Here is a 72,089-nt window from a genome sequence, read left to right on the forward strand (position 1 = left end):
TTTCCAGGTCCTTCCAGGAACTGTTGTCCCCTCAGTGCAGCTGCTGCGTCGGCTTCATGGATCAGTCGCGTTTGGATCCACAGGAAACGCACGATGCTGCATGTTCACCTGCGATTTCTGACTTTAGTTTGTTTCATAGGGCTGTTATTATTGTGCTCTTGACGTTCTAGATTAAGATTCAAGATTGAAGAAGCTTCATTTACCCCGAGGGAAATGATTGTGCAACAGTTTCAATACAAAGATGTGAAAGGATCAGAGTGACAATAAGCATAAAAACATAATCAAATAAAAATAAAGCTAACATAAAATAAATCAAACAATAACTAAATGTGACAGAGTGCAACAGACATTGTGGTTAAACGCAGGTTTATACAATATACAACAATACGCAGCGTGCAGTTTAACAGCATATGAAATTAAATAAGTACAAACTAGATAAGTGATAACAATGTTAAAGTGTAGCAGCATTTCCTACTCACATACTTAGAAGAAGAAGAATAACTTTATTTATCCCGCACGGGGAAATTTAATTTTTTCACTCTTATTATTAATCATGTTACACACAACAGGCCAGAAATACACACACATGCACAAACAGGACCTATATACATGCAATTAAGGAGAGATGTTAGAGCGAGGGGGCTGCCAGTGACCAGCGCACCGAGCAGTTGGGGGTTCGGTGCCTTGCTCAACAGCACCTCGGCAGTGCCCAGGAGATGAACTGGCACCTCTCCAGCCACCAGTCCACGCTCCATACATGGTCCACACAAGGACTTGAACCAGCGACCCTCTGGTTCCCAGCCAAGTCACCTATGGACTGAGTTTTAAAAGTTTCAACTGCTGTGCACAACTGATTAAAACATGCAACACAAGAACATACGACTAACAGCGTTCAAAACAAAAGGAAAGTATTAATAATGTGACACTACAACATTATACCTTATGAGCAGGTAGAGAAAACATGCAATACATAAAAAATATAATTAAAAAAACCTGCAGGACAACAATGAACAACACCATTCTCACACTATTATTATTGTTATTATAATTATTATTATTAGTAGTACTAGTAGTGGTAATATTTTGTATTATTATATTAATATAATTAGGTTTTGAATAGGCCTTTATTTTTATTCCTCATTCAATTGATGAGGAATTTTTATTTATTTTATTTTTTAGAATAGGCCGTTATTTTAATTTTGTAACACTAATCTATAATATAATCATAATCTATATAGCAATATGATTTATCAGCGTGTAAATAAAGCAACACATACACAAAAATATATAAGTATTAGTGGTAATGTTATTTTTTAATTATAATATATTAATATTAAGTTTTGAATAGGATTTAATTTTAATCCACATTTTATTGACTTTTTTATTTTGTAATTTTTATTTTATGTGACTTTATTTTGAAGAAATAAATGTAATTTTTAAAAGCATTAATCAATAAAACATTTTTATATATTTGCATGTAAATAAAACAAAACCACACATACATAAAAAATAAGTAGTAGTAGTGGTTGTGTTATTTTTAAGATTATTTAATATTAATATAATAACGTTTTGAACGTGCTTTTATTTTATTCCTCATTTTATTTATTTTTTTAATTTGTAATTTTATTTTATTTGAATTTATTAAAAGAAATGTGTCGTTTTTAAAACACTTATAAATACTATATACTATACTATATTTATATATATGTGTGTGTGTGTGTTGTAGTAGTAGTAATGTTATTTTTAAAATTATTTTATATTAATATAATAACGTTTTGAACATGCTTATATTTTATACCTTATTTTATTATTTTTTTAAATTTGTAATTTTATATTTTATTTAAATGTGTGTGTGTTGCTTGTTGTAGTAGTGGAAATGTTATTTTTTAAATTATTTAGTATAAATATTTAATTATATAATATTTAATATTAATATAATAACGTTTTGAACGTGCTTATATTTTATTCCTCATTTTATACATTTTTTTAATCTGTAATTTCATATTTTATTTGTATGTTATTATAATAAAAGTGTGTTTTTTTAAACCCTAATCCTAAACCCCCCCCCCCTCCCTTCGCCCCCCCCCCCCCCCCCTCTCCAGACGGCCTGTCACGCGGCAGTAGCATGGGGGAACCTGTGGGCGGAGACTGTGACCTATTTTTGTCCAATCAGAGCCGAGAGACGCAGCGAGTGACCTACATTCAGCCAATCGGGACGCGGCAGGGTCGCCGGTAGGCAACAGTCGGCGCGTGCCGAGGCCATGTGCTTCTCCGGTGTTGTGAGCGCGAGAGAGGCAGACGGGGACACGCGCCGAGAACAACAGACGCGGCTCCACACACTCACGCGCTCAAACGCTGCTGAGTTTAACGGTCTACGGTTAAAAACGCGACTCATCCACCGAAGTAACGTGTGCAAATTTCACTTTTCAGCTCGTGCTCCTGGTAAATCACACCGTGGAGCTCGCGGGGCTACCTTTAAATGCAGCAGACTGCCCACGTGCGAACACCTGATGCGCGTGTTTTCTGTGCTTAACTGAAACTGGTCACGTGGTGTGGACAAAATAAATACATCCACACACATTTCTCTCTGTGTGTGTGTGTGTGTGTGTGTGTGTGTGTGTGTGTGTGTGTGTGTGTGTGTGTGTGTGTGTGTGTGTGTGTGTGTGTGTGTGTGTGTGTGTGTGTGTGTGTGTGTGTGTGTGTGTGTGTGTGTGTGTGTGTGTGTGTGTGTGTGTGTGTGTGTGTGTGTGTGTGTCCCTGCTGAAATGACAGCGTGAGAGAAGAGGAGAGGGGCGGGGCGCGTTCACGCTCCTCTCAGGTGGGCGCGACCGGGCGCGCAACAGTCGCCGCCGCGCTTCGCCATTGGCTGAGATCTCTGGGCGGAGCTGTGCTCTATGTAAATGTGTGGTGCGTTCACGTACCACAGGCTACGTGGATGATCCCAGTGTTTAAAAGCAGGTAGGTGGAACAGTTTAATGTCCTCCAGAGGCTCTTTGGTTCACAGCACTGCTGTAAACACACACTTCACAGATACACACTGATTCACACATCTACAACAATAATCCTCCGACACATTTACACACACGTATGAATAAATATAATACAGTAAAACAGACAAGTGTCAGTTATTGCATTTCCCCTAAAGGCCTTGTGTTATAAATATATAGACAAATGCTGTTAGAGCACCCTGTGACAGACTGGCGTCCTGTCCAGGGTGGCCCCCGCCTCACGCCTGATGTCAGCTGGGATCGGCTCCAAGGAAGAACAGATAATATGTAGAATAAATGAATAAAAGAAAGTGAAAATGTGCAGCATAAAGGAAACTAAATAACTAAAGTAAACATGTTCACTATAAAGGACATAAAGTGCAATAACTTCTGTAACTGTAACCATCTTTTATATGTTTTAAAAATACCTTCAATGTGTTTTAAACCTTTTACATGTTTTAAAAATGACCTTTAATGCGTTTTAAATCTTTTATATGTTTTAAAAATGACTTTTAATGCGCTTTAAATCTTTTATATGTTTTAAAAATTACCTTTAATGTGTTTTAAACCTTTTATATGTTTTATAAATGACCTTTAATGTGTTTTAAATCTTTTATATGTTTTAAAAATGACCTTTAATGTGTTTTAAACCTTTTATATGTTTTAAAAATGACATTTAATGTGTTTTAAACCTTTTATATGTTTTTCAAATGACCTTTAATGTGTTTTAAATCTTTAATATGTTTTAAAAATGACCTTTAATGTGTTTTAAATCTTTTATGTTTTAAAAATTGCCTTTAATGTGTTTTAAATATTTTATATGTTTTAAAAATGACCTTTTAATGTGTTTTAAACCTTTTATATGTTTTTAAAATGGCCTTTCATGTGTTTTAAATATTTTATATGTTTTAAAAATTACCTTTTAATGTGTTTTAAACCTTTTATATGTTTTAAAAATGACCTTTAATGTGTTTTAAATCTTTTAAATTATGTGGTATGCGTTTAAATGTATATGTTTTATGTGTTTTTTTCTCCTAATGCTTTTAATATTTCATGTGAAGCACTTTGAATTGTTTAATTGTGCTTAACAAAGAAACTCGCCTTTCCTAACATGGAAAACTCAAATTTACCAGCTTTCCCATGCACCCGTGAACGCACCAAAGGGGGCAGCGATGGAGGGGGCGTGGCCTCGGTATGCAAACGAGCCCCGCCCCCAAGCGTCTTTCCCCCGTGAGCGGTGACGTCACACGAGCGGCCCGTGTTGGTTCCAGCTGACTGGGAGAGAGAGGAGCGTGTGTGTGTGTGTGTGTGTGTGTGTGAGAGAGAGAGAGAGAGAGAGAGAGAGAGAGAGAGAGAGAGAGAGGGAGGAAAATAAGAGCCGTCAGTCTCCTCTACCCTCCTCTCACACCGCTGGATATTATTCTTTTTTGGGGGGGATCTCTTTCTTTCCTTCATCTCATCTTTTCTCATCTTTAATCTCGCGTTGTTTTCTGTTTTTCGCATCGACTCTTTCTCTTTTCTGATCCTCCTCTTCTTCTCTTCTCCTCTTCTCACTGCATGGGACTAAACAGCCATCCGCCTTTCAATCTGCTTTTATTTTGTTTTGGCCTCCTCACCCCTCCTCCTCTTCCTCCTCCTCCTCCTCACCTCCTCACCGGACCCCCGGACTAACACCGAGCCCCGGACCGACGCACCGACGCACCGGACCCGAGCTCCAGGATCCAGTGCGGGAGAGGTGACAGCGACTCGCGCGGGCTCGAGGATGACTTATACTCGGTGAACATGTTGCCATTTTGGAGATAAAGCCCTCCTCCTCTTTTATTTATCATTTTTTTATACACATCTTTCTTCATGGCACGCGCGGGAAAGCGGGAGATCAGCTGGAGAGACTGAGCGCGTCACCTGCCGACGCACCTTTCGGACGGCGCGCGTCTCAATTAGCGTCACTAATTGGATTATTTCCATCTTGAACTTTCACAGTCTGCGGGTTCTGCACCTCCTGGACCCCCCCTCACCTCCCGCCTCCTCCCTTGAAGTTATGTCAAGGCCTCTCACTCAGCTCCTACCGCCGGATCTCCCTGCCGGGGCCACCAGCCCCCAGTGTGGGGCCTTGGTCCTGGGTGGAAGTGGCCCCCAAGGCGGACACCTGACCTCCATGACCAACCTGAAGTCGCTGCTGCAGCTGCCAATCAAGGCCGACCAGAGGGGCACCAAGGACTGCTGCGAGATGAAAGGTGAGTGTGTGTGCACGTGTCCCTGTCCATGTGTGTGTGTGTGTGTGTGTGAGAGGAAAGTTCTTAAAGCTACAGTAAGGAAAAAACATATTGTAATGCATGTGCACACACACACACACACAATTACCTATAATACATTTTAATGTACTGTGCGTAAAGATGGACGCCGCTCCACTTCCTGTACCAAAGTGAAGCCCAGTTACTCCGGACACGTGCTCCGCCATGTTGTTATTTTGCAACCAGAGTCACTTCAAGCCCAGTAGATCACGGCTGTCAATCATGACGTTTTACCCTGTTTTTACCAAGCCCCGCCCACAGCGACTTCCTGTTTGATCCAATCAGGAAGCTCCGTCAGCGTCAGTTCTCTGAGTGTCCACTAGGGGCAGGTTTCATAACAGAGCAGTTTCTCATTGAGCCCCATGTTAAACAGGCCGTTTACACAGCATCATTAAACCTGTTTTAGGACAAAAGAACATTCTAGTCTGTGTGTTTAGCTCAGATCTCCATGACAACACTGAGGGGGAGGGGCTAGTTTTTATTTTATTGGAGGTTAAAGTTTATGAATAATTAGGGGCGTGGCCTCTTGAGTGACAGCTAGCCTCTGGCCCTCACTTCTCCTCGGAGGTTAACGTCAGCCAGATGGACGTACGCCCCTCCCCCCAACGTCACATACATGCCCTTTTTTGGTCAGAGGAAATGAGGCGGAGTCAAAAGGACAAGATGGAGACTCCCGTAGGCGAGGACGAGTGGATCAAGTTGAGAAAACGGACCCTGACAGAGACGCTACGTCCGTTTTTGTACAGTTTGTGGTTTTTATAGAAACAAATAAATAAACTAAATAAACTAAAACGATCTAAACACAAAGGGGGCGGGCTTACGTTCGATTCTGCGGCCACCAGGGGGCGATCCAGACACTTTTGGCTGTTTCAGTGTTGTACGGGTGCAGCTCAGGCCTTTGTTAGGAGTTTGTTTGTTACATCGTTGTGGGTTTTATTATAGGAGATTAAGAATAATCCATATTAAATGCTGAGTCATCGTTTATCGTCTTTAAATGAAACCGTGTGGTGATTAAATCGTATTTGGAATCATCAAAATACACAATTACGACGTCCAAACTAAATAAAGTTTATATTTTACTCTAAAATTCTGTGTAAAATAAGAAAATGCTCGATATTTTTCCTTTGTTACGTATTAAATTCACACAGAAACAGACTTTACCGTGTTGTTTTTTTATATTTTATCATTTATTAAATTAGCAGAAAACATGTTATCGCGATATTTAATGATCCATATCACGATAGAAGATCTAGTCTTAAGTGTTGAGACTATTAAGTGCAATAAAATGCAGTAAGGGAGTCATAATCCAAATGCACCGCGGAGAGATTTGAAGCTCCTGCAGAAACGTTAAAGTTATATTTGAAATGTTCTCGATTGGGAAGATTTTGCTGCTTTTCTTTGACAAATCTGATGTTAAACTGTGTGTGTGTGTGTGTGTGTGTGTGTGTGTGTGTGTGTGTGTGTGTGTGTGTGTGTGTGTGTGTGTGTGTGTGTGTGTGTGTGTGATTGTTGGAGAAGCAAGGCCTCTGTCTTTTACAATCACACCTACCCACTCAGTCACACGCATGCACGCACGCACTCACACACACACACACACACACACACACACACACACACACACACACACACTCTGTTTTAACTTCAGCCTTCCTCCTTCTGGCCCGTTGGGGCGCTTCCTTTTTGCATTTGGTGGTGAAATCAAATAATGAGGATGATGATGATGAGGATGATGATGAAGAGGATGATGAGGATGAGGAGGAGGAAGATGAGGATGATGATGGTGATGATGATGATGAGAATGATGAGGATGAAGGTTACTCAGTGGGACTGAATGCCTTCCCGTCCATCAGCTGCCATGACGAGTCTTAACCAGGCTCCTGCACACACACACACACACACACACACACACACACACACACACACACACACATTGGTTTTGCTGGGCATGTGAGGACACTTACTATGAGACACCTTTATTATTTTGTCGCCGTGAGGACGTGTTAAAATGTCCTCACGTCAAGTGTGGATAAAACTGATGCACACACACACACACACACACACACACAGATGCTCCCAGTTGGTTGCCGGCCCCTGGTGGCGTCTTGGTGTAACTGCGGCTCATTTTTGTTCCCTTGCACGTGGAAGAGGAGGAGGAGGAGGAGGAGGAGGAGGTGATGGTGATGGTGATGGTGATGGTGAGCGCGGCTGACAGCCTCTCCATGGAGTCAGCAGCAGCAGCTCAGAGGCTCCGGCTCCGGCCTCACTGTCAGCTCCCGTACAGCGCGCACTCTCGTGATGTCGGGTGATGCATTCAGGGGCGCGCTATAAGAAAAAAAAAATAGAATATAAAGATGTTGCTGCGTGGGTTTGTCTCTGTGCCTTTCCCCTTCGTCGACGCTGAGCCGATGCTTCGCTCCTTCACCTCCTGGCTGGCTTTGTTTGACGCCTTCACAAACACCCACGCCATCTCGCACATCTCTTCCTCTGTCTGTCCGCCTCTCTCACGTCTTTGAGGTTGTGCACCCCCCCCCCCCCCCTCAGGCTCTCTTGTCTTGCTCTTCTTCTTCCTCTTCTTCCTCGGCCCCTCTGCTGATTTCCATGTTCCCAGGCTTTGTCCTCCTCCCTCCTGCGGCTCTAAAAGGCTTTTCCTCATTTCTCTTCGGCGCCGTTTTATATTATTTCTACCCGCTCCTCTTTCCTTTCAATGGAGCCTGCAGGTGTGTTTTGGATTTGTGTCTTTTTGTGCGTCTAAATCGATCGCCTGTGCACACACACGTTAGTCCTTCACACCCTCACGTCACCTCATCTGTGCCCCTGAATCACTGTGGCGTCACCGTAGCAGGAGGAACTTCAGCTGCAGGTCGTCGCAGCGACACTGGCAGCTGTGTTTTGGGTTTGAGGGCTCCTCTCTTTTGTTTCCCCTGGGCCCTCGACGGTGTTTTTCCTCCAGATGCTGCACAGTTAGCTCCTCTCTCCTCATGCAGAGCACAGCAAACTATGAAAGTAGTGAGGACAATCTTAGGGCGCACTCACACTGTCCTTCCGCACCGGGCCAAAACCGTTTTTTCGGCTAAAGCCTAGTAAGTTTGACCAGTGTGTGTGCAACCGCTCCGCGCATAACTGCGGACAGCAGGTCGTCCACGGTCCGTCTGAGAGAGGTGGGCTTTAGTAGAGCGCGTTTGCACATGTACGAGCACGAGCGTGCGCACGTGTACGAGGCCTACGGCGGCTCTGAGGTAATTTATGTGCGCCTGTTGGGACATAGAAAGAAGAAGGAGGGACCATGCGCGGACATTTCAAACAATGGCGGCGAAAGGTTCACGTTGGTGTGATGCGGAGGTGGAGTGTTTACTGCAGATTTGGTCGATGAAAAGATTCAAAAACAGTCGACAAGACGCACAAAAACTCCGAGGTCTACGGAAAGATCTGGAAACAAAGCCACGCATCGTGATGACGTCATCAATGCGTGTGACGTGTTACGGCGTGATGACGTATAGGCAGCAAGAAGCATTCTCCGAGGCCCAGGTAGTGTGAGTACAAACGGGCCTGGAGGGGGGACAAGGACCCTAAAGCACGGGGCACGGTGCGGAGGCACAGTGTGAGTGCGCCCTAAGTCAATGTGATAAAGTCCCATCATGTGACAACAAAACGCCTTTGACGCCCGCCTCACTTCCTGCGGGTCCGCGGGCGACAGTGTCGGCTGCTGTTTCTTATTTCTTTCACTACATCGTTCTTTAAGTTGGGTATTGAACAGACGCACTTAAAAGAAACTGAAGAGGAAGATGATGATAGCAGAGTGTTGAGGATTGTCTTAACTCTTCCTCCATCCCTCCATCCCTCTCCATCCCTCACCATCCCTCCATCCATCCCCCCATCCCTCCATCCCTCTCCATCCCTCTTTCCCTCTCCATCCCTCATCCCTGTCCATCCCTCTCCATCCCTCCATCCCTTTCCATCCCTCCATCCCTCTTTCCCTCTCCATCCCTCCATCCCTCATCCCTCCATCCCTCTCCATCCCTCTTTCCCTCTCCATCCCTCACCATCCGTCCATCCCTCCATCCCTCCATCCCTCCCTCCATCCCTCTCCATCCCTCTCCCTCCCTCCATCCCTCTCCATCCCTCCCTCCATCCCTCCATCCCTCTCCATCCCTCTCCACCCCTTCTCTGCTGTTTTCACGTTGTAATCTCTCATGTTTTTATGCTCTTTAATCCCTTTAAATGTAAATTTCCGGCTTTCTTGATGTTTTCATCTCTCTCTCTCTCTCTCTCTCTCTCTCTCTCTCTCTCTCTCTCTCTCTCTCTCACTTGTTCCCTCCCGGCCCTGTTAAAAATGCTCTTTCATTACACTTTTATTAGACGTTATTATCCAGTGTGCCTTTTATTTCTTATGCACTTTTAAAGGCATAACTCTGTGGAATCACTTTATCAAAAGGATCCTGGTGCAAAACAATCACTCGCTTCTTTTCACGCGCCGCAATTAACTTTGGTTCTCGCTTTTACTCGCAGGATTTTCACGTATTTATGTCTCTGCTGATGCTTTATCGACGTCTCTGTCTCTATCTATCTTTCCATCAGACCCCTCCCTGTGCGGGAGGTCAGAGTGCGGGGTCGGTCGAGCGGACTTTATTTATAGATGCCATTTAATGATCGCAGCTAAGTGCTTCACAGAAGGCAAAGGACACGAGCCGCCGCTCATCAAACAGCAGAGCAGCCCCCCCCCCCGGAGCTGCTCGGTGATTGTTGTTTGTCTTTTGAAAAACAATTTTCCGACAAAGTAGCGCACGGTTATGATGCGGCGTCTTGTACAAAGTGTCCGTCAGAGATCAGCCGCCCGACATCTGGCACTTTGTAAGCGTTTTCTTTTTTTAACTACAGTGTCCTTATTGTTTTACTAACAAGTAAGGAAACACATCACTAAGACAATTACAGCGATAATGTCACAGCCTCCCATAAACCAACTCATTACAACTCGACTGTTGGTGTGGTGGTTAGCACTGTCGCCTCACAGCGAGAGGGTTCCTGGTTCGGATCCCGGCTGGGGCCCTTCTGTGTGGAGTTTGCATGTTCTCCCCGTGTCAGCGTGGGTTTTCTCCGGGTTCTCCGGTTTCCTCCCACAGTCCAAAGACGTGCAGGTGTTCGGTTCATTGATGACTCTAAATCACCCGTAGGTGTGAATGGTTGTCTGTCTCTGTTCGTCTCTATGTGTCCTGTGATAGACTGGCGTCCTGTCCAGGGTGGACCCCGCCTCACACCCGATGTCAGCTGGGATCGGCTCCAGCCCCCCGTGACCCCGACAGGGACAAGAGGCTGAAGATGAATGAATGTTTTCGACATAAACGGCACACGGGAATATGTTTCTGAAAACATTTGAAGTGAGAAATAAGCAGATCATATTTGATCGTCGCTGCCTAGTTTGACATTCATTCATTCATTCATCTTCAACCTCTTATCCCTGTCGGGGTCGCGGGGGGCTTGAGCCGATCCCAGCTGACATCGGGCGTGAGGCGGGGTCCACCCTGGACAGGACGCCAGTCTATCACAGGACACATAGAGACGCACAGAGACAGACAACCATTCACACCTACGGGTGATTTAGAGTCATCAATGAACCGAACACCTGCACGTCTTTGGACTGTGGGAGGAAACCGGAGAACCCGGAGGAAACCCACGCAGACACGGGGAGAACGACAGGCGACAGTGCTAACCACCACACCACTGTGTCGCCCCTAGTTTGACAGTTTGATTGAAACTTTGCGGCCCGCTTCGTTGTGGCAGACGGACGTCATCTGCATAAAGTTGAGATCAAGTCGTGTTTTTACAAAATTCTGATACGGTCAGCGGTCAGTCGGCTCGCCGGGCTGTACCCACCGGCTGGATCGTCTGCTCTCAGGGTCCGAACCTGACACACAGAGGGGAAGTCTGAATTTTTGAGGAGAAAGGACAGAATTGGTGCCAGTTTATAGGGTAAAATATAAAAGTTGAATAAGTGGTGTAGGGCAGGGAGTAAGAAAAACAAAACCTACCATCCACAGAGTTAATGTGCTAAACATCAGGAGGGTTGAGATGTGTGCTTACATAGCAAACACAAGGCATGTGTGTTGTTTTGATGTGCGTCATACACCGCTTGTGTGTGTGCGAGAGAGAGAGAGTGTGTGTGTGTGTGTGTGTGTTACCCTTTGGGGATCAGACCTGTGACCATCTGGCTACCAGATCTTAAGTTCTTGTGGAATAAATGGAAATAAAATAAAAGAAAGTGTTATTAGGAAATGAAATCAGCGAGTGAAATGTTGGGCCTTGTTTCACCAACACCTGCTGACATGGAGACTTAAAATGATTTAGATGGTTGCGTCTAAAGTCGACACTGTGTTGGAAAGACTGCATTAGACCTTTAAGTGTTTCAGTCAATGAATCACTGCCACATGAAGCTAAAGACCAGTTTGATTTACAGTAAACAAATGGTTGATTATCAGCCTTTTACTGCACCGCTTGAGTCTCGTCTGGACACAAAATACTGAACATTTCTGTCTTTGGGTGGGAACTGACACACCTCTCCCTCCTCTCCAGACAAAGACAAGCCTGTGGACTCGGATGAAGACTCACAGGGGGTCAACGGCGGTGGGCCCGGATGCCCCGGAGGTCCCGCGGGGCCCGGAGGACCCGATGGGCCCGCCCCCTTGCGGCCCACCTCCCAGTCAGCGTTCCTGGGCCCGCTGCTGTGGGAGAGGACCCTGCCATGTGACGGAGGCTTGTTCCAGTTGCAGTACATGGACCTGGAGGAGTTCTTGACTGAGAACGGGATGGGGATGCACGGCAACGGTCCGAGCTCCACCAGCGCCCAGATCCCCTCCCAGGTGAGACCAAAGCTGAAGTAGCTTCTATGTGTTTTCATTTGACAAGATGTAGCTGCTAGGACATGTTAATAACTGTATACTTTATCTGTTTTTCTCTGAATCCTCACTGCAATTAAGTGTCAGCTAACTAGCTAACTTATGACATGCTAATTTAGCTTCAAGAGATCTGACTTGTTGACCTGACTGACCTGCTTTCGTATAACTAAGTTGTAGTCTAGGCCACGGTACAGAAATCCTCGTACCTAGTGACAAAAACGGGGTCATCCCTATGTACCCTGGGTTCTATAAAAACGATGCCTCCGCGGATTTAATTTAGCATTTGGTTAGAGTTACGGGTTAGGGTTAAGGTGAGGGTTAAGGTGAGGGTCAGGGTTAGGGGGTAGTGTTAGGGGGTACTGTTAGGGTTAAGGTTAGGGTTCAGGTTAGGGGGTACTGTTAGGGTTAGGGTCAGGGTTAGGGGTAGTGTTAGGGATAGGGGTTAAGGTTAGGGGGTAGTGTTAGGGTTAGGGGTTAGGGTTAGGGGTACTGTTAGGGTCAGGGTTAGGGGGTACTTTTAGGGGTTAGGGTTAAGGTTAGGGTCAGGGTTAGGGGGTAGTGTTAGGGTTAGGGGTTGAGGTATACATAGGCCTTTTTGTTGGGGAATTCGGTACTGATTGTGGAAAAAATAACAAGCCGTCACATACAAAGCGGCGAACATAGGACCCGGGGAACATCCCAAAAAAGTCCCTCAGTGAGCAGATCGCTAGCTTTCTCGCTAGCTAGGAGGCTTACGTCTTAACCAGTGAGCTCACGATCTCTCTTGTCTCGTTGACTTATGAATCGAAGGATTGAACGCTGTGTTTATGGATGTGAACGGGGACTCAATGATTCTATCGTGTGGCTCTTCCAGACTTTTACAAATGTTATCAGGCCGAATGGACCAAATTTCCCAACGAGTCGTTTTGCGGTGTTTTGTCCCTCTCTTCTGCCGTGATTCAGTGGGGAGAAGTGTATTAGGGTCAGAGGGCATTACGTGACAGACCTGGAAGCTGCAATTGCAGAGTTTGGCCACGACAGAAAGCATTCAAAGCCCACCGCACTTCCTGGGGGGCTGATGTGAACGTGATGCGATGATGTTAGCCCGCTTTGGCGCACTATTTCGCTCACTAAAACTCGCTCACTTTGGTTTGCCAGCCAACGTTATTAGCGCCACCCTTCCTCTTAAAGCTGGGTGGCATTGTTGATGCCAGACCGTCTCTATGAAAGTTTCCCATTTGTCACCGTTTTAGAACAAAGATCTGTTTTAATTGGAAACATTTCTCTGCGCGCTCACGACCAATGACGACTCGCCCATCATTTTACAACAAAGACCCATTGTCTGCATTTGGCATGTAGTGTTTTTTTAAAATGTCAGCTGGAGGCACTGTTGTTCACCGCAACGACTCAACACCTGAATTCAATTTTAGAGGATGTTACGCTGTTCCCTTCGTCTACGTCGTGATTTAAACTGACGGTCGTCTCTAAAATGTCCTCTCCTCCCAGAGCTCCCAGTCGGCGGTGCCCAACCAGAGCTCCCAGTGCCCTCCTTCCTCTCCTCCGCCCTGCTCCTCCTCTTCCTCCTCCATGTCCTCCTCATCCTCCTCTTCCTCACTGCTGGGGCTGGAGACTGTCCAACCACAACCGCCACCACCGCCGCCACTGCCACCTCAGCAGCAAGGCATCATGGGAGGACCCGAGTGTCTACACGGTGAGTGAATTTTGGCAGTTTTATTCCATTTTGACCCATTTACATGACATTTTGATTGACTTTTTGACAACTTAATCAACTAATTATTCACTTTATCAGTCTTCAAATGCTTTTAACCCGAAGGAGGTGACAAGAGGAACGTTTTGATATCTTTATATATATAATATATGTTTGAAATAAAACTTTCTAGTAGAGATAAACTTAAAGTCTTCACACGAGAAGGCAACAACCGTGCACCACCTAATGCAGTCAGACACATATGAAGCTGCACGTGCAAAGACTTTAATGTGACGTGGCACTAATGAGGACTCGTGATACATTGCATTAATTAACCCGCTCCTTCGACAATAACCAGAGTAGCATTTGGTCTAATTATATCTCTTGTGATAAACGGCTGAGACGTTGTTCTCCGGCCCTCCTCGGCTCGCTCCAACAGCCTGTTTTCATCCAGTATATAGTCTTAATTTATTGTGTCCTCTCTGCCGCTTCTGATGCGAACCAGAACTGCGAGAACATCAGAAGAGCTTTTCTTGTCTTCCTCGCTTTTATTTCACAAGTCTGACAAAGTCCAACCCTAATTGAAGCCACGAAGCCATTCTTCACGGTGCTGACGGTCTTGTTTTTCCGTCCTGTGAGCCGTCACATGAATCATCATCACAGATAATTTCCCCGTGATTTATTGATGACAGATTGCCACATGTCTTTGTAAATGTTCAGCCGCTGTTTAGACATTTAAAGGAAGGTTGAGGCGTGATGGGGGTGTGTGTGTACAGGACTCAGAGACGCAGAGCTGTGATTCTACTTTAATGCAGGTATAGAGTTCATACCACAGACTGGTACACGTCAAGGTCCGTTCTCTCAACTTGATCCACTCCTCCACGCCTACGGGAGTCGCCATCTTGTCACTTTGACTCAGCCTCATTTCCTCTTGCCAAAAAAGGGGCATGTATATGACGTTGGGGGGAGGGGCGTACGTCCATCTGGCTGACGTTGACCTCCGAGGAGAAGTGAGGGTCAGAGGCTAGCTGTCACTCAAGAAGCCACGCCCCTAATTATTCATAACTTTAACCTCCACTAAAATAAAAACTAGCCCCTCCCCCTCAGTGTTGTCATGGAGATCTGAGCTAAACACACAGACTATAATGTTATTTTGTCCTTAAACAGGTTTAATGATGCTGTGTAAACGGCCTGTTTAACATGGGGCTCAATGAGAAACTGCTCTGTTATGACTCCTGCCCCTAGTGGACACTCAGAGAACTGCAGTTTTTGGCACTTCCTGATTGGATCAAACAGGAAGTCGCTGTGGCGGGAGCTTGGTTCATTCACACCTGGATTTACTGTAAAGATACAAAAAATAGCAAGAATCCTTGTCCATCGTACACGCTGGATAATGCTACAACCTCTCATGGTTTAACTGCACAGGAGTCCGTTTTAAGGCACAGGAACGGCGATTTAAGATAAATGTTACAGAACAAAAGTCCCTTCTTCTGCTGGTGTTCAGTAACCTGCCAGCATGACATGAACACGTTTAGATAAACCTGCGTTCATTGATTTTGTGGCCACTCGGGGGCAGTGCAATTAGCTGCAAACACAGATTTGACACGTTATTACCTCCGCCAAGGAGGTCTCGTCGGCTCGTCTTGTTTGTTCGCTCCTCAGCAGGATTAAGGGAAACTGGACTCGCCCGATGTCTATGAAACTTAGTGTAAGGATGACGCATGTGCCAAAGGATCTGACTCTGACTCACAGGGCGGATACACACATTATTTTCCCCTCGTGCTGCGTTCATGTGGTGTCAGAATAATCGGAATAACGAGCTCTGGACACTAACAGTGTGAGAAAGGGAATGTCTCGGTCTGAGCAAGTAGAGTGCTGCAGGAATGAGTCCTAAAATCTGGACACGAGTTAGCATTTTTGCACTTCCGGTTTCTTTGTGTGGAAGTCAATGAGTCCTTTCAATGTGCTTCTGGCGAGGTTCCTTAAATATATCTGTGGTTAAACAGGCTGGAGAGATGAGTGTGAGAGCTCTAGTCCACATGAACACGGGTACTTTTGAAGCCGAACTTTTATGGCCCCTGGTCAAAAAATCTCTCCGTCCACATGTAACCGCAAAATCCGCCTCCGTCAGCTGGTCACGTCTACAGTGCTCCGCAAGTCCCCATGGATACAACTTACTGTGTACTGTCGCACAGTGGGACGTCAAACAATGTCGACAAGAAGTTGCGGTTTTCCTCCGCTGAAACAAAAAGTTCACCCTAGGCACAGGTCACAAAATACTCCAAACTGTGGTTATGTGTGGATTGGATGTACGGCCAAACCGTGCAGAGGAACATACGGCTTCAGAAATACCCGCGTTCGCGTGGACGAGGCCTCAGTGAGCGCGGTGAGTGAATCACCTCACTGCGCTCAGGTGTGTGTGGCTCTGATTGGCGTTGATTGAGCCCAGGTGTGGGGAGTTTTCATAATCCCTGAGTCGCCGGTGCTCTGCGCTGACTCATTATCTCACCATCAGAGGTAGTGAGAGCTGCTCCCTGTTGTGAAGTGTGCACACAAACACTATCTGAGAACTTTGAGGGTCTTTGTCGTCCATTGCCTGTTTTCTAGTGAACAGTAGCCCTTTTGTTTATCAAAACAGAGCAGCCTTTACCTTTAGTTTAGTGTTTTCTGGGTCTCCTGGACTATTTTGGTTTTGCATCAGCTGCTTGGCACGGTGGTTGAGTTCATCATCTCAGTGTTTTAGTTCCTTAAGGAAGCCTGTAGCGCAAGGGTGTCAAAGTGATCCAGTAAAGGGCCGTGTGGCTGCAGGTTTTCATTCCAACCAATCAAAAACACACCTGGTCCAACAAATCAACTGTGTGAAGACAGTTCAGGTGATTGAGTAAGTCGAGTCAGGTGTGTTCTTGCTTGGTTGGAATGAAAACCTGCAGCCACACGGCCCTTTACTGGATCAGATTGACACCCCTGCTGTAGCGGCTTTATACTGTTTTGTGTTTTTTTGCCTCTTTCCTGTCTTTCACTATTACGATTTGGGGTTATCCCTCTGTGATAATTTTGAGACACCCCTGGATCCGCACCTGCGTCGTTTTTCCGCCACATCTTATTTTCGGCAACAATCCAAAATGAATTTGGCAAAAACCCTTTGGCTGTTTGTTGCGTGAACCAGGGCGATGCTAACTTTAAATAAAAACCATCCCTGCAGATCCATGTTAGCAATCAATGCAGCAGATACAGCGATATTAGCATGAACTTGTTTCTGCCCACCTGAGTGCATCTGTCGTTTCAGCTGCTAATTCCTCCACTATATTTACCAGCTATATGCACTTACTTTGTCTGTTTGACATTTCATGCTTAGCGGGGAGCGGGAAGTGGGTTCTTAGAGCTTTTTCACTATAAAAGCTTTTCTGTTGCTGCTGGAAACTGCACAGACGAGTGAAATGAGCAGAAAGATGCTAAAAATCCTGCAGAGTTCGGAAACGATTCCCTCCCAGCTCATCATCGCAATAAACACCTTTCCCAATTATCACCTTATGCACTGATTATGTAAAAATGTTGATGCGTGCAGCGTTAAAACACTAGCAGTTAGCTTAATGTGCACACACACAAACATGACAACAACGAAGCTGTTTGTTTGCGCCTGCTCCAGCAGCTGAGGTTCATTTTTTAAGTCGGCGTGCACCGGCTGCTGCTCCCGCTTTGTTGTTTACATGTTGTTTAGTAAATGATGCCTGACCTCTGTCGGACCGTTTCTATCATGCAGTGATAAGCACCTCTGCACTCATACCTGTGCTTTTCACACCATTTACACACTTTTAATACACTAACAAAGCGTGTGTGTGTGCAGCTACAGTCAGAGATGAAGGAACAGAAGTATTGTCTTTTCATTCGGAGCCGTAAACAACAAGAGTTTCTGTTGCTGCTTGAAACGGCACAGATGAGTGTGAAATGAGCAGAAAGATGCTAAAAGTCCTGCGAGAGTTTCACAGTGAGAACGAGCTGCAGAGAAGCTCGAAATAAAACATGAATTAGTAAAAAAAAAAAAAATGAGAGAGAGAAAACGAGACGCAGGCGGAAGAGAGATGCTTGGAAGAAAGAAGCAGAGCTGCTACAGAGGAGCGAATACCAATGGATACTGCTGCAAGGCTCTGAGTGTGTGTGTGCGTGTGTGTGCGTGTGTGTGTGTGTGTGTGCCCTGAGTGCTTCTGTGAGAGTCTATGAATATACGCCATCAGTGTGTGCTTGTGTGCTTGTGTGCATGCGTGCCTTTGTGTGTGTGCAGTCCACTGAAGTTCGAACGTGTCCTCTTTGTTTCAGCATTTGCATGCAACTGTTTAGGCTTTAATGTGAACATGCTCGTGTGTGTGTGTGTGTGTTCGTTCGTGTGTGTGTGTGTGTGTGTGTGCCTGTGTGTGTGTGCGTGCTCTTTATTCTGAATTATAAACACGTGACTGGGCTGAGCACGATGCATCCAGCCAGAAATCCCTCGGGTCGCTGTGGAAGTGAAGTGTTACTACAGAGCAGCAGAGAGAGATTTAACCAGAGGAAGAACATGGAGAATAAAGAGGTTATGATTATCTGATCCACATGCACATGTTTGGTTTCATGTCAGTTCACTTAATAACTCAGTTTCACACTTCAGTGTTGCTCACGAGGTGACGAGCGAAGCACGATTCTAATGGTACACGCTAATGGTGCTCTTTCGACCGAGCGAACGCCCACTGAGCTACAACCTGAAAAGGCTCTTTTCTTGTCTCCCTAAAGAGCACGTCCGTTGTTATCAAAGGAAACTCGAATCGCCTCAAATCGCAGCTCAAATCAGCTGTTCTCAGGCTGCGGCTTCATCATTTTCAGGTCAACTCCCTCCGTCAGAAACCCCGTCAACAAATGCACTTTTATTTAAACCTCAGGTTCCCGTGAGCCTGAGCTGAGCTGCAGGCTGCGGGCTGCAGGACGCATGAACTCAGTGAACTGAGGTGTGTTTAAGAAGGAAGCATCTGCCGCGCGCATTTACCGTGGCTACTACAAAGGCCGGCCCTTAATCACTTAATAAACTGCACGTAAAACGAGGTACGGGCACCTGGAGAGAGAGACAATGTCAATACTCACCCACGTCTCTGCATTTGACCCTTCATCCACCAAACTTCATGGGAATATGTGCACTTTTTTAGAAGCTGCTGACGCACCGACGCGAAGAGACGGACAGGGAGAGACGGACAGGGAGAGACGGACAGGGAGAGACGGACAGGGAGAGACGGACACGAAGAGATGGACACGAAGAGATGGACACGAAGAGACGGACGGGGAGAGACGGACAGGGAGAGATGAACACGAAGAGACGGACAGGGAGAGATGGACACGAAGGGACGGACAGGGAGAGACGGACAGGGAGAGACGGACACGAAGAGATGGACACGAAGAGATGGACAGGGAGAGACGGACACGAAGGGACGGACAGGGAGAGACGGACAGGGAGAGACGGACACGAAGAGACGGACGGGGAGAGACGGACGGGGAGAGACGGACAGGGAGAGACGGACAGGGAGAGACGGACACGAAGAGATGGACACGAAGAGATGGACACGAAGAGACGGACGGGGAGAGACGGACAGGGAGAGATGAACACGAAGAGACGGACAGGGAGAGATGGACACGAAGGGACGGACAGGGAGAGACGGACAGGGAGAGACGGACACGAAGAGATGGACACGAAGAGATGGACAGGGAGAGACGGACACGAAGGGACGGACAGGGAGAGACGGACAGGGAGAGACGGACACGAAGAGACGGACGGGGAGAGACGGACGGGGAGAGACGGACAGGGAGAGACAGACACAAAGAGATGGACAGGGAGAGATGGACACGAAGGGACGGACAGGGAGAGACGGACAGGGAGAGACGGACACGAAGAGACGGACGGGGAGAGACGGACGGGGAGAGACGGACAGGGAGAGACAGACACAAAGAGATGGACAGGGAGAGACAGACACGAAGAGACGGACAGGGAGAGACAGACAGGGAGAGACGGACACGAAGAGACGGACAGGGAGAGACGGACATGGAGAGACGGACACGAAGAGACGGACGGGGAGAGACGGACACGAAGAGACGGACAGGGAGAGACAGGGAGAGACGGACACGAAGAGACGGCCAGGGAGAGACGGACACGAAGAGACGGACACGAAGAGACGGACAGGGAGAGACGGACAGGGAGAGACGGACACGAAGAGACGGACAGGGAGAGACAGACAGGTAGAGACGGACAGGGAGAGACGGACAGGGAGAGACAGACACGAAGAGACGGACAGGGAGAGACAGACAGGTAGAGACGGACAGGGAGAGACGGACACGAAGAGACGGACACGAAGAGACGGACAGGGAGAGACAGACAGGTAGAGACGGACACGAAGAGACGGACACGAAGAGACGGACAGGGAGAGACAGACAGGTAGAGACGGACAGGGAGAGACGGACAGGGAGAGACAGACACGAAGAGACGGACAGGGAGAGACGGACAGGGAGAGACGGACACGAAGAGACGGACAGGGAGAGACGGACAGGTAGAGACGGACAGGGAGAGACGGACAGGGAGAGACAGACACGAAGAGACGGACAGGGAGAGACAGACACGAAGAGACGGACAGGGAGAGACGGACACGAAGAGACGGACAGGGAGAGACGGACAGGGAGAGACAGACACGAAGAGACGGACAGGGAGAGACAGACACGAAGAGACGGACAGGGAGAGACGGACAGGGAGAGATGGACACGAAGAGACGGATAGGGAGAGACAGACAGGGAGAGACGGACAGGTAGAGACGGACACGAAGAGACGGACAGGGAGAGACGGACAGGGAGAGACGGACACGAAGAGACGGACAGGGAGAGACAGACACGAAGAGACAGACAGGGAGAGACGGACAGGTAGAGATGGACACGAAGAGACGGACAGGGAGAGACGGACAGGGAGAGATGGACACGAAGAGACGGATAGGGAGAGACAGACAGGGAGAGACGGACAGGTAGAGACGGACACGAAGAGACGGACAGGGAGAGACGGACAGGGAGAGACGGACACGAAGAGACGGACAGGGAGAGACAGACACGAAGAGACAGACAGGGAGAGACGGACAGGTAGAGATGGACACGAAGAGACGGACAGGGAGAGATGGACAGGGAGAGACGGACACGAAGAGACGGACGGGGAGAGACGGACAGGGAGAGACGGACGGGGAGAGACGGACAGGGAGAGATGGACACGAAGAGACGGACAGGGAGAGTCAGACAGGGAGAGACGGACAGGGAGAGTCAGACAGGGAGAGACGGACACGAAGAGACGGACAGGGAGAGACGGACAGGGAGAGACGGACAGGGAGAGACGGACACGAAGAGACGGACACGAAGAGACGGACAGGGAGAGATGGACAGGGAGAGACGGACAGGGAGAGACGGACAGGGAGAGACGGTGATAAGTGGCGGTGAACACACATATTGGAATACGGGCTCTAAAAAAAAGAGGCAAACAAACCAGCAGCAGCATTAGGATCTGGGTCTTTAAACCGACATTTGCATTAGATGTGGTAATTACTTATTCATACACTAGATCTTGTTTTTTTAAACAGGTTGATCCAAAGTCTTAACTCCAGAGGGGAAGGGCTGCCACATATCTATGCGCCCACAAGATCTCCAGACATCGAACAACCACACGTTTAAACGGAGTCCAAACCCCCAGAAATGAAGCTGAACATGCCACCAGTAGATTTAAACCTGTCCTTCATGAGTGTTTCTTTTTGTAATTACGCTGTAGCGACTTCCGTTTGTGTGTTTTTCTTTTACGTTTTCCCTCAGCACCATTACCAGGTTGACATTTCTGGATTTAAACTCCATGTAGCGTTTACGCCATGCTGATTATCTGTGAGAGAAGAGACGGGTGCGTTCACAGGAATCTGGTGCACGTGCACTGACGAGCACTCGATGGGAGGGAGCAGAGGAGGTAGAGGGGGAGGGGCGTGAGAGTTGTAAATATTCAAAATTTTGATTCAGCTCAACTTGCTGACTGAAGCTTTAACATAGCTAGCCCTGTTGTTGTGAGCATGTTAGCATGTGGACGTTAGCATTTAGCTCAATATAAGCTCTTTAAACTGAATCTGGAGGCGACGGTGAACGGGACAGGATCTGGGCAGCGGAAGCGTTCTGGTTTCCGTTTGTGGTCTTGAGTTGTATTGACCAATCACATTGCAGGATGCTTCGGCTGCATGCAGGTCAACAGTCCGTGTAGAGAGCAAACGAGGCCGACATGCAACCACGGGAACCATCGGCAACGGTTTAGCTTTTCATTTGCTTTTAGACATCATCTCTCAACCACAACAATGATCTCCTCTCACAAGAGGAAGTTCCAAGACCCGTGAGCTGCTGTTTTACATTCAAAATAAATGTAAATATGTTTGATGTGCTGCATTTTTGCCTTCACGTGCTGAGAGGAAGAATATCAAAACTAAGCGCGTAGAGAAAAGGTCAGCAGTCCAAAATGACTGCAGCTCATATCACCGTGGTCACTTTCTCCTGCAGACAAACAATCCGAGCTCTGATTAGAGCGTCCGTCCTTGGCCTCAGCAACGACATATGGTATACGACTTCCCCAGCTTTCTACCGCAGAAACCAAATACCAGCGTCTAGACTGGAAGAGACCAGATAAACCCTGCAGAGAGATCTACAGTAGGGGTAAAATTCAGGTATTAAAAGATGAATTCAGTGGGAATCTGGCCGTGTGCTGTTTGGGATTTACTGTGAACCGCTGTGTCTTTAAAAGAGGAGAGTGCTGGATAATGCCACGCCGAGGCAGTCGCTGATTTAACATTCAGGGCTGTGATTAATCCCGGCGAGGGAAGGGTTAAACAAGACACTGACTCTGCACTCAGAGAGAGAGGGAGAGAGCGGTGCTGGAGGGGGAGAGCGAGTCAAGAGCGTTCCCTTTGCATGTTTTGAAACCTCGCTCTCTCTCTCTGTCTCTCTCTGGCTGGCTCTCACACGCCCGGGCCATGTGCGGCCGCCACGTCACGTGCCGCTGCAGAAAGCATCGGAGCGAGAGAGCCAGCAGGCAAGAGAAAAAAGGGAGAGGGAGAGGGAGAGGGAGGGGGGAGGAAGGAGAGAGAGCTAGGCAGGAGGGAAAGTGGAGGGAGATAAAGCGAGGGAGAGGAAACAGTGGAGATTACAGAGAGAATAAACAGAGGACGGAGCAGGAGAAAATCTTTAGGAGGGCTGAGTAAACACGGAGCTAAATTGAATTTTAAAGCAGCTCTTTATGCAGAAGTACATGTGTGCTGTTAAGGAACGACACAAAGCTTTCAATTATCGCCTAACGACTCAACAAATTCACAGATTCGCCATAGCAACGTATTCAGAATTACCAGCAGCTTTCAAAATGTATTTGACCTTTTTAAAAAACGACTCAAACGACCTTTTCTTCCTGATCTGCTACCTTCGTGGTTTTCGTCACAACACACCGGAGTGCGTCGGCTTGTTTTCTCAGCAGCACCGACGATTGTTTAGGAACTTTTTTAGCGCACTTGCCCCCGAATCGCCAGATCCCAGCGACTGTGTTAGGCATCAAGCGCACGCTAAGGGTGCTAACGCGATGTTAAAGCATGTTTCACTTGTCGTAAACGCGGCGCTCGTTCACAAATGTGCCTGTTCAGAACGCGCCGATTGCCTCGACTCCGGTGGCTCTCGAGAACCGCTCGTCCAGACACACTTGACGCTACGCTTCATTTGATCCGGAGCAATACACCTGCCATGACACAGAGTTGCATCCTCTAGCATTCGCCTCCTTTTCTAAGAGCTAGCTCCTTGTCACAGGTTATTCCCAGACACAAAAGCATGAATCGTGTACATAATGCACTACTAATAAACCTGCCCCGTAGGTCTCAAGAGCTCACACTCCCCGCTGCACTTCCAGAAGTCCCACTTGAGTTGGTCCTCAGCACAGACGGTGTAAAGTTTAGCATTTTGGCCGTCGCCATCTTGGTTTTTTGAAACCTGTCGTGAACACGTTTGCACGGAAGGTTGTTTTAATGGTGCTGCGCTAAGCTAAATGCTAAAGAGGAAAACAGCTGATTACTAGTGGCCGACCGGAGTCGTCCGGTGGAGTTTTGCCTGCGGTCGTTGGAGCCGTTCGCTGCAGTGACGCAGAACCGGTTGAAAATCTGCAGTTTCTCTTAAGTTAGCGGTTAATGCTAGCACTAGCAGAAGCTCGGTTTGCAACGAAGCTGACCTTTGTTCAACATTTCGATTAACTTGAAATGGGAACAGAGTTGCAAAAGCTCGTCTCATCATTTGGTGAATCACTGTGCAGCGTTTTGGCTTCTGATACGCCTTCATTAAACCGTCTATGCTTCAAACTCATGGATCTGCAGCTCACACATGTCTCACTGGATGCATTCCCTCCTCTCACTGGAGCCTCATAGTGCCATTTTCAGTCTGACGACCTGCTTAGGATTGCTGTTATTGATGTTAAGTCATCTAAAACTACCTCAAGGTTGGGCGGTGGCGATCATGGTTAAGCTTTGACCTCTACCCTAAGAGGTTTTGCGGTGCTGCTACGTCACTCTACTTAAGACTTTGCCTCTTACAGAGTTAATATTCGCACAAGAGCTCGCTTGTCATGAAAACAAGATGGCGTTTGAAGGAAAGGCATTCATGCTGTTGTTTTGCTGCTGAGGACAGGCTCACTGCACAGATCTTGTTTGAGTTTACTATGAATTTTCTGCTGTAAAAAAAAGGGAACACAGCTGTCAGTGCACACTTTGACTGATTCTACATTAAAGTGTTTTAAATCAGCAGAGAAGCTTTGCTGCAGTTAAAGGTAAACACACAAAATCCCTTACTACGAGGGTCCAGTCCTGTCATGTGTCCAGTGTCTGATAATCTGAACTGACGCTTGGCCGAGCGTAAGCAGTGATTTAGAAACACGTGGTGACATAACTCTCCGCCAGTGTGTTGACACAAGGAACAGGACTCCCGGGGTGTGTCACCTGGACGGAATTGTTTCTGGTGTGTTTGTGTGTCCACTGGTGTTCTTGCACACTCGTGTGTACGTGCACGTGCCTGGCCGTGTGTTTGTTTGTGTGTGCAGAGGCGAGTCAGAGCCTGCTGCCGCCGCCTGGGCGTGCGTAGTACAGGGACGTCTGTGTGTGAGGGACGTCAGTGAAACCGTGAACTGAGAGCAGAACCAGATGTTACAGATGAAGCCTCGATAATCACTTAAATTAGTGCAGAATTAAAAAAGCTTGGGGCTTTTCTTTAATTCTACGCAAATTAGATTTCCTTTTTTATTTGTATTCAGTCGACAAGTCTGAGCTGACTCAAAATTCTGAATATTTACAACTCTCACGCCCCTCCCCCTCTACCACCGAGCTCCTCTGCTCCCTCCCATCGAGTGCTCGTCAGTGCACGTGCACCGGATTCCTGTGAACGCGCCCGTGTCTCCTCTCTCACAGATAATCTGCATGGAGTACACGCTTCTTGGAGGCAGTCTGGCTAACTTATATAAAACACAATCAATAGTTTTGGAGATATAATATAGTACTTATATATAGTACTAAAATAATACAGTGCTAAAGTAATAAAACTAAACTAAAATGTCCCTGTCTTTAAAATACGATCACAAATGAATTAATATTTTATGTGGCAAGAAAGATGCAACTGGAATTTTCCCCCTTTTACATTTCATAAATAATAAAATTGGATATTTTAATGATATATTAGCTTCCGAAGTGGAAATGCCTCCAGTTTTCAGAAATCTGGTCAGATGATTACAAGACTCTTGGCACCACGTCGATGGGACACGCATCCGTCCGGCCTCACACCATCATCCCCTGTTGAGTTTTTTTCCAAACGCTGCCTGCACCTTTTGTTATTGTAACAATGACATAAGCTTGTTTTCTGGATTTACGCTACGTTAGCTGAGGGCTAACTACACGGCTAACAACATGCTATCAGAGCGTACATCGATAAAAGCACAACACTCACAGGCGTTTCCCGTCGATCTGTGCTTTTTTGTCTTTGCCGTGACACAAGCGACAGTGGAAAGTGCCGATATTTTCAACTAGAAGTGGCAAAAACAGCGCCAAGCTCCTAAAAACGATGGTCGGTCCGGCTCCCTCCTCATCTTCTGGTCTGTCTCTTGATGGAAATGTTCCTGGATCTGGTGACTGGTGAGAATCACGAACAGCCTGAAAGATTATCCCAGTAAGAGTAAGAGACTTAAATGTCTTGCCATATATTTATATTTAATATTTTTGGACATTTGAAAACGCTATTTTTAAGACAAAACACTTAATAAAAACATAATTGACAGACCAGTTTATAATAAACATGATAGTTAGTTGCAGTGCTGAGGGTGTGTGTGTGTGTGCGTGTTTGTGTTTGTGTGTGTGTGTGTGTGTGTGCTTGTGTGTGTGTGTGTGTGTGGCCATTGTTTGTACTTGTAATTGAAGCTCACAGTCGGTCATGTAGCTGCTGCTGTTGTGAAGGAAGGATCTGATGGGGAAGAGGCCAAACATGGCCGCCTGCAGTCAGTGACGGTGGTGTGTTTACGTTACAGGGAGGGGAGCCCTCTTTACGTAACACACTTCCTATATCATATTCCACGTGTGTATTGAATTTCCAGCGCATGTGTCTGTGTTTGGTACGAACAGCTGCCGGCGGAGCTCACAGTTCATGTGCACGTCGTCCACTCAGAGAGGACTGAGCAGGAAATGAAGCGCTGCTCTCGCTCTTTATCTGATTACTGCGACTTATATTAGTTCTGCTATCACAACAAATGCTGATTGTACCACTGCTACTACAAATACATCCTAAGTAATACGTTCTGCTGCTGAGAGCGCTGTGCACAGTCTTGCATTGCCAGCTCAGCCTGTCCTCTTTCACTGTTCTTCACATATAACCAGGGAAAGTAATGCACTGTAATTTGTGTGTAATTTGGGTTTGTATGTCTTATCATTCTGGGATAAGGGAGAAAAGGAACACTCTGGCTTGTTTGGCTTCTTTAAACCAATCACACTCGTCTTGGGCAGCGTTAAGCCAGCGACGCCCTTGCAAAGTAGATAGCGGAGATAGTAGAAGGGGCCCGAAGATGTCAGGCTTTATCCCAGCGCTTCACAGCCAGAGAGCCAGACTAAGGGCCCGTCCACACCGAGACGCGTTTATTTCTCCAACTGCACAACTTATGTATCGTTTCGGGCGATCATCCACACGGAGCCGGCGTTATCGGAGCCTGAAAACGGGATCTTTTGAAACCGGGTCCCAGAGTGGGAAGATTTGAAAACGCCCCCCCGTGGCGTTGTTGTCTGGACGGCGAATCCTCATACTTTGATAAAGGATGCCGTCATGGCCCCACCTCCGACCTCCGACCTCTGACCCCGCGGCGTCACATAACAACAACAGTGCTGCTGCAAGAGAGGACAGAGACGGACCCAGAGACTGTTTACTGAACTGGACTCTGAGCCACATGCATGGGACTGAATGAGGCCCAGCTTCTCTGTTGTTGGTGTATTTCTGTGGCAGTTACAGCGCCACCTCCAGGCCTGGCATGTGTACTACAGCGTTTGGAGTCGCTGCACCTGGTTTCCTGTGGACGCAGTGATTTCTTGAGTCGAGGACGACAGAGGAAAAAAGGTAGTTTTCAATCGCGTGGACGGGACCTATATAAACTACTATTATGGCCACTACTCCTCATACTACTGCTGTCGTTTGCAGTCCTGCTGACGCCACTACTTCTTAGTTCTGGTAGTAATGCCTTTAGTACCACTGCTGAGACTACAAACACTGGAACGGCTCCTTGTACTGCTGCTGAGAGGAGTACTTTAGGCCTAGCACCACTAGTACTGCTTCTACAGCTGTTTCCTGCAAAACTACTACTAGTACTGCTACTGCTGCTGTTTGTAGTACTGTCATGGCTGCTACTATAAGTGAGGGTACTGTACTACTGCTACTATAAGTACTTTTATTGCGGTTAGTGTTACTGCTGCTAACTGGACACCTCAGTTTCAAACCTTATGAGTTTTAAACGCAGTGAAGTACTTGAAACCACTGAAAATGTCTCAACCATAGTAATCACAATCAAGGTTAATTGTGACCTCCATCCTGGTGTAATTAGTATAATTACCATTCTCCCAGTAATTGCATAATTTCTCTTTATTCCAAACTGAAACAGGGAAAGGCTTAAACAGATTTAGGGGGAGGAGGATGCTGATGGTGACGAAGGGAAGTTTGTATTTGAGTAGGCTCTTTGAGCTTTGGTTACGTCTTTTCGTTTCTCCCACTTCCACTTCTCCGGTTCCTACATTTCCCAAAATCCCTCGAAGAGCCGCAGTGAGTTTGTTGCATTCGGCTTCACATGGTTTCACGTGTAGGTGGCTCGAGGGAGAGTATAGTTAGATCAAGCGAGCGATTAGTCAAGAGGAAGAGCTGCTCACCTGACTCTCAAACCTCAACCTGTCTATTTTCTGCCTCTGTGGGCGTCTCTGCCCACGACGGCTCATTCCTCCCTGCACGCTTTCTGAACACTGGAGCAAAATGGCGGCTCAAGAGGGAAAGATTCAACATTTTCTTCTGTCAAATTCACCTGAACCTCGATAAGGCTTTGTTTTTAAGTCTCTGAAAGGTGACTGGGAAAGTTCTCCACGTTCTTGAGTTAAGATCCGTCGCCCAAACTCATCCATACGCTTCTTTTCGCTCCGTCCGAGGCTCGACGCTTCACATCCTGAGGCTGAGCCTGTGATGGAGGTTTTCGATGAAGCAGCAGCCTTTTTCAAAATGAAGCAATCTAGGGTTTCATGACTTGACAGGAACATGAATTAGAAATGAAGGCTCTCATTCTAAACCTTAGAGTCCTTGAATTTCACCAAATAAGACCTTCGGTTAACGCAGAAGCTTTGGCTTAAGTGATTTCTTTTAAAGTCAAAATAACTATTATTCTATTGGAGGCAGTGAACTTCACACACCGATGGACAAAGAGACATGGAGAAGCAGAGATCGACAGGCGGAAAGAGAAAAAAACACACATAATCTCAGCTAAATTAATGAAAGCACAGAGAGGATCCGAGAGTCCAAATGGCTCCCGCTCACAGACAGGAAATGAAGCCAGGCTGGGCTCTGCTTGGCGGCTGTTTACCGGGAGCCGTGTTCTTGGATCTGTTTCAACTTTTTGCCCGTAATGGTTGTTATTAGGACGGGGCTTTTGGGCAGACTTATCCAGGATCAGCCCCGTCCAGCTGCCAGAGAGTCAGATGAAGCCAGCAGCAGTTCATCTGATGGAGCCGCTGCTTCGCGGACAAACAGATGGACCAGAGGATGTATAGACGGATGATGAGGAGCATATATGGAGCATTGCATTATGGGGATGTAAACAGCACTTGTATCCAAAGATGATTTTTTTTCTGGTGTGCATAAACATGTGTACACTTTGTAGAATGGACAGGGCTGCAACTGAGGATACAAATGCATGATATACTTTTTTAAATGATTAATTAAAACAGAAAATTGTCACACCATGCACTTACGAACTAAGTGCTCATTTTGGGGAGTGCCAGTTCAGAACCGGCCGATCTCTTGGGCCCCAAAAGCGCCTCTTGTAGGGTCGATCGGATGAATGGTTCTCGAGGTATGCGAAGGCCAGTCATACATACGTACACAGACAGAGATTCCTCCCTTTATCCGGCTGTTCAGTCGGACTTAACACCCTTTCAAAATACGATTCCCGGGTCCAAACGCTCCGTTGAAACAAAACATACAACAATGGCCGAACATGTGAACAATTACGATCACATCAGACGTCAATTAGAGACAATTACCGTATTTTCCGCACTATAAGGTGCACCACATTATAAGGCGCATAGAACAGACGCTACAGTCGAGGCTGGGGTTACGTTCTGCATCCATTAGATGGAGCTGCGCTAAAGGGAACGTCACCAAAACAGTCAGGGGAGGTCGTCTTGTTGCTTCCTCCACTTCGGCACCATTGATTGGTTCATGTTCAACTCTCTGGCTGCTGCTCTATTCCCGTGTTCTGCTGCGTGACTAATGGCCTTGAGTGTAAACTCTGCGTCGTAAGCGTGTCCCTTAACAGGAGCCATTTTGGGCTCTTTACACAAACACACACATGGAAATGAAACGGCACGCTTCGCGCGGTCGTATATCTCAACATGCACCGCGCGTTACTTCTTCTACTGGGGAAAATAGAGTCGGCGGCTGCTCAACGTAGTTGCGAGACCTGTTGTGGCTCAATATTGGTCCATATATAAGGAGCACCGGGTTATAAGGCGCACTGTCGGCTTTTGAGATATTTGAAGGTTTTTAGGTGCAACTTATAGTGCGGAAAATACGGTACAACATTTCTTAAAAACTCAGATCTGTTCAAACAACGGAGAACATGGCACTGTGGCGTTGTAGAAATACAAGACTCGGAGCAGCTTGGACCCGGAAATCATATTTTAAAAGGTCTGTATGTAGCATCTTAACAGCCGGATAAGTCCAGCTGTAGCAAAACTGTATGAAACATCAAAAATCTGACAAAGTATCTTTTTCCAGCTTCGTCCAGAGATGTTCTGCACGATTGCTCAAACTTTGTTGGAGGGGCAGCGAATAAACTGACCTGGACACAATTCAAATAGGCGGAAAATCTACCGAGATGCAAATAAGCACGGCCTGTTTCCAAAGATTAATCTGGACTCAAAACATAAAGTTGTTATAGCGCCACCATCGGGCCAAATTTCATTGGTAGGACATGTTTGGAGGTACGTGAGTTACAGACACACGGACAGATTCATAGAGATTCCACGCATCATAAAGAAGCTGTGAATATAACACTGACATATCTTTACCTTAGCTGGCTTTTATGCAGATGACGGTCCTGTATTTGAGTGTCCATGTGATCTTTGTTTTCCAGGTCTGATTACAACTGGGAGCCCAAAATAACCAAATACACTAAAAAAGTTTCCACTCTCAGATAAGAGAGCTGTACTGTAGAGCAGGTGGATGCATTCAGGTCACGCTGGAGGCTGTGTAAATATGAGCTCTAAGCTGGGAGACAACATCCAGATAAACCTTGAAGTGTTATCGATACAAGCTGTTGTTCATGAGCAGATCGGAGAAACGAGAAGTCGAGCTTTTTTTTCCACCACTTACGACGCGATGTAAACACAATAAAAGAAGATTTCATCTTGGTTTGACATGAGTTTGAACTCCAACACAAAGTTTATATACCCGTAATTCCACAGTCTTGTACCAGCGCTGCTCGCTCAGTGTGTAGTCGAGTGTTTTCAGCTGGATTTCAGGGGCCGTCGACTCCCCCTGAAATGCTCGCACCCCCTGCCTGCCGTGGAACATCATCCTGACTTCTCAGCGCCTGCAGAGGAGCCGGTTGTGGTTTTGTGGTTGACGCGTACAAAAAAAATGACTGACGGCTCAAAGCAGCAGTCAAGCAGCAAATCACTGTCAGTCATGTTGCGGTGACTGACATTTCCAGGTTTACAAAATGCTCCGGTTGCACGAAGTCTCTGACGGATGAGGACATTTATGTGTTTCTGGGATTTGACAGTCGATCGTCTTCACAGTAAAACAAAGAAAAAATAGAGATTTTCATTTACTTTGCGGATTTGAAACCAGCTCTGTGTCATGGCCGAGTGGGCAGTGTGCAGATGAACGGTGAGGAAAAGAGCGGCTGAGATCTGGCGGACAGCAATGCTCTGAAAACTACAACCAATGACGGGCTAGGGGGGGTCAACCCAACGCTGTTTTGCTATTGGTCGAGGCTGCGACTTCGCTGGTCAAAGTTCACAAAAGTTTAACTCTACGCGAATTTGCCATTAGACACCAATTATTATTTATTAACGGGAGGCAGAAAGTCGCCATTGTTAATCCCACACATGTGCTCACTCACGCTCTTTCTCCTACTTAACACATCCGCGTAAAATGAGAGAGAATCATGCGATGTTTGCGAGAACATGCAAAGTCAATGCAAAGATGCGATGCAGCAAACGGGAAATTTGTGTAAGTTGAAATATATTTAGAGCGTAAAAGAGCGTTAACTACAGACCGTAGACTGTGAAAAAAATTAATCGTTCTCATCTGCAGGAGTCGCCATCTTGTCAAACTTTGACTCCGCTTCATGTCCTCTGACCAAAAAAGGGCATGTATGTGACCCTGGGGGGAGGGAGATACGTCCATCTGGCTGACGTTTACCTCCGAGGAGAAGTGAGGGCGAGAGGCTAGCTGTCACTCAAGAGGCCACGTCCTTAATTATTCATAACCTTAACCTCCAATCAAACAAAAACTAGCCTGATACAAAAAAAATCACCCCCCTCAGTGTTGTCATGGAGATATGAGCTAAACATACAGACTAGAATGTTCTTTTGTCCTTAAACAGGTTTAATTATGCTGTGTAAACGGCTGTTTAACATGGGGCTCAATGAGAAACTGCTCTGTTATGAAACCGGCCCCTAGTGGACACTCAGAGAACTGCACTTCCGTATCCGGCTGTTCAGTGTGGCGTAACGTCCGTCAAAATACAATTTTCAAATTTCAAAATACAAATACGAGGCTTGGATGTGGAAAATCGTATTTTGAAAGGGCGTTACGTTGCGTCTTAACAGCCGCATTGGATCAACCAGGAAGTCGCTGTGGTGGGGCTAGCTACAAATGAAACCACAACAAGTGAAAGTGAGATCTAAAAACACACCTGCAGTTACATCGTATCGCCACAGGGGTCACCGAAGAGAAGAAAACGGAGATCTTTGACATTGTGACCCTGATGTGAGGGGGAAATGAGGCCTAATCTCTGCTCTCACCGCTGCTGAAAAAGTCCAATAACGGAGCGTCAACACGTCTCTTTCCTGTTGAATTGTGCTCGAGGATCTGAAATCTTTCCACCGCTGCTTCCAGTTGATATTGGTCACAGGCTCTGCAGTTATTTATAATCTGTGGCTCGGAGCCCGGAGCCATAAAAAAGAAAGAAAGAAAGAAAGCTTCTTACAAATGCTGCCACAAGACAGATCGGACTCAATAAACACTTGTGTTCCAGAGAGGAAGGATTTGGAAAGTTTTCTCCCAGGTATCAGAGATGGAAAAGAAGCAGCTGGTGTAGAAATGGGACTGAAAATAGACTCACTACACATGGTCCCATAGTTCAGAGAAGAGAAGCAGCGCTAATGCAGAATAGCTGCAGGGGTAAAAAGCACCACGCACTGCCACACAGACGACAACTTCAACAACATCAGGGGGTTTTAAAATCCTGGTTTTGTGTATTTCATTTTATTCCATGAGAATGTTTTCAGTACATGTCAGATGCCTGTAAATCCTGCTGCGTTGGAATCAGGGGGGGGGGAGAAATCGACCGCCACACCAGCGACCGACCGACCAACCATGATCTGTAGTCTTTCAACAGAGCATTATTAAAGACAAAACAGGCACGAGAGATATGATGATATATGATTTATGGGCAGATATTCTTTCATTTCCTCGTTGCGGTTCAGATACGATCTCTCTGTGTGTGCGTTCAGTGATACCAGCTGATGTTTCTCACACAGAACGCCGAGCAAAGGGTTAAACTAGATCCTGATCTCTCCTGCTCGCTGTAAATCCAGCGTGATATGAACCCGCTGCCCTGCTCCCAGCCTCTGGCTCCGTAGCGACACCTGGTGGTGAAACGGCGTCACTGATACGGGGGAAAGAGTGAAGATGCTGCAGGAGATTTAAACCACAATATGTAGATTTACAGTTTTCACTTCTTATTAAACGTGCAAAGGAACTATTGGACGAAAGAGAGGAGGAGAAACAGGCGAACCTTTATTTCCCGCCCCCTGTTTTGGTTTGGATTTGAACATATCGTCCGCTGGCTATAGGGTAATCCTCTTTATGGTCAACTCATCTCGACGCGGCCTCATTCTTGGCTCGCTGCTCTCTGGATGAAGAGACGGAGGGTGCAGCACATGCCGCTCTGCTGCCAGCGGCCTCAACGCTAAACCCTCACACACACACACACACACACACACACACACACACACACACACACACACACACACACACACACACACACACTGGAGGGTTTCAGGCACCAAAACTGATGAAGCTGCTGTTTATTCATCCACCTCAAAATCATAACACGTCACCGCCCATCGCTCTCCTCCTGTGCTGCTCAAACTTTGATCCACGCTTTGATAACATGCAGCCTCGACTACAGCAGCAGCAGCAGCGGCAGCGGCAGCCGCAGCGGCAGCAGCAGCAGCCGCAGCGGCGTTCTCAAAGTCCTTGATAAACTTCAGTACATCCAGAACTCTGGCTCCCTGCTCCACGGCAGATACGATTCAAAGTCCTCCTTGGATTTAGATCTGCTGTGAGAGCCTCTGTGACAGGATTGAGTCAATCCTGATTAAACACTGACAAGGAGAGATTTGTGCAGCGTAGAAAATACTGATTTTTAGTTTAAATGAACACGACCACAGCCCCCCCTCACATGACCAGACCCCCTCTTGCTACTTCCACTCAGAAAGAGCTTTTCAATTAACATCAATCTGATGAATTCCACCTGAAAAAGCCCCAGAAAACAGAATTAAATTGAAAGTTTGATGCTTTATTCAGACTGCATCTCTCCAGCTGCTGTTATATCCTAACGATATCGTCACCGTGCTTTGCTCCACTGGTCCAAACGCACCGTGCTTTCACGTTAATGTCCAGAGGTCAAGTTAAATGTGATCGGACCTCCTCTGAGGATTGTGGCGTTATCATGTGCAGCGGGTTAGCCTTTAGATCCGCTGCTGCTCTCTGACATGTGAGCGTCCTCGGGGGGCAGATGGGCTCTAATCTGCAGATGACACCAGATGATGATGATGACGGTGATTGAACAGCTAAATGAGTAATGAAGCCAGTCTGTGTTTATTGCGTCTTAATGGGCTGTCGAGCAGATTGTACTCAACTGGAACCAACCGGCGGTCTCCTCTCTCACGTGCACCCTCCTCTCTCCCTCTCTCTCTCTCTTTTATTGTGATTTCTGTGCAGTCGGATCACAGAATAAGCCCTTGAGCAACACTCCCACGTCCAGGTTCTGGAGCTGAGCGCGACCTCTGACCTTCCACTGACCTTCTGCCTCCTGACAATCAGCAGCAGCTTTGCATTCGTGTCGTAAATCTCTGCATCCACATCTGGCTCTGTTGGAGACCTCTGTGAGCACAGAGATGAAACTATTTAACTCTGGCACCTCCTGGTGGTCGTATCCGGAAAGACACTGAGGGAATAAGTGGAATAAGGTGTACAGAGAGCTGGTTTGTGGATTTGTTCGCAGGTTAGAGTCCCTGAGCGCTGTAAAGAGCTCTCATCAGTGTGACTGCTTCGTCTGGATATTAAGTGCATGTGCTTGTGTGCAGACGCCGCGGTAAAGCACTGACATCATCGATCCCCCCCCCCCCCCCCCCAGTTTCTGAAGAGACGTTTGAAGTGTTAAGATCAACAAACTGAGCCGTCCTCTCTCTCTCTCTCTCCCCCAGGTGGTCGGGCGGTGCCTCAGGACCAGTCACCCACTTCTACTTGCCCTCCGGGACCCTCCGGACCTCCGGTGGCCGCCAACGGCAGCAACGACGTCATGGTGAACTTCGACCCCGACCCAGCGGACCTGGCGCTGTCCAGCGTGCCCGGCCAGGAGGCGTTCGACCCGCGACGGCACCGCTTCTCAGACGAGGAGCTGAAGCCCCAGCCGATGATCAAGAAGGCCCGCAAGATGCTGGTCCCCAATGAGCAGAAGGTACTACATCTCCCACAATTCTTTGCTGCCCCATAAAACACTTTCTGACTCGTTTCCTTTCGGTAATGTGATTTATTTTAACAGCTTTTCTGTGGTTTTACTGGTTTTACTGGTTTTATGTTCTGTTAAAGACAAACCTGGATATCATAAACGTCCTAAAAATACATTTTATATGATGACTTAAGGAGGAAATGATCAAAACAGGTGCAAAAACATCCTTAAAATCCCAATTGTTGGGTTTAAATATACTTATTTCTTTTCCAACCAGACTAGAAATAGACAAATATTCTTACAGCTGAGGCACAAAATCAGGTTTGTATGACTCAGTTATAGACCCTCAACAGACCCTCAACAGACCCTCATCTGACCCTCAACAGACCCTCATCAGACCCTCAACAGACCCTCAACAGACCCTCAACAGACCCTCAACAGACCCTCAACAGACCCTCATCAGACCCTCAACAGACCCTCATCAGACCCTCATCTGACCCTCATCAGACCCTCATCAGACCCTCAACAGACCCTCATCAGACCCTCATCAGACCCTCATCTGACCCTCAACAGACCCTCATCTGACCCTCATCAGACCCTCATCAGACTCTCATCAGACCCTCAACAGACCCTCATCAGACCCTCAACAGACCCTCAACAGACCCTCATCAGACCCTCAACAGACCCTCAACAGACATCGCAGACTTTTGATAGGCCGCAGGTCGTCAACTCATTCAGCGGAGCTCGACTGTACAGCTGAACGCAGAGAGAATTGCCTTTCATTGAGATTTATTAATATTATTTTCACCGCCAACCGTACTTACTCCTTTAATACACTCTACTCTGTGGCGAGCGCTGTGTCTGAGGCGTCTTGTCTTTAAAATGTCATGTGACACCTGCTAGCCAATCAGAAATGAGTATTTTCAATGGCCGTGTTTTAAAGATGACCTCATTTGTTCTTGTGGCGGTTGTTCGTCCTGTGATCTTCACGTTTTTCATGCTCTGTAGTTGCGCTGACTCAGCTGTTTCTTCCTTCCTCTCATTATTTATCTGACCCTCATAACTCACACGCTCTCTTCTTCTCTTCTCTCCTCTCCCCACCTTCCTCCCCACACACCACAACATACCAAACCGCCGCCGACCACCACAGGACGACAAGTACTGGAGCCGGCGCGTCAAGAACAACGAGGCGGCGAAGCGCTCGCGGGACGCGCGGCGGCTGAAGGAGAACCAGATCTCCGTGCGCGCCGCCTTCCTGGAGCGGGAGAACGCCGCCCTCCGCCAGGAGGTGGCCGACATGAGGAAAGAGCTCGGCCGCTGCAGGAACACCCTCAACAAGTACGAGAGTCGACACGGAGACTTGTGAGGCGACGGAGGGGAAAGAAGAAGAAGAAGAAGGAGGAGAAGACGCAGGAGGAAGGGGCGGGGAGGGGAGAGGGAAATGAGACAAGGGTACACGGCACACCCAACAACAGCAGCACTTTAGTTGAAGTGGCGAGGGTGAAGGCCGACGTAGATCTGCAGTAAGCGCTGTGCGACACCGGGCGCAAACACGGGAAAAGTGCGCGGGCGCTGTGCTTGGAGGATGTCAGGAAAGCACAGCGACGCCATCTTTTTCTCCCCCCAGTTTGACTCTCTTTGTACGTGCTGCTCCGCCGAATTACACTCAACGTACTGTATCACCGCGCGTCACCTCGGCAGCTTGCGTCGCCCTCGGTGCTGTGCTGTGCTGTGCTGTGCTTACGCCCGGTGTCACGCGGCATTTTTGCAGGTAGTGCGTCCCAGGCCGCCGCTCCGGCCAGTTCAAACAGGGTGTCGGATTCACATTATGCCAGTGCAATCTCACTTTTTAAGCTCAAGGCACGGATACAAGCCAGGAGGGGTCAGACGTGTAATTCTTTTCTATGAATAGGACAAAAAAAACAAAACATGTATATTTTTGAAGTGGGCCTGGAGGCGAGACTAGTCCAGCGAGGAGGAGGAGGAGGAGGAGGAGGAGGAGGAGGAGGAGGAGGAGGGAGGGGTGCAGGGTTTTCGTCCATAACGCAAAGAGATTTTGACATAGGATTATTGTATATTTTTCTATTAGCAGAGATAGTCCGCAGGGTGATTTTGGAGATAATCTTTTGTATATTTTATATATGGGGGCGGGGGGCGGGGCGGGGGAGGGGCTGCGAGCTGGACAGTCACGGGGGCCACACGAAAAACGCTTTTTCCTCCCAGCTGTTTATCGCTAAACGACAGATAATCTATTTTCGATTTCACTGAGCCGGTCGGTCGGAGGCGGAGGCGTAACGGAGAATGTATCACGGTTGAATCAGGTATTTCACACAAGAGACGAGGAGGGGGAACCTTAGTAACGATTGTTTTTGGGGCGTGAGGGCGGGCGGCGGCGGCGTCGTCGGGAAGACGGTGAAACAAAAAATTGTATAGTTTTAAGACATTTTTGTGTCCGTTTTTGTTTTTCTCTTCGTGGGCTCGTTCAAGCACTCGATTTGTTATATCTTCTATTTGATTCCGCGTCTGGTTTTTGAAAACAATAATCGCAGGGCTTTTATTTTGGAAGGCGAAGGAGGAACAAGAGAGAGGAAGGAACAGGAAGTAATTAGCCATCGGAACAGCCGGGTGTGAGCAGATGTGTGAAGATAAGTGAGGCGGAGGAGTTTCGCTGTCGCCGGCAGGTTTGCGTTTAGTTTGGTGAACGTGTCTTGCTCACACACACACACGCACACACACACACACACACACACACACACACACACACACACACACACACACACACACACACACACACACACACACACACAGATATACTCACGGTGACAATAACGCAACACGTCCGCAGTCTTTCTCTCTCTGTTTACTCCTCGATTTGTCCAGGAAGTGCAAAAATGAAATACTAACTGGTTTAGAGGTTGATTTGCCCAGATTGAACAGTGACTGGAACCTTCAGCACGCACACACACACACACACACACACACACACACACACACACACACACACACACACACACACACACACACACACACACACAGAGTCCTCACCCAGGTTTTTAACCCGTATCGTTGTTGTTGATGTTGTTATGGACTTCTATGGTGCTGATCTGACCCTTCACCTGACACACACACACACACACACACATGCAAACACTTCCACCATCTCTCACACAGTACTGAACTGCCTCTACCCTTTCTTTGTCTTTTATTCCTTCTTTTTAGTTTCTTTCTTTTGTTGCATATTGTATCGATATATAGATTTACACACCGACACTTGTCTTTACCTCTCCTTCAAACTTTCCCCGATGAGAGACGAGAAACGCACCCTACTGCTACTGTACCATACAACTGTACTATTGAATATTAAACTATTCTCTCACTAGATATAAATATATATATGTATATGATATATGCTTGAATTATGTGATTATAGTTGTAATATACATAATTGAATATATTACAGAGAATCCCATTGGAATCATTTTGTCCGTTTTTCTCAGGTGTTTTTGTCTGAGGTATTAAAAAATACACGTATTAAAAAAAAACACAAAAAAACGTCTTTGATTGAATCGCAGCTGTTTGGTTTGTTTGTTTTTAGGGGGATTTATTATATTTGATCATTCTCCGTTCCCTAAGCCACGCCCCCCCAACCCCCTTAGTTACTGTTGCCGTGCCCATCAAGCGTTCCATTCTAGAACTTCACACGTCACTATGGCAACAGTGGCAGATTTTATTAGCTATCCGGCTGTTAAGACGCTACGTAACGCCCTTTCAAAATACGATTTCCGCGTCCAAGCCAGGCCTCGTATTTTAACAACACCACCGACCGCTGTTCCCCGTTCTTTGAACAAATCTGAGTTTTTAAAAAACAACGTAATTCTCATTCTCATTAATTCTAACTGACGAAAGAGGTGATTGTAATCGTTCCCATGTTCGGCGGTTGTTGTCTGTTTGTTTTTTCAACGGAGCGTTTGGACCCGGAAATCGTATTTTTAAAGGGTGTTAAGTTACGACTCAACAGCCGGATTGAGATTTTAAACACTTCTGATTCAAACTCAAAATTCGTAGTCACTTTTGTAACAATTAGCCCTTTTTCTTAGACGCAGTTGGACTAAAGCAGCTTCTAATTTTTTGTTGCAGGACTGTTGATTTGAAGCGACTATTGTTGCTAGCAGATTATATTAGCTATAGCTAGCTAGCTAGCTAAATCAGTGCAAACCATCAATGTGTAAGAATTGGATTCCCAGATTCCCGGAGCGCTAGTCGAGCATTTCTCACTGGGAGAAACGCTCGGCTGGCAAATACGCAAAAAAAGTTTCATGGGTTTACTTCCAGAGTATGCGTCCCAGAGAACATGCGCAGTGGTTTCCCCGCCCGCAAGTGTCCTCTCGACTCACAGACTTAACAGAGGGATGGTGTCACATGTTTTCAAATATATGAACTCCATGGATTCAAAATTAATAACAGAAAGAAAAGGGTTGGGCGATAATCGTATCCTGATCCCGATTAAATCATATATCGAGATATCATGATTCATGTATCCAGTTACTTTAATACATCCATGATGCAAACTCAGTCTCCAGCTGACTTTTTAAATTGTTGAATGAAATTTTCCCTCCCAAAAAGTCTTAAACATGCGTCTGATGGCTACATTACATCCTGCAAAGCTGAGGCAAATGACAACGGTTGCTGGGCAGATTTTATTAGCTGTGGCTAGCTAGCTATTTAAGCTAACATTACCCTGGGGAAAGAGCCTGTGACTGCCTTTTTAATGTTTCCAACGTTAGCTTAAACTCTGATATAGCAGTTGGTAGCATTCAGGACCGATGCTAAAATGGCTTCTCCACATTCAATTAAAAATGGGGCTTCATCTAAAGCATGGGTGTCAAACTGATCCAGTAAAGAGTCGCTGTGGCTGCAGGTTTTCATTCCAACCAAGCAAGAACACACCTGACTCAACTTACCCAATCACAGTTGATTTGTTGGACCAGGTGTGTTTTTGATTGGTAGGAATGAAAACCTGCAGCCACACGGCCCTTTACTGGATCAGTTTGATACCCCTGATCTAAAGTAACCAGTCTACCCAAACAATAATGTAGTTAGCCTATGACATGCTAACGCTTAGCTTTAGCAGTAACAAAAGGTTACTTCTTTCGTTAGTCAACCACATCTGCTCGTAGCCTATTTAGAGCAGACAAACGCACGGATGAATCCATTCTTTACACTTTTGCTTTTGCGTTTTTGGAAAGGAGATTGAAAAAGATGCACCCAGCGATCTAAATGCAGATGTCTCTTGCTACGGCGCCATGCACACCAGCCAAAGCCAAGTTACGGTCGCTATGCTACGATTGGACAGTCGCTCTTTGGGGTAGAGGTTTAGCGAACGGTTCCTTTAGAGTTGTCATGTCTTTATTTAAAGATGGCGACTGAACCTTATAAAGAAAATAAAGTTCCTGTTACGCACTACACGGCCATCACTCGTGTTATAACTGCGGTTGTTGATGTCGTTATTATTGTTTCATGGTTCAGCTTGATTTCTTCAGGTGACGCTGTGATTTGATTCTCTCCTAAATCCCATTTTGATTCCCAAGAACAACTCTCACTTGATTTCCCATGAGCCCGTTTGCTGTCGGCGCCACCCACAGAGACTTAACTGAAACCCAGGTGTATTATGGGAGCTGTAGTCCTTTCCCATACGTGTGTTTCTCACCCTGTTCTTGGTCTTTTCGGACACAGACTTTTGAAATCCCTGGAAGTAAAGTCTCAGAGCTTCTTACGCTTTCGTCCGTTGGTGGAAGAAGAACGCCACGTGTTTCTTTCCTTTTTGATACCTGTGGTTTTTTGGATTTCCTCCACAGATGTTTAAAAAAAAACATTTTGACAGTGCTATTTTTCTATGTAACTGTGTTGTTCTGGTGGGCGTTTGATGCCCACTCCCTCTGCGTTGGCAGCGACAGTTCGCCGCTGTACGACGAAAACACCATTGCGGGTAATAATGACACAATAACAATAATGTACACAGTTATTTTCTCCTTCAGTTTTGTGGATTCTCAACTAACGTCTCCATGTTGTGACTGTTATGAACTACAAGTCCCATGAGCGCGACACTACCCCGACTCCTCACCAGTGTTGTGTGCTGTCCACAGGGACGATGACATATGTGGTCTGGCTTTTTCCCCTCCAAACACCAATAAAGGCGTATTCTTGTCACTGACGGAGCGTTTCTGGTGTGTTGCTGTGTGATCTGAAAGTGTGTGTAACTCAGGCAGGAAGCTAATGTGGGAAGTGTCGTTACCTGCCGTTGGTTTAATGCTCTTTGGGGGTAAAATGACTTAATTGAAGTCAGTGAGAGATCCTCTCAACAGCACAGAAAGAAGAGGAAGAATTCCTTTATTAGTCCCACAACAGGGAAATTTAATTTTTTCACTCTATTGTTATTCATGTTACACACACACAGGCCCGAAATACACACACATGCACAAACAGGACCTATATACATGCAATTATGGAGAGATGTTAGAGCGAGGGGGCTGCCAGTGACCAGCGCCCCGAGCAGTTGGGGCCTTGCTCAACAGCGTCGCAAGGTAGTGCCCAGGAGATGAACTAGCACCTCTCCAGCCACCAGTCCACTCTCCATACAGGGACTCGAGGCGGCGACCCTCCGGTTCCCATCTAAGTCACCTACTGACTGAGCTACTGCCGCCCCAAAGGTCCATGCTATACAAATACAAAAGTTCAAACACTGGAAGTTAGCTTCTCATTAGCTAATGTCACTTTCAATAATGTGTTGTAGTGTTTTAAAAATATTTTAATGTATTTGAAAGACATTTGGTTTAAAGAAAAGGTACGTAAACTTAATGCTAGTTATTTTTTTATCTACAAATCCCATGAAAAGACAAAAAACCCACGAAGAAGATCATGGACTGTATAATAGGGACGGGCAAAGTTCCTTAAAAGTGCATTATTTCTAATGTCCAGCAGGGGGCGACTCCATGGTTGCAAAGAGAAGTCTGATTGTTTAGAAGTCAATGAGAAAATGAACCTAAACTTCTCACTTGGTTTATTACCTCATAACATTTTCCTAATAAGTTCATGGTCACAACCTCTAGTTCCAAGTCTTCTTCGATGCAGCGCAATGTTCATTTAGTACATTTGAGTCTTTCTTTTCATGGAACTTGCTGAAAATAAGCCAAATATAAAGCTGTGGTTCACACATGCACTTGAACACTGAACTTTTCTAAACATTACCCGGAGGAGCTGCAGGTGAGAACGCAAATGTAGGAATCAGATCAGTTGGACCAGACATTAAACCGACTTCATCCTGCTCGCTCTTAAGTACAGTAAGTCTGTGTAATGTCCGGTTGAGCCCATGTGATTAGAGCTGCTCGGTGAGTCGGCGCGTTGATGGCATTTCTGTCATGCGGCTCGCGTGAAACCGGCAGAGTACAAACATCCAAAGGTAAAGAAGAAGGATGAGTTACACAACGACGGGAGCTATTGTCAGTGAGGGCCGATGCCATGCGCGCAGATGGCACCGGGGATGGGGGGGCTTAGATTGACAGTGACCCCCCCCCCCCCCCCCCCCCCACTTTCCCTTCATAAGGCGACGAACATCACCGGTTAAACGGAGGATTAATGTTCCGTGAGTTAGACAACTTTACATAGCAGCACCCTTTGAAAGCCGGTGTCTGTTTGCTACAACTAATGGTGCGTTCAAGTTGTGCACGAATGTGGAAATTTCGGAGCTCCAAGTCAGAATCTTAATCAGAACCCTCCGTGCTCGTGCAATTTAATGCTTTCTGCCTCTCACGTAAGCAGTTTACATGTTTTGTTGTACGTGTGTGAGGCCGGGAAGCGCCGGGAGCGCTCAACTTTGTGTGACCTCGGTGTAAACTTTGTCCTGCCTCCTGGACGCTCTACCCAGCGCCACCCCTCGCCTAAATCCAGTATTTCCACTAAGTGAGAACGTGTCTGACACAGAGAATCTCCTGTTGTGTGCTACATGATAAAAGATAACTTCACACAATGTCTGCACCTGACTCTGCGGACACTGACTCTGCAGACACTGACTCTGCGGACATTGTCATATTAGGCCTGTGAATGTTCTCATTTGTCCAGGTCGTCGTTATCCTCAAAGCAATTTCAGTCAAAAGCAACTGGACTTGGTTGTTTGTCTAGGAAGACGTTTGTCTAGGAAGACCAGTCCCAGCCTGGTCCTGGTCCTGGTCCTGGTCCTGGTCCTGGTCCAGTCCCAGCCTGGTCCTGGTCCTGGTCCTGGTGCTGGACCAGTCCCAGCCTGGTCCTGGTCCTGGTCCTGGTCCTGGTCCTGGTCCTGGTGCTGGACCAGTCCCAGCCTGGTCAGATGCGTACATGAACTGATGAAGCCTCTTGGATGAGAGGTGAAACGTCTTCCTGGACAAATAACCAAGTCCAGTTGCTTTTGACTGAAATTGCTTTGAGGATTGTCATATTAGCAAACTGCTTCAGCCTATCACAGTCGGCCGCCAAGGTTACCGTCTGCCAGTCCCTCCTCCGCTCCAGCCAGGCTGCACGCTGTCGCCAAAAACCGGACAAATACGGTGCAGGGTAGAGAAACCAGAGAACCAAATCCCTGAAATGTAAATAATGTACCAGTCGTAGCGTTTACTGTTTGATCTTAAACTGTTGCACTTCACACACATTATTTATAGTTCCTCACTGTAATACTTTCCCTGATGTTGTCAGTGTGAGCCCTTCTGCCTGTGAGTGTGAGATACTGAACAATAAAATAAATAATTTCACACAGAAAGTGCAGCAGTGGACCATTGGGAGGCACTCGGACCCTTCTGACAGCTTTTCTGTGCACACGTTACATCCACAAAGAGTGTGTGTGTGTGTGTGTGTGCGTGTGTTTGTGTGTTTGCATATCTCATCATGTTCGTGCGCAGTTACATGTGTGTCTGCATGGATGCATGTCCTAATGTGCGTTTCCATGACTACTGCTATGAATTTTCAGCCCCCTGGACAGATTAGACAGCGAAGCCCCTCGCCCTCGGTTATGCAACGCACCATCCTGAGCTGAGTGTGTGTGTGTGTGTGTGTGTGTGTGTGTGTGTGTGTGTGTGTGTGTGTTTGTGTGGGGGAGTGCATCGCATCACCACCTGTATGTAGTGGGTTGTTTCAGCTGTTCGGCGGTGTTTGCGTCACCGGCTCCCCCTCGTCACGCCACAGACCATCTGCCCAAGCTGGTGCCGGTGGTCCGAGCCAAAGCCTGCAACATCGGGCCCGCTCTGTGCCGCACTGGGCCGAGCTGTGCCAGGTGGTGCCAGGGACCACTGCTGCTGAAGATATTTACAGTCAGACCGAGGCAGTCCCAGAGAGCGAGGCTTTCAAATCCTTTTGATAACATAAATTTGGGGTACTTTTAAGATGTTTTGAAATCCAAATATCGCACTTAAATGGATTAAAATGGGCGAAATATCTCTTTGCAGGTGTTTTGCTGAGGTCCCAAGGAACCTCACAAGCTAATAAGAGAATGATGCGTATACTTTAGCATTGCTTGGGGGTGCAACCGCATCATGCAGGGTGTCCTTATTCACTGTTTGTACAAAGAACTACTAAAGTAACACGCTGTATTACGTATCCACGTGTTTACTGTAGAGATTACGTCAGAGCAAAGAAGGAAATCAGGTGTCATAAGTAGTGTAAGAGCGCTTAGATCCGCGTAGTGTGGACGGGTCCCAAAATCCAGGACGTTTCCCCTGAGAACCGTTCATGTTCACGTCCCTGAACGTCTTTTTCTAACCTTAACAACATCGTTTTGGCGCCTGAACTTAAAGCTACGGCCGTGGTATTTGGAATATTGGTAATTATTATGGATTGCTTACTCCAGGTAGGGAATGAGTCTTTACCCCAAGTGAAGGAGTTAAAGTACCTCAGGATCTTGTTCACGAGTGAGGGGACGATGGAGCGTGAGTTTGGCCGGAGAATCGGAGCAGCGGGGGCGGTGCTGCAGTCGCTCTACCGCACCGTTGGGACCAAAAGAGAGCTGAGGAAGGCTTCTCCCCCTCTCTCCCTTAGAGAGAGGGGGAGAAGTTCAGCATCCGTGAGGAACTCGGAGTAGAGCCGCTGCTCCTTTGCGTTGAAAGGAGCCAGTTGAGGTGGTTCAGGATCATCTGGTAAGGATGAACCCTGGGCGCCTCCCTAGGGAGGTGTTCCAGGCACGTCCAGCTGGGAGGAGGCCTCGGGGAAGACCCAGGACCAGGTGGAGAGATTAGATCTCCACACTGGCCTGGGAACGCGTCGGGATCCCCCAGTTAGAGCTGGTTAATGTGGCCCGGGAAAGGGAAGTTTGGGGTCCCCTGCTAAAGCTGCTGCCCCCGCGACCCGACCCCAGGTAAGAGGCTGAAGATGAGATGAGATGAACCTTTTATATGAATGAGGTGATGAGAATATGTTGTGGGTGTGGGTGCAGGTGTATCGCTGAGTATTCAAAAAAGTGCAGCATCAAATATAAAGTAGTTTGGTCGAACGGCTTCTTAAGAAAGCTGCAGGCAACAATACCAATGTCCTGGTTATTGTCTCAACAGGTTTGTATCGAACGGGCGCCTCGAGAGCAGAACGAGAATAAGATGATTATGACGTTAATCAATCGATAGTTTGTGTTGTCATGGCGACCGCGTGTCTGTGCATGAGACAGAATAGAAAGAAGAAATCCACCCGAAGAGAGAAACGGGTGAAGGGGTGAGAAGCTTCAGCGTGAGCGAGAGATTAGAAACACGTTGCAGATGCATGTGGAGGATTCATGCTGCCGTCAAAGTGGGTCCACCAGGAGAAGTGGGTGAAAGGTGAGTTCAATGTTCCACCTCAAGTGTCAATGGGAACCAGATGGCCGACCTTCACACGCACACACACACACACACACACACACACACACACACACACACACACCAGGCATTTCACTGCCCTTCTTCCTATTTGTCCAAGCTGTAACACATTTACAGTAAAGTAGAGATGAAAGTCACCACAGTTTTACATTTATACCCAAAAGATATCACCACAAAACTGAATTTTGATGTAAAATATGTAAATTGAATCATCTAATGCTCACTTTTCCTCGACACAAACTGACAAAGGAGTAAAATAAACACCTCCATGTGTGTTTTGGTTGTTTTCTTTCCACTAGTCTGGAAAAAAAAGTGTTTAAAACAGAAAACAAACACAACCTCCTCGTCCTTTTACACTCGGCTGTCACCCCTTTGGTCTCATTGGTTGCCTTGACAACCACACAGGCAACACGTGCATGTGTGTGTGTGTGTGTGTGTGTGTGTGTGTGTGTGTGTGTGTGTGTGTGTGAGTTTCCGCCTCCCTCTGATTCTAAGAAATGTCCTCCCCCCGCTCACTTTACTACCAAAGCAAAGTCTCCATCATCAGGTTCAACGTGCGTTGGAATCACGCAGGTGAAAGCTGCAGCGCCTCCTGGTGGTCGGCCGTAATGAGACAACACACACACAGTTCTGTCTCTCTCTTCTCATTTCTCGCCTCGAGGAAGAGACACGAAGAAGAGACACGAGGAAGAGACACGAGGAAGAGACACGAGGAAGAGACACGAGGAAGAGACACGAGGAGAGACACGAGGAAGAGACACAAGGAAGAGAAACGAGGAAGAGACACGAGGAAGAGACACGAGGAAGAGAAACGAGGAAGAGACACGAGGAAGAGACACGAGGAAAAGACACGAGGAAGAGACACGATCAAGAGACACGAGGAGAGACACGAGGAAGAGACACGAGGAAGAGACATGAGGAGAGACACAAGGAAGAGACACGAGGAAGAGACACGAGGAAGAGACACGAGGAGAGACACGAGGAAGAGACACGAGGAAGAGACATGAGGAAGAGACAGGAAGAAGAGACACGAGGAAGAGACACGAGGAAGAGACACGAGGAAGAGACACGAGGAAGAGGCACAAGGAAGAGACACGAGGAAGAGACACGAGGAAGAGACACGAGGAAGAGACACAAGGAGAGACACGAGGAGAGACACGAGGAAGAGACACAAGGAGAGACACGAGGAGAGACACGAGGAGAGACACGAGGAGAGACACGAGGAAGAGACACGAGGAGAGACACGAGGAGAGACACGAGGAAGAGACACAAGGAAGAGACACGAGGAAGAGACACGAGGAAGAGACACGAGGAAGAGACATGAGGAGAGACACGAGGAAGAGACACGAGGAGAGACACGAGGAAGAGACATGAGGAAGAGACACAAGGAAGAGACACGAGGAAGAGACACGAGGAAGAGACACGAGGAAGAGACACGAGGAGAGACACCAGGAAGAGAAACGAGGAAGAGACACGAGGAAGAGACACGAGGAGAGACACAAGGAAGAGACACGAGGAAGAGACACCAGGAAGAGACACGAGGAAGAGACACCAGGAAGAGACATGAGGAAGAGACATGAGGAAGAGACATGAGGAAGAGACACGAGGAAGAGACACGAGGAAGAGACACGAGGAAGAGACACGAGGAAGAGACACGATCAAGAGACACGAGGAAGAGACACGAGGAAGAGACACGAGGAAGAGATACGAGGAAGAGACACGAGGAAGAGACACAAGGAGAGACACGAGGAAGAGACACGAGGAAGAGACACGAGGAAGAGACACGAGGAAGAGACACGAGGAGAGACACGAGGAAGCGACACAAGGAAGAGAAACAAGGAAGAGACACGAGAGGAGAGACACGAGGAGAGACACGAGGAAGCGACACAAGGAAGAGAAACAAGGAAGAGACACGAGGAAGAGACACGAGGAAGAGACACGAGGAAGAGACACGAGGAGAGACACGAGGAAGCGACACGAGGAAGAGATACGAGGAAGAGACACGAGGAAGAGACACAAGAAGAGACAGCTATTCAGATGGAGACGATCTAGAAAGGAAACGCAAAAGTGGCGTTGCATTCTCACTCTTTATTCCGCGTTCAGACGAGCGTCTTTGGGGGGAAATCTGCGTGCACATGGTGACACAAAAGTGTGTGAAATTCGATGTAGTGTGCACGTCGGGTAGCTAGGTGGAGCTGTGAAGCACTGCCGCACAACAGCACCCAGAGCTGGTGCATGCGTAGAACCTTCCTCCTCATTCTCTCCCTAACGGCGGAGAAGCAGGACGCCGTACAGTGTGACAGGGCTCTGCAGCACGGTCTGCAGCCTCCCACCGCCTCGGCTCCACCCGGGACACTTGAACGTCCCACTGATGGAAACAGTCCCACATGTTTGTTGTTGTTCACCTGAACCCTGCACATGGATGTTACGGAAACGCGTACGAGACGTGAGCCATCGTGAGCAGATCAGAGCACATTTAGTGTTTTTACCTTTACACGCAAACACAACGCTGGAGCGTTATTAAGCATGTCCTGCTGGACATTAGAGAGAACGCAGCTTTAAGTGGAGTCTCCTCCTGCTGGACATTAGAGAGAATGCAGCTTTAAGTGGAGTCTCCTCCTGCTGGACATTAGAGAGAACGCAGCTTTAAGTGGACTCTCCTCCTGCTGGACATTAGAGAGAATGCAGCTTTAAGTGGAGTCTCCTCCTGCTGGACATTAGAGAGAATGCAGCTTTAAGTGGAGTCTCCTCCTGCTGGACATTAGAGAGAATGCAGCTTTAAGTGAAGTCTCCTCCTGCTGGACATTAGAGAGAATGCAGCTTTAAGTGGAGTCTCCTCCTGCTGGACATTAGAGAGAATGCAGCTTTAAGTGGAGTCTCCTCCTGCTGGACATTAGAGAGAATGCAGCTTTAAGTGGAGTCTCCTCCTGCTGGACATTAGAGAGAATGCAGCTTTAAGTGAAACTGCTGTTTTACGTGATGGAAATGAAAATAGTCAGACATTATTCTTTTCTCCTGGTTTATTTCAAGGCAAGAAACCCAGAAGAGGAAACTCAAGGTCGTCTTTCAAATTTAAAAAATCGTTAAGGCCTATCTTATGTTTCCTCAGACACACACACACACACACACACACACACACACACACACGCACACACACGCACACACACACACACACTTTGTAAAGCTTCAGTCTGGTCGACTTAAACCTCTGACCTGGTGTGTTTTCCTGTCTAACACAAGGATCAAGGGAACGAGAGACTCTTGAATCATTAATGGGTATTATCAAAAATACATCATTTATCCCTGTGTGTGTGTGTGTGTGTGTGTGTGTGTGTGTGTGTGTGTGTGTGTGTGTAACAGCAGGTCAGATCAGGGTTTAACTGTCACATCTGTTGCCGCGTCGCTCTCCGTCTCGCTGCGAGGACGTCACTCTAAATGTCTCTCTGAGGCTCCGTTTGCCCTCGAAACCCTTCAGCAGCAGCAGCAGCTCCACCTGATCCCGACCAGCTGTCAATCACACACCGCCTCCTCTGGCCTCGTGAAGTGTGTGTGTGTGTGTGTGTGTGTGTGTGAGTGTGAGCACAAACAACAGTATTTGCATTCCCCACCCACCAGCATCAGAATGAAACTGTGAGGGAATATAAAACCCCACAGACCTTGAACTCACCTCCACTTCTGTCTTCTGTCTTTTTTGTTATTTGTGTTTAAAAGAATAAAACATATGGAAGGGACTCAAGCATCAGTTTGTTTACATGAAGCTGATTTATTAAAGGAATTTATTACAACTCTCATCTTAATAAGGCAGACCAACATCATTTACCGAACCGTTGTGACGAAAAGAGAGCTGAGGAAGGCAAAGCTCTGGATCTACCGGTCAATCTTGGTTCCTACCCTCACCTGTGGTCCTGAAAGCTGGGTCAGGACCCAAAGAACCAGGTCCAGGTCCAAGCGTGTGAAATGTGTTTCCTCAGGAGGGGGGCTGGAGTCTCCCTTAGAGAGAGGGGGAGAAGTTCAGCATCCGTGAGGAACTCGGAGTAGAGCCGCTGCTCCTTTGCGTTGAAAGGAGCCAGTTGAGGTGGTTCAGGATCATCTGGTAAGGATGAACCCTGGGCGCCTCCCTAGGGAGGTGTTCCAGGCACGTCCAGCTGGGAGGAGGCCTCGGGGAAGACCCAGGACCAGGTGGAGAGATTAGATCTCCACACTGGCCTGGGAACGCCTCAGGATCCCCCAGTTAGAGCTGGTTAATGTGGCCCGGGAAAGGGAAGTTTGGGGTCCCCTGCTAAAGCTGCTGCCCCCGCGACCCGACCCCTGATAAGAGGCTGAAGATGAGATGAGATTTACAACCTCAGTGTCCGACTGTTTTTGAATTTTTTCATCGACCAAATCTGCAGTAAACACTCCACCTCCGCATCACACCAACGTGAACCTTTCACCGCCATTGTTTGAAATGTCCGCGCATGGTCCCTCCTTCTTTTCTTCTATGTCCCAACAGGCGCACAGGAAATGACCTCAGAGCCGCCGTTGGCCTCGTGCTCGTACTTTTCAAAGATGTAAACATAAACATTCTTAATGTGCCCTAGTTTATTTCCTGTTGCAGTGTATGTGAATGACATCAACAGACAGGAAGTGAACAAGGACCAAGGCTGTTGCCTAGCAATGGACGATTTAATAAACATTACGTATTGGATAGTGAGTGAGTGAGTGAGAGAACGATTTTGAGCACAGCTTGTGTGTGTGTGTTGATAATTGTATATATTTTTGCTCTTTTGTAAACTTTTTTGACACACATTAACCGCACACATGCACGCACGCACGCACGCACGCACACACACACACACACACACATACACACATAGGTTCCTATGACACTTCTGCCCTGACTACAACCCTGACAGTAGTTGGAATTTCCGATTTCCGATTACAAGTGAACGCAGCATAACCATTGGTGATGATCTGGGGGCTGTCAGCTGCGTCACTAACATGGCAGCTTATTTAAATGTCGCCCCAGACACAGATATTGTGACACTTGGTAAAAAAGTGAAGTAGAAGTGTTTTCATTAGTTTGTCATGCGATCGATCACCTTTGTTTCAACTCCAAACTTCACTTAAACCTCACTGAGAACAACTTTAAAATATGCACCCTCCTGATTTGAATGCGCATAAAAAGACTCTGTTCCGCTGGTTCCGGTGGTTTGAACGTGCTCCACACTGATTGGCTCATCCACAGGTGTGCGGCCACTGACCCAATCACGTGCGTGCAGGTGTGCAGCGCGGACATTATGACCTGAGAGTCGTTAAGGTGCAGCTGAGCTGACTCGGGCTGTGCCTCACATGTTTGGATAACTATCACGGTGCTCCTGCGGCGGGTCTGTCTGCTGCCGCACCGGGACCAGGACCGGGACCAGGACCGGGACCAGGACCAAGACCGGGACCAGGGCTGTCAGAGGCCGGATCATCGTGCGCGGTAGGCTCCTGCTGCTGTCTGCTTGTGGTGTTCATCGCTGGTGTCCTGGCATGTTGCGTTTGCTCTGCAGCTGCTGGTTTGTGATTATGGTTATTATGGTTCTGGTTCTGGCTTCTTCTGCGCGCCTGCAGGTGCTGCTGCTGCTGCTGCTGCTGCTGCTGCTGTTGTTGCTGCTGCTGCTGCTGCTGCTGCTGCTGCTGACTGCACAGTGATTCATCCACCCTCTCTGTGTGTGTTCACCTGATGTGTCTCTGTTTGTGCATTTGCATTCAAACCAAGGCCACTGAGCCGTGCAGCTGACTTATGTGGGGTGTTTTCTGCTTCTGCTTCTGCTGATCTTTGCTGAAACATGTGAATACTCCTGTCTGAGCTGAACTGGGTTTGACCCTGTGGTGGTTTTTTATGACCTCATGCAAAACTATTTACCTGGTCATCAGATAAATGACCCAAATGATGTTTCTGTTTGTGTCATATCACAGTACAGTGAACTGCTGCTTACTGTTCATAGAGAGCTGCAGACACCAGTCAACATGTGTGCACCGTGTCACAGTCACACTCATTTAGATGTTCTTTAAACCATGAATGATGATGATGATGCTGCTGATGCTGCGCAGCACGTGCAGGATTCACGCGTGCAACTGCTCCATTTTACAAAATCAGTGTGTTTGTTTTGAATGGGCTTTTGGTTCGATGCCATAAATAAGGTCTGTGAATGACAATGGCTTAGTTTAAATTCCTTGACTGAAAGGAAGTTCACTTTACACACACACACACACACACACACACACACACACACACACACACACACACACACACACACACACACACACACCCTTTTTATACCTGTGTGTGTGTGTGTGTGTGTGACACTGCAGCGGGCAGTGAAATGTCAACCGCAGCATACTGATGAGGCGATCAGGCGCTCTGATCTAATTGTCTCCAGGCTGCTGCTGCTGCTAACGTGGGCTCTGTGGACTCTATTAGGCATGCAATGCATTGTGGGACATCGATCACGGAGATTTCAGCGTGAGGTTTCACACCAGTGTGTCTCTGATGAGCGCACACTGAAGTTTGCAGAGGCAGTTTTACAGTTGTGTGCTGCTCATTGGGAGTCAAGCACCCGTACTACCGTAGTGATGAGTTTGTCACAGAAAGTTTTAGTAAGTCTCAATAAAACAACATGTTGTTGGACGTTCTACTGCAGCTGGGCGCATTTCCCAGCATGCTTTTCTTGCTATTCTGACCCACAATCCTCTGCACAGTATGTATGTGTGTATATATGCATAATTTGTACACTTTGTATACTTTTTAAAGTGCTGCAGTTCGTCCTAAAAGTAAAAAGTAAAAAGCATGCGATCATAACTCAGATTGTATCTACGCTTCTTACTCATACGACCACTTTAGGGCGCACTCACACTGTCCTTCTGTACCGGGCCACAACAGGTTTCACGGGTAAAGCCTAGTTCCTTTGACCAGTGTGAGTGCAACCACTCCGTGCCTAGCTGCGGCACGCTTGCCGTCCACGGCCCGTTTGGGAGAGGTGGGCTTTTGTAGAGCGCGTTTGCACATGTACGAGCACAAGCGTGCGCACGTAGTTTACTACGTAGTTTACCACCACCATGTGTGTCCGTGTGAATGAATGGAATCTGGACTCTGTAAAACGCCTTCAGCTCTGAGAAAAACTGCATGAAAACGCACTGAATGTATCTGTTTGTACCTAATGAACTCTCGCAACAGTTCAGGACGCTCAGGCGCTTCATGGTTTCTGATGAACAAGGATATTTCAGCTGATTGTGTCCGTGGTTACCGATGACTGGGGGCTGAGGACGGAGGTAGAGCAGCAGTAGAAATAAACATAAACTAGTTTGTTTTAATCTGTGTGAACTGAACTCTACGGGCTCTTGTGAGGTGTGAACTTGCACACACTGATTGTTTCCGTCACAAAAGGAGGGAAACTGTGTTATGTTGTGCTGCAGAGTCTTTCTGGGGACTGACACTGTCTTTAAAATGACGACGGGTCATGAATTTTTATTTTCAGACACAGAGCCGGCCTGAAAACAAGTCAGCGTGGACCTGAAAGTGTAAACAGGCGGGCGTCTCCGCAGCAGCGTCCCTCAGGCTGAGTGTGTGTGTGTGTGTGTGTGGGGGGAGGGTCGTCGTCCAGTCTCGACTTCATGAACACGTCGAGCTGCTTCTCTGTTTAACGCCGGACTCAACCGTTCAGGGGAAAGTGTGCTCACATGAGCAACAGACGAATGAATCGCAGCCAGACGAGAGGGTTTCACCTCGAATGTGATGAGACGTTTGATCCCCGCGGAGAAGAGAAGTCGTCGCGGCAACGGAAATGACTTGTTTTATCAGAAGATACGGAGTCCAGACACACACACACACACACACACACACACATGGACCCAGCAGAACAAAACAAGCCGTGTAAGAGAAGACCGGGATGGGAAAATAACACCAGGCGTTAATATGCTGCTGATGTGTCAGGGAGAGGGAAGTATTGGCAGTTTCCTGTCACGAGTTTGTTATATTGGCTCAATATGATGAGCAGTGATCATTGTAGCACTTTAAAGTCACACTTGATAGATGCAGATAAATAAAAAGCCTTGACTGGTTGAGGAAAATGTTCGTATCTCAGCCCAAAGAAACACGTGGAACATTAGTTTCAATGTTCTTTTGTGGATGAAACTCGATGAGATTGTCACGTGGGGTGATGGGAAATACACGGAGGATTGGACCCAAATGCAGACACGGAACTCAGGAGACATTCATTCATTCATTCATCTTCAACCGCTTATCCCGGGGTCGGGGTTGCGGGGGGGCTGGAGCCGATCCCAGCTGACATTGGGCGTGAGGCGGGGTCCACCCTGGACAGGACGCCAGTCTATCACAGGACACATAGAGACGAACAGAGACAGACAACCATTCACACCTACGGGTGATTTAGAGTCATCAATGAACCGAACAGTATTAACAAATTTAATAAACGTATTTACAAAAAGGTGTAGAAAACACAAAGGAAAACAAGAAGAGGACTGATACAAACTGGACACGAGGAATGAGCACAAGAGGACAGGGAGACATCAGGGTGTATAGAGGGTATGATCCGGCACTGAATGAGGCTCAGGACTGGGTTGATATATAGAGTGGCAGGTGATCGATGCCAACGAGACACACCTGCCAGGAAAACGAGCTCAAACCAGAAAACAGAAAAGGGGAGCACATACAGAAAAACACCGACAGAGGGAGACAAAAACAACGACTAAGAAGGAGAGGAGGACTGTCCTGATCCCGTCACGACAGAGATGAAGAACTTTATAACATCTTCAGCCTCTTATCCGGGGTCGGGTCGCGGGGGCAGCAGCTTTAGCAGGGGACCCCAAACTTCCCTTTCCCGGGCCACATTAACCAGCTCTAACTGGGGGATCCTGAGGCGTTCCCAGGCCAGTGTGGAGATCTAATCTCTCCACCTGGTCCTGGGTCTTCCCCGAGGCCTCCTCCCAGGTGGACGTGCCTGGAACACCTCCCTAGGGAGGCGCCCAGGGTTCATCCTTACCAGATGATCCTGAACCACCTCAACTGGCTCCTTTCAACGCAAAGGAGCAGCGGCTCTACTCCGAGTTCCTCACGGATGCTGAACTTCTCCCCCTCTCTCTAAGGGAGACTCCAGCCCCCCTCCTGAGGAAACACATTTCACACGCTTGTACCCGCGACCTCGTTCTTTCGGTCATGACTCTTTTGTAACACTTGAATTTAAAGGACTGTAGACCTGCTCTGGAAACTATTGTAAACTAACATGATGATATTTTTGACTGTTTCAGGATACAAATCGTGCCTTTTTTCTATTTCTAGGGAGTTTAATTATGTGTGTGATTCAGAGCTCCAACTGTTCCAGTGCTCACCAGGATACAAACTACTGACACAAGTGAGCGCAGTTGCTCATTAGTCGGCACAGTGTCTCCTCGTGGCCTGGCACATAACGGGGAGACGGTTTTTGATAACTCATGCACATTACTCATTTTGTTTTAATGTTGTCACTTTACCACAATTATAAACTTTGATACAAGACGTGCATTAAAAAAAAAGATGTCACAGCAAAAGGAAAAGAGCCCATGATGCAAAATAAGATGATTTTCTGCACAGTAAAAAAAACAACCAACGGATCAAAGGGCCAATTTCAGGAGCCCGGCCCATATTCAACAGAAGGATCCAGAGAACAAAGAGTTAGTGAGCGGCTTGCTCCATAGCTGCTCATCTCATCTGCAGAAGCCGCCATGTTGTTTACACTGAACTGTCGCTTCTTGTTGCGTCACTTAGGGCGCACTCACACTGTGCCTCCATCCGCACCCCGTGCTTTAGGGTCCTTGTCCCCCCCTCCAGGCCCGTTTGTACTCACACTACCTGGGCCTCGGAGAATGCTTCTTGCTGCCTATACGTCATCACGCCTTAACGCGTCACACGCATTGATGACGTCATGGCGATGCGTGGCTTTGTTTCCAGATCTTTCCGTAGACCTCAGAGTTTTTGTGCGTCTTGTCGACTGTTTTTGAATCTTTTCATCGACCAAATCTGCAGTAAACACTCCACCTCCGCATCACACCAACGTGAACCTTTCACCGCCGTTGTTTTAAATGTCCGCGCATGGTCCCTCCTTCTTTTTTCTATGTCCCAACAGGCGCACAGGAAATGACCTCAGAACCTCCGTAGGCCTCGTGCTCGTACACGTGCGCACGCTCGTGCTCGTACATGTGCAAACATGCTTTACAAAAGCCCATCTCTCCCAAATGGGCCGTGGCCGGCAAGCGTGCTGCTCCTCACTGGTCAAACGAACTAGACTTTAGCCGTGAAACGTGCTTGGGCACGGTACGGATGGACAGTGTGAGTGCGCCCTTAAATCCGCCTCAAAACCAACGCTGATTGGTTCGGCCGCTTGGCAAACTTCTCCAAATTTTCTCCGCGGCACGTTACCAGACTGATATGTGAGTAAAATACACTTGAGCTCAGAGATCAGGAGGGCCTCGCGAGGGTACAGATCTGATCCCCTGAACTGAACTCCAGGGAAAGTTTGCTGTGGTTACCATGGTGATGTAATCAGGGTCAACAGTCAGCCAGCTTTGACATCTGGGGTTAAGCTGAATGTTACATTTCTCAGCCTTTCTCTATATATTTGCCACGTCCAGCTTCAGCTATTGATCCAAAACCCTTTCAAACAGTCGCTGCATGGTGGTGATTTAGTGGTTTAGTGGTTTAGTGCATGTGAAAAGTTTCTTTATCGTGCTTTTAGATGCTGACCAATGGGCTCAGGACGTCTCATCCACGGCTCATTAGGGCTTCAGCTGTGTCGGACACACGCGGTGAATCCATACATGCAGCCGATCGCCCCTGTACCATCCCTCCGTGAGACCACAGATAAATCAATTGTCCGTCTCTCTAACGTTTGCCCCCGAGCCTTTTAACAAAGCTGACTTGGTTCGACTCGCAGGCCACTAACGATGTGATGGAGCGCTCACTTGTGTGTCGCTGCGACTGTGGGAGGCCTCGTTCTGCCTGATTTATCCTCATTAGGCGCACCGCTGCAGTGTCGCGGCTCAACATGATCCAGATATATGGTGAATATTGCCAATATCGGTTTTCAACAAGAATTATTTACACAGGGAAATGGGTAAATGAAGCAGAGCTAAGTACAAGCGTGCAAATAACTCGTCATTAGTTTCAGTTTTCTCTGTTCGAGTGCATTAAATTAAGGCTGATTTAAGCTTAATGCAGAGTAATTAAACAGGAGAATTCTGTTATCAGGGTATAAAAGCTTTAAAACCATTAATACACCTGATCTCTAATACCAAAGCAATGTCAGCCAGAAGGATTTATTAATATTAGCAATGTTGTTTTTGCAGCAGCCACAGGTTCACACTGGCAGAAACACTTGTATGTAGACATGTTGTGTGTTGTTGGTCACTGGTGATTTTGACAATAAGGCTGCACATTCATTCATTCATCTTCAGCCTCTTGTCCCTGTCGGGGTCGCGGGGGGCTGGAGCCGATCCCAGCTGACATTGGGCGTGAGGCGGGGTCCACCCTGGACAGGACGCCAGTCTATCACAGGACACATAGAGACGAACAGAGACACACAACCATTCACACCTACGGGTGATTTAGAGTCATCAATGAACCGAACACCTGCACGTCTTTGGACTGTGGGAGGAAACCGGAGAACCCGGAGAAAACCCACGCAGACACGGGGACAACATGCAAACTCCACACACACCACACCACCGTGTCGCCCTAAGGCTGCCCAAGTAGTGGACTAGGGATCGACCGATATGGATTTATTAGGGCTGATACATTTTTTTCATCCGCCTTAGCCGAGGATTGTTGCGGACTGCTGATTTTCTTGAGCCGATATTTGGAGCCGATTCTACTTTTACTCCCTCAGTTTACATCATAAAATCTACACAATGATGAGAACAAATGTAACAAAAAGGAACATTTATTAAACTTAAAAAAGGCGTCTTGAGGAACACGGAGCTGCCTGTGGACGCCTGTCTGTAAATAATGCCAGGAAAAAACTATTGGTGAACGCAGCTGCCGATGCTGATACACCTAAGAAACGCAAATATCGGCCTTTCACTCATCTGGACTGGACTGGACTGGACTAGTGCAACATCCAAATCACAGGATAAGTGAGGTGAAGTTCAAGGAGCAGGAAAACCAAAAGAGGAGCTGAAAGACTGTAAAACTAGAGCTTTCAACATCAGCACAGTGGAGCCGTGTTGTGTTGGTCCTCTACAGCAGGGGTGTCAAAGTGATCCAGTAAAGAGTTGCTGTGGCTGCAGGTTTTCATTCCAACCAATCAAAAACACACCTGGTCCAACAAATCAACTGTGTGAAGACAGTTCAGGTGAGTGAGTAAGTCGAGTCAGGTGTGTTCTTGCTTGGTTGGAATGAAAACCTGCAGCCACACGGCCCTTTACTGGATCAGTTTGACACATGTGCTCTACGGGCTTAAATCAATAGATGAATACGTTGGAAATATGCAGAAGCTCTCCCTGCCAGAGGCTTTCAACTCTGACGTGAGATAAACGAAGTCTTCCTGCAGCGCTGGATGATTTAATCACAATCAATATTGTTCATTTAGCCCATCTGTAGATTTTCAGTGGGAGCCGAGCACTTTTGGAGCACAGCTCCCAGAGAAACACTTTAACGCAGACTGGATTCTCCCCGCTTACGCAAAGTGGAAGTAAATGGGCCCGCTGAGAGTGAGGAGACTCTCCAAGTCTAATTGGTCCACAGGGACGTGGAGAAAGAAACCAGGAGCCTCTAACATCATTTAAAAACACTCACCTGCATTAACTGTGCTAAACAGGCTCCCTGCTGTTTTGTGATGAGGGCAGAGCAACTGCGGTCTGAAGGTCTTTCCTTGAGGGCGCACTCACACTGTCCTTCCGCACCGCGCCCCGTGCTTTAGGGTCCTTGCCCCCCCCCCTCCAGGCCCGTTTGTACTCACACTACCTGGGCCTCGGAGAATGCTTCTTGCTGCCTATACGTCATCACGCCGTAACACGTCACACGCATTGATGACGTCATGGCGATGCGTGGCTTTGTTTCCAGATCTTTCCGTAGACCTCGGAGTTTTTGTGCGTCTTGTCGACTGTTTTTGAATCTTTTCATCGACCAAATCTGCAGTAAACACTCCACCTCCACATCACACCAACGTGAACCTTTCACCGCCATTGTTTGAAATGTCCGCGCATGGTCCCTCCTTCTTTTTTCTACATCCCAACAGGCGCACAGGAAATGACCTCAGAACCGCCGTAGGCCTCGTGCTCGTACACATGCGCGCACTCGTGCTCGTACATGTGCAAACGCGCTCTACAAAAGCCCACCTCTCTCAGACGGGCTGTGGACGACCAGCTGGCCGCAGTTATGCGTGGAGCGGTTGCACTCACACTGGTCAAACGCACAAGGCTTTACCTGTAAAACCTGTTTTGGCCCGGTGCGGAAGGACAGTGTGAGTGCGCCCTTAGTGGATCAGCTAAAAGAAAACAGAGTTCCCGCTTCTCCATTTTAAAATCGCACTGTATGTTTGACGTATGTCATTGAGTCATCACACACATGCATACGGATGCTCTCATTTACATTCACACACACATACGTGGCTCCCTCCTGCACACACTGACAAACACACACACACACACACACACACACACACACACACACACACACACACACACACACACACACACACACACACACACACACACACACAGATGTATTCCTCATTGGTTGGTTTGGTACGCCCCATTTGCCGTCTCATTTGACCACTGAACCACATCTCTTTGTGTGTATTGTGTCGTTTTTTCCCTCCACTTTAATTAACGTTGCATTGCCTCTGCGAGAGCCGTTTGTCTCCGCGTCACCACCGCGTGCTCCGAGGCTAATTACAGCCGCAGTGATGTAAACGAGGTGCGGCGCAGGTCAAGACTTCTGTTGTTTAAAAAAAGATCTGAGATTTTAAATCTGCTTTTATCCTCCGTCTGATGACACTTTTGTCTGTCGGATGTTTTCACCCCGATGCCCCGACACAAAGCAAAGTTTCTCGCTTGATGTCGGAGCTTTGTTGCACTTCACTTTTGTTGAATGTGCTTTTTTTGTTGTTCTTTCCATAAACTGAAGAAGTCGTGGCTATAATTCAATTCAATTCAATTTTATTTATAGTGCCAAATCATAACAAAAGTGATCTCAGGACACTTTACAGAGTAGGTAAAGACCACACTCTATGACTTATTTAGGATTTACATAGACCCAACAATTCCCCCGTAGAGTACGGTGGCGTTGAAAACCTTCACTATAACAGACAGGAACGTCAGACAGACCCAGCTCTGTGGAGGACGGACATCTGTCTGCACCGGAGAGAGGAAGAAAAGGAGAGAGAGAGAGAGAGAAAAGACGGACAGATGGACAGAGAGAGACATACTTCCAGTAACTATAATAATATCTATAGTAATGTGAATATGACTTATTAATACAGCAGAATAGTAGAAACAAGCACAACTAAGGTGGTAGATTATAACAGCAGCAGGAAGTGTCATGCAGGACCACGGCAGCAGGCACCACCACCATCAGCAGAGACCTGCGAGACGACAAAGCACAAACAACTCCGGGGACAAAGTTGAGTTAGTAACATGCATTGATGAGACATGAATGATACAGACAGAGAGGAGAGAAGCTCAGAGGATCAGGGAAATTATTATCCCCCTGCAGACTAGGCCTATAGCAGCAGAATAAAATCAGCTTTAAAAATAACAACATTGTTAAGGGCTCTAATTGGCTATAATTGATCAGAGTCTTTATCTTCTGTGCATCAATGTTGTTTTTGTTATTGTGACGGGCTGTCGAAAGCTCAAAAAGACGAAAGGAACAGCCTTTATTTTGTGCACTTGTGTGTTTTCAAATCATTGAAAGAATTGAGAAGTCACTGGAACTTGTTCTTGAACATCTGACTGACTCTTACAGAGAAACATCTGCTCACAGGAACGCATGAAAACAAAGGATGATGCAGATTTTCAGAGTGTTTGCATGTCTGGCTTTGTCGAATAAATGTTGGTGTGGCGTTAAAGAAGGAACAAATGTCTCTTTTAGAGGCTTTGAGGTGAAAACACAGAGCAGACTCCGCTGCTCAGGGGCTCGTTTCCTGAAAATCCTTTTTCCGAGGAGCTGAAAAGGGTTTCTAGGAAAAAAGGGACCCCTGTAAATACTTTCTGTGTTACATCACACACACACACACACACACACACACACACACACACACACACACACACACACACACACACACACACACACACACACACACACACACACACACACACACACCCTGAGGCCCCTGTGTTACATCACAGGTTTTACCCCTTTATTATCCCCACCCCTTCATCTACGTAATTCTCCTTCTTCATCCACCTCTTGACCTTTGACCCGACATTCCTTCTCTGCTCTCTGTCTCACGCTTTCTGCTCACGTCCACCTGGAAACACAAGTCCTTCCCTCTTTCCTTCCTTTCGCAGTTTGTCTTTATTCCCCTCTAACCTCCTTCTCTCTCCTTCATCTGCTCTGAACTTCACAGTAACTTCCTCCACCTTTGCTTCTCTCCCTTTTTTACCCTGGTTTGTCTTAATCCCGTTCCCCCGCCTGTCTTCTTTAACTTCCTCCCTTCTCTTCCCTCCTGAGTCATTCCATCTCTTCTAAGGTATCGATACTTTCAAAAGTCGCCTGAAATCTCGATCAGCGTGGTTGAACTCTGCTAAAACAAGCTGACATTAGTGACCATCTGAGGGCGCCCTCCCACTGTGCCTCCGTCCCGTGCCCCGTGCTTTAGGGTCCTTGTCCCCCCCTCCAGGCCCGTTTGTACTCACACTACCTGGGCCTCGGAGAATGCTTCTTGCTGCCTATACGTCATCACGCCGTAACACGTCACACGCATTGATGACGTCATCGCGATGCGTGGCTTTGTTTACAAATCTTTCCGTAGACCTCAGAGTTTTTGTGCGTCTTGTCGACTGTTTTTGAATCTTTTCATCGTCCAAATCTGCAGTAAACACTCCACCTCCGCATCACACCGACGTGAACCTTTCACCGCCATTGTTGTTGTTGTTAAATGTCCGCGCATGGTCCCTCCTTCTATTTTGTCCGAACAGGCGCACAGGAAATGACCTCAGTACCGTCGTAGATTTCCGAGCGGCCACATTTTACCCTGATGGAAACACACCTCATGGTGCATTCAGGTGCACCTCCAGGGTGTTGTTGTGAGGGACTTTTCTGCCATCCAGAAGTGGCTTTTTCTGTTTGCAGGTTGTTAATATTTTGTGCTGCTTGGGACTTTTTGTTTTTCCCTCCCTGAGTAATATTTTAGTTTTTTTGTCTTGTCCGTCAAAGTTTAAAATTCTGGTATTGTGACAAACTTCCCAACCTCCGTCCCTCGCTGCCTCTGCTGGAATCCATCCACCTCTGTCTGCTCTAAAAAGGTGACTGTCTGGTTCTGCCGATTTGGATGTTGTCATGGAAACGGCCGCTGGAGGGTGGTTGTTTGGGCTGACTCTCGTCTCGCAGTGGTGGAGGAGGTGGTGCTCTGTCGTGTGTGTGTGCGTGTGTGTCGGCATGTTTGTACTTGATGAGCATGTAAAAGTTTGTACAGTTCTTGACATGCATGTGGAATTGATTTCTCCCAGTATGTGTGTGTGTGCGCGTGTGTGTGTGAGGAGACTGTTTGCTCAGTCATCTTGTATGAATAGTGCGTGGGGCCTTTACAGCACCTCTTGATGCATAGCTGCGTGTGTTTATCTGTCACGTTTGACAGCCTTATCCCTTTATATTAATATTCTGTTCCACTGTCAGTCTGTGTGCGCGTGATGCGGAGCTGTTTTTGGCCGAGTGTGTGTGTGTGTGTGTGAGGCAGCAGCTCGCCTGTTCGCACATAAATATTCATGCACGTCGGTGACGGTGCAGCACGCGTTGAATTTCCACATAATCATACTTTCTGCATGCACGTGAGGTTGTGTGTGTGTGTGTGTGTGTGTGTGTGTGTGTGTGTGTGTTCACGTACGTGTGGGTGGCATAAGCTAAAGGCAAGATGAGCTCACACACACACACACACACACACACACACACACACACACACACACACACACTTAAGCTCCCTCTCCACATCAGGGAGCAGCCCAGCTAGTGCTGAGTCTCTGTGTGCGTGCGTGCGTGCGTGCGTGCGTGCGTGCGTGCGTGTGTGCGTGTGTGTGTGCGTGTGTGTGTGTGTCCATGCCCTTAGCTGCCAAAGAAGAGGAAGAACAAGGTGATAATCTAAGAAAAGAAAACAAGGACAGATAGAAAATGCAAATCTGTCTAAGAATGGATCGTAAAGACATCATGGCCTCACTCCTTCTGCTTTCCACGGGATTAAAAGCAACATTTAAGAAAAGTGCGACATCAAAAACATCCGTAATCCTTGAAGTGAGAAAACCGTCTACGCAGAACAAATTGAATAAAACACCAACACAATAATTCGGAGAACGCTTTGCGATGTTTACTCCACCAAAATGAAACCGTAGTGGAAACATTATGAGTGATAATTCCAAGGGCACCCGTATTTTTAAGACTAGAGCAGACGAGCCCGGAGGTAAACGAGCGAAGACAATGTGTGAAATATTAAGATTAACTTTATTGTGTCCCTGAGGGGCGCAGCTGTGAAAAGCATCAAAAAAGACTGAAGCTGTAAGAGGATTTAAAGTCACAACACTCCGGATCCTCTTGATTGTGTCGGACTCCTCTGTGGGCGGCCGTGAAACCACAGGTGAGGCAAAGTTTATGTCCAGACTCTTTGGACAAAAGGCAAATCAGGGTGCTTTGCATAATTCACACAGTCCTAATATAAAAGAGGAACACAGGCAGCATGGTCGTATGCTGTATAATGAAAGGTGACTGGGCTCACCTGCGTTTACCTGTTTTAAACCTCTGACATGGTGGTCAGCACTGTCTCCTCACAACAAGAGGGTTCCTGGTTCGAATCCTGGCTGGGGCATGTTCTCACCGTGTCTGAGTGGGTTTTCTGCGGGTTCTCCAGTTTCCTTCCAAACATGCAGGTTAATGGATTACTCTTTTACTTTTGATACTTGAAATATCAACTATAACATTGTACCTTTACTGAAATATGATTTTCCGTGTAGGGTACTTTTACTTGGCGGCACGGTGGAATGGTGGTTCCTGGTTCGAATCCCGGCTGGGGCCCTTCTGTGTGTAGTTTGCATGTTCTCCCCGTGTCTGCGTGGGTTTTCTCCGGGTTCTCCGGTTTCCTCCCACAGTCCAAAGACGTGCAGGTGTTCGGTTCATTGATGACTCTAAATCACCCGTAGGTGTGAATGGTTGTCTGTCTCTGTTCGTCTCTATGTGTCCTGTGATAGACTGGCGTCCTGTCCAGGGTGGACCCCGCCTCACGCCCGATGTCAGCTGGGATCGGCTCCAGCCCCCCGCGACCCGAACAGGGACAAGCGGCTGAAGATGATCAAAATCAATCTCACGTAGCTTAGCTTAGCATAAAGACTGAAAACGGGTGGGAAAGCTAGCCTGGCTCTGTCCAAAGTTAAAAAATACTCCTCAAACCCTTCAAGGCTCAATAATTACCACGAATGTTGGGTTTTTCATCTGTGCTCGCACAGAAATATAAGAATGAGCTTTTGAACTTTTTGAACTAGATCTTGATTTAGATGAAATTACCTTTTTTGCTAACTGCAGAACTAAAGTCCCCTGAATCACCGTGTCATCTCAACAACCATATCAAATACACAAAGTGTTTCAGGTCAAAGTCGGGCTGCATCCACGTCAGAATGTGTTAAAACCTTTTGCTTTGTTTCCGCGGTTGCGTTTTAGTCTGACTCCCAGGTTCGCTCCCCGGTTGGGTCTCAACAGTCACGGCGTGCCCTTTCCTAACAAATTATAGCGGTTTGTGACCTTGTTGTGGATGTAAGCAGCTGCTATGCATTTTTCTTTATAACTCTACGGTTGTTTAAAGTATTGACACCTCGATACTTTTCAGTACCACGGAAATCCACTTTCTGCTGGTGTGTGTTCAGTGACTTTGCACCAGTAACATGTGCAGGCTTTTAAATATAATACATTAATCCTGTTTTGTATGCCAAAGACTTTCTTTCTTTTAGCCGTGGTATCAAAAGAGAGAGTTATAAATTCTCGTGTCCTGACAACGTAACTAACTACTGCCAACATTTGCAGGAGAAAAGCTATAATTTGAGCAAAGCCCAGCGTCCTTGGCATGTGCACACCCACTGAATTGTCTGTGATAAGTGTTTTAGTGTCGACTCGATAGGATTTACCTTTTATATTTTGGGAGGGGATGCTACTCCTCTACACTAGACGTGGTTGGGATTTTAACAGGCACTTGAGTGTGTATTTGGATGATTTCCCCAGGGTCCCCTCTCAGGCGGACATGCCCAGAGAGTCTCCAGAGGAAGGTGTCCAGAAGTCATCATAATGAGATGTCCAGACCACCTTAAGTGACTCCTCCGAGCTCCGGGCAGAGGAAGGTGGCCGCAGCTACTCTCCTCTCGATGTCAAACCGTCCCAGTGCACATTAGAAGACACGGTCTGATGAAGCTGAAGAACTCCAACATCCAATTTTGTGGTCACCAAACTGGACACTTTCTGTCCCTTGGGTCCCTCCAGGAAAACCACACTCAGGAGCAGTGTGAGCCCAGCAGCTACCGGGAGAGTGGTATTCAAAGCCGTGTGGCTCAGAGCAACAGCCCCAGCACCTCGAGGGACACCGGTCCTAAGCCTTCTTCTAGTCTATAAGCACGTGGAGACTGGTGGGACCAGCTCCCGCCACTTTTCCACATGCCCTCCTGAATCAGACGCCTGAGCCTCGACTCCAGAACTCTGGATACATGATTTGAAATACTTACAGAGATTATATTCACTTTTCTTGGATACTTGCAACCTCCAGCACTTGCAACCCGCTTACAGTCAGTTAATGAACACACCAAAGGCTGCAAAATAAGTTTCACATAGCAGGGGAGCTGTTGGCGGTTGAGGGGTTTGTATGCTTCATTAACTTGCAGAGTTAAGCGCCGTACAGCTCTTTGAGCGTCTCAATTTAGTTCAAGGGAGAAAAAAAAAATAGTGTCTGCTGTTTCTGTCCTCTCAAATGTCTGAGATCCTCTACAACGACTTGTATCTGAGCATAGTTTGTCACTAGAGAGCTGTTTTCACATTCATATCCTGAAGGAGGAGAGTCTGTGTCCATCCCTGGCAGCTTTAGTTGGTACGTCACTAATCCGTAAACCCATCGCTGTCTGATATGGAAAACACAGTTCAACGGGGACTTTGACACAACACCGACAAAGAAACCTGAACCCTCCAGTTCAGAGTGGACTGTCGGTACAGAGAGAAAACACACTGTCATCATAGCTGTCAGCCACTGACAGTTACACGCTAACAAGCTAACAAACAAACAACAGGAACTAATAAATAAAAGCCACGATAACCATTCTGATATGTCTGCTAGTCGACTTCTTTAGTGACAAAAGCAACCACAGTATAACTTAGCTGCTGGTCGCTAACATTAGCTCCCAAGTCGTTTTTTTTCACCCAAGAGGCTCAGTTGCCGCACTGCCTCCTGTCTGAAACCGGCTTAAACATGTAGCTCTCTCTGGGAGAAGCTAGCATGATTAGTTAACACAAGAGTTTAGTGCGAGAAGCTAGCGCGAGAAGCGACAGGGAGAAGCTAGTGCGAGAAGCTAGTGCAAGAAGCTAGCACGAGAAGCGAGCTCGGAAAGCGAGTCTGAGAAGCTAGCACGAGAAGCTAGTGAGAGAAGCTAGCGCAAGAAGCGGAAAGCGAGCCTTAGGAGCTAGCGTGAGAAGCTAGTGCAAGAAGCTTGCACGAGAAGCGAGCGCGAGAATCGAGTGCGGAAAGCGAGCACGGAAAGCGAGCCTTAGAAGCGAGCGTGAGAAGCGAGCGTGAGAAGCTACCGTGAGAAGCTAGGGCGAGAAGCTAGCGTGGGTGGGTTGAGGCCTGATGTAGAATTTCTCAACACGAAAGGAAGAGTAGATGTGTTTACAGACCCCTCTCTGAGTCTTTTTTTTTTACTTTCTATGTTGTAAAACCGCGTTAAACAAAATACTCATCGTATCAGATTAGTTTTATATACTTTAATAACGTGTCCGGAGCTTTTTCAACAAATGTTTTTTTTGTCTCTGTGAGGAACCGAAGAGCATTTACAGGGACACCATGTTTCATAACTTGCTTGGTCCATTACTGTCGTCATTGTTATCATGAGCAGCAGCAGCGTCGTAGAGCGAGGCTGCTGTGGTTTAATTGGCTGCTCCACTACACGAGGTTGGGCTCATTTGGAGGCCATGTTGTCGCGCGTGTGTGTGTGTGTGTGTGTGTGTGTGTGTGTGTGTGTGTGTGTGTGTGTGTGTGTGTGTGTGTGTGTGTGTGTGTGTGTGTGTGTGTGTGTGTGTGTGTGTGTGTGTGTGTGTGTGTGTGTGTGTGTGTGTGTGTGTGTGTGTGTGTGTGTGTGTGTGTGTGTGTGTGTGTGTGTGTGTGTGTGTGTGTGTGTGTGTGTGTGTGTGTGTGTGTGTGTGTGTGATATGTCATCGAGGTGAAGGTGTAACAAGGATAGCTGTCGGAAAGATTGCCAGAACAATTTGGTCACCGTGGCGACTGAGGATAATTGACCTGGTGCCTGGTGGGTGGACTCTTCTCACCTGTTGGGGAGAAAATATGCCAGAAAGGGGGCGCTGAAAATGTGGCGTGAGCAGCTCGCATGCCTCATTAAGCCTGCTTCTAAGTAATGTGCAGTGCACAGTGTGTGCCTCAGTGTTACAGACCGAACCCTGAACCGGGGCTATCACAGGCCAAGGAGCCAAACATCAAGGAGCACGCGGCGTGTGTTACTTTTGACTGTTTTACATGAATGTCTCTGGGCTGTTTGTGACTGGTTAAAAGAAACACAATCGCTTTGGGTGGCACTAAACTTCTGTTGTTAAACCGTGCCCTTTGCAAAACAGGAAGCAGGGATATTGCTGCTAGGAGTAGGAAATAGGGAAGGGGCCATTTCCTCAGCACTCAGCGCCCGGTGTGACCTCATCACGAGGCGGTTTTTAGTCAATTATTCTTCTGCTGTTTTAATAATGAGGATAATTTGGACTGTAAAGGTCATAATGACGGCTGTTCTGGGGCTGTTGATGAACCTTGTTGAGGCTGGTCTGACTCTGACTGACTGTCTGTCTGTCTGACTGTCTGTCTGACCGGCCCAGTGTGTTTCCCCTCAGAGCCGATTATGATAATAAGACCATCATGGGATTTGGGATATGGAGGATACAGTGGCTGTGAGCTGAGCTGCACTGCTGCTGGCTTCAGAGAGGATTTACGGGTCTGTACTCTTTCAGGGAGAAGTGTGTGTGAGTGTGTGTGAGTGTGTGTGAGTGTGTGTGTGTGTGTGTGTGTGTGTGGATCCTACCCACCACTTTCCTCCTGTTGTGATCCTCAAAGTGCCTCTCGTCTTTGGAGTGTCTCTACGTCCGTCCATCTCCCTTCATGATTTTGCCATTTGGCTTCGTTCGCTGTCCACCGGTGATAACTCGTCACTTTTTCCATCTCCTCTCATCACGCCGCCTCATTAGCTTTCATCTTGCCCCCTCTCTCCCTCCACTTTCTCCTTCCCTCCATCATCCCTGTGGCCGTGTCACTCCCCTCTGCTCACATCTTTTCCAGTGCAAGGTTTTGGATGTGGATTCTCAGTGAGGAGAGGAGGAGGAAGAGGAGGAATGCCAGGAGAGAGGAAGAGGGAGGGTGGAAGAGTGGAAAGGAGAAGCCTGGTGCCAGATGAGGGGAGGAGGAGGAGGTGAGGAGGGTTTTGCCCATTGTTGCCAGATGTCAAACACATGTTTCTGATGCTCGTTACCCATGAATAGATGGGTCTTTTCTCTCTTTCACATACAGAAATTAAAAAAACGCAAATGCACAAACATCTGTGTTGCTCCCAGTCCCCTCATAGCTGTACACACACTGAGACTCATTATGCCTGAATGCAGATGTGGAAACAGTAAACTGTGTGTTCTGTTCATGGAAATGCGTAATGAGTGCATTTCCATTAGCAACTCCGTGAAACCTTAGAGCTTAATGCGAACAGCAGCATGCTAACATGTTCACAATGATAATGTTTCCATGCTGATGTTGTGCAGGTTTACTGTGTGAGGCTGACGGGGCTGTGATTAGTATTAAGAGTATTTGGTCCTGTGATAGACTGGCGTCCTGTCCAGGGTGGACCCCGCCTCACGCCCGATGTCAGTTGAGATCGGCCCCAGCCCCAGCCCCCCGCGACCCCGACAGGGACAAGCGGTTGAAGATGAATGAATGAATGAATGAATGAATGAATTTTCAAAACCTAGCCAAATGTTGAAAAAAGCAGACTGACTTTTCTGTTTACCAGTCAAACTCTTTTACTCCCAGTCCACTGCGATCAAAGGTAGGGTGGCAACCGGCCCAATGTGGCAACGCTAACGTTAAGCTAAGCTGAGCGCCGCTTGGCTCGAGCTTCGCATCGAACAGAAATCATAGACAGAGAAGACAAAAGTGTTTAAAGCTGTTCCAAACAGCAGCAGTCGGAGGAGCAGCGATCAGCCTAACCTCCCCGACGCTGGTGGGATGCCTTGAATCACATGGATGCGGACGAAGGGAAAGGTTTTAGGATGGTCTCTCCTCGTACTGATACATTTATGTCCACAGCGTTTTTTTTAGGCGCTGGCAGGGGGGGGGGACGCTTTATCATATACTGTATATATATGTATATGTATATATACTGCACACTGTTCTGTTTCCATCTTTTTATCCATTGCTGGAAAAAGAGAGAGCCAGGAAGTGTCCTCCTCATGAAGGCAGAGCAGCAGAGCGGCACTTGATCCTTTTCCTCGTCCATCTGTTCTACTCTTGCTGTGGCTCTTTCCTCTTTTTCCTCCCTCCATCCTCGTTTCCACCCCTTTCCTCCCTCTAGCCCTCGTCCGTCTTTCCTCTCTCTCTCTCTCAATCTTCCACTCGTGGTTATTTCTTCTTCCGTTTCTCTTCATCAGGACTCGGAGGCCAAATTGCTCCTTTCTTCTGTTTCGTGATCTCTTCTTTATTCTCTCCCCTCCACACAAATCAAAACGCTTCTAAGCAGCTCTCTCATAATCTCTCCTTTCACCTTCTCCTCACCGTCATCACCTCTCTATTCACTGGATGAAGCGTGATTAATCACAGTGGCAAAGCCATTCATGTAATTAATATGGAAATAACTGCAGAGCTCGTCAATGGGCAGATTGGCTGCATTGTTCCTGATTTATCAAATCAGATACCTGACAGGTGATTAAGAGACATCCTTTGTGTTGTTTGCATGCATGCTGTATTAATAACACTATAAAGTAGTTTAAAAAACAACCTTGTCTTGGGTCACACTCACACTGTCCTTCCGCATTGGGCCAAAACAGGTTTTTCAGCTAAAGCCTAGTGTGTTTGACCAGTGTGAATGCAACCGCTCTGCGTATAGCTGCGGCCATCTGGCCGTCCACGGCCCGTCTGAGAGAGGTATCTGATTCCCGTCGTTTGCAGTGTTTAAGCTAACATGCTGTAGCCATTTGTTAAATGGAAAGAGTTGATATTGATCTTCTCATCCAACTCTCAGCAAGGGGACCACACATAATAATCTACTGTGAACGTGCTAACGTTGGCTAGCTAGCTAGGTTTCAACTGCAGTCCTTTGACGAGATGTTTTGAGACCAGAGACACCGCAACAGCAAGACATTCGTACATTAATACATCGACAATATCCACATTCAGTACATGCAAACAGCACAAAGCAACAAAATGCATCCAAGCAGCACCGGTTGCAGCCTTGTTTGGACGCATGCAGACATGCAGGGCAGAGACAAAACTATCACGACGGAGATCTTGATAAATTGTTAAAAGAGATGACGCACAGACACGACTTTAGAAGAGCACACCGAACTGCTGAAGTGCATGTGAATATTTCATACGTACCCAGGTGAGGCCGAGCTGACTGCATCTGACAATGGGGGAAACTCAGCCGCAAGTCCGACGGCAACAACACCAACAATGATACATTAATGCTGCTTTCTCTCCCTCTGCTTCGTTCGCTCCTTCATATCTTTTAAATGAGTTTTGTTATGAGCACAATTAAAGCGTCCTCACATCGCAGCACTTCTGTCACATTGTTTTGAAGAGCCGCGGTGATTGGATTGAGATGAGACTGATTTGATTGGTCTGAAGGGTCCTCCACTGTGCATCTCCGTGCATCTCTCCCCCCCCCTCTCTCTCTCTCTCTCTCTCTCTCCCTCTCTCTCTCTCTCTCTCTCTCTCTCTTCCTCTCTCGCTCCCTGTGACATACAGTCAACACAATCTCTGCCCCATATTTCTTTCCCAGACCCCTCTTTGCATAAATTCAGCGTCTCCCATTTGGTGCTAATGCTCAGCACCAGCCTGCACATAATTGCACTCATTTAGGCTTTGCAGAAGCTAAGCTGCACTCCATCACTGCAGTGTCTGTTCCAGAGATTTCATATTTCAGCGTGTTG

At 47.3% G+C, this 72,089-nt stretch overlaps 1 protein-coding gene across 1 annotated transcript; it reads left to right on the top strand.

Annotated features, from left to right (window-relative positions):
- Window positions 1-4,349: 4,349 nt before the first annotated feature.
- Window positions 4,350-37,595, top strand: dbpa (D site albumin promoter binding protein a). The gene is made up of 5 exons (XM_083926301.1): window positions 4,350-5,221; window positions 11,843-12,129; window positions 13,651-13,855; window positions 35,386-35,639; window positions 36,781-37,595. Exons 1-5 carry the CDS (start codon window positions 5,026-5,028, stop codon window positions 36,994-36,996), a joined length of 1,158 nt encoding a protein of 385 aa, XP_083782427.1. The 5' UTR covers window positions 4,350-5,025; the 3' UTR covers window positions 36,997-37,595.
- The last annotated feature ends 34,494 nt before the right edge of the window (window positions 37,596-72,089 follow it).

The sequence above is a fragment of the Echiichthys vipera genome (genome assembly GCF_963691815.1).
Source record: "Echiichthys vipera genome assembly, chromosome: 13".
Taxonomy (NCBI): domain Eukaryota; kingdom Metazoa; phylum Chordata; class Actinopteri; order Perciformes; family Trachinidae; genus Echiichthys; species Echiichthys vipera.

Excerpts from the sequence above, each read along its gene's own strand:
- dbpa (XM_083926301.1), top strand. The coding sequence starts at position 5,026 with ATGTCAAGGCCTCTCACTCAGCTCCTACCGCCGGATCTCCCTGCCGGG. Across the intron at positions 5,222-11,842 it reads GGACTGCTGCGAGATGAAAG|ACAAAGACAAGCCTGTGGAC; the intron begins GTGAGTGTGTGT and ends CCTCCTCTCCAG. Across the intron at positions 35,640-36,780 it reads TGGTCCCCAATGAGCAGAAG|GACGACAAGTACTGGAGCCG; the intron begins GTACTACATCTC and ends CGACCACCACAG.